The 72089-nt window shown below is 39.2% G+C and overlaps 1 protein-coding gene across 1 annotated transcript; it reads left to right on the top strand.

The window, feature by feature from the left end:
* Positions 1-19430: 19430 nt before the first annotated feature.
* Positions 19431-56040, top strand: LOC141642880 (lipase-like PAD4). Its single transcript, XM_074451856.1, has 4 exons — positions 19431-19655; positions 20155-20494; positions 53151-53873; positions 54999-56040. The coding sequence occupies exons 1-4, from the start codon at positions 19633-19635 to the stop codon at positions 55737-55739; spliced, it is 1827 nt and encodes a 608-aa protein (XP_074307957.1). The 5' UTR covers positions 19431-19632; the 3' UTR covers positions 55740-56040.
* Positions 56041-72089: the final 16049 nt, after the last annotated feature.

The raw sequence follows: 72089 nt of genomic DNA, 5'->3' as shown, positions 1-72089 counted from the left end.
GTTGGTATAGCTGGACGTTGTGCAAGGCGTTGAGCCGTCGTTCGTCTAGAAGCGTGAGTTATTCGAACCTTAGACGGGTCCATTCCGCCTCAGAAACTTGACTCTCCAGCAGGATGCGTAGAGATGGGACCTCGAACTCTATCGGCTAAACCGCCTCCATACCGTATGCTAGGTAGAAGGTTGTGGCTCTTGTGGGTGTTCGAATGGAGGTTCGGTATCCCCAGAGTGCGAATGTGAGTTTACTCGGCCAATCACGGTAATTATCTTGCATTTTCTTGATCATGGTGACAAGAGTTTTGTTTGCTGCCTCCACCGCTCCATTGATTTGGGCACGGTAGGGGGATGATCGATGTCGTTTGATCTTCTATTTGTCCAGCAAGGCTTGTGTTTCCGCCTAGAAGTGAGAGCCTTGATCGCTGATGATTTCATGGGGTACCCCATATCTACAGATGATGTTGTCCTGGATGAACTTGGCCACTTGTTTGGTGGTCAAGACTGCATAGGATTGTGCTTCCACCCATTTGGTGAAATAGTCGATGGCAACGAGGACAAAGCAATGCCCTTTGGTGCCTTTTGGGTTGACTTTCCCGATGATGTCGATGCCCCAGGTCGAGAAAGGCCAGGGTGATGTCATGGTGTATAAAAGAGACGGTGGTATGTATTGTATATTGGCGAAGATTTGGCAATTGTGGCAGTGTTTGACGTAGTTGCGGCAATCGGCTTCTATGGTGGTCCAGTAGTAGCCTAACCGCATGATTTTTCGGGTCAGCATCATTGCGCTCATGTGAGGGCCACATTCTCCGTTGTGGACCTCTCCCATGACTTTTTTGGCTTTCTGATGGTCAATGCAAAGGAGGAGAATCCCTTGGGGCGTTCTTTTGTATAATTGTTCTTGGTTTAGCAAGAATTGTGATGCAAGTAAACGGATGGCTCTTTGTCCTCTTGTATCAAAGTTGGGAGGGAATTCGTTTTTGGTTTTGTAGTTGAGAATGGCTTGGTACCAAGGCTCGATATGGTTTTCCTTGTCAATGTTGATGGCGTAGATGTGGGCTGGCTCGCTCCTTCTCTCGACACATAGGGGCATCGATGTCATGTCGTCAGGTATGTTAACGAGCGCGGAAAGTTTTGCCAGGGCATCCGCAAATTGATTTTCCTCTCGTGGCAAGTGGAAGTAGTCGATTTAGTCGAAGAACTCGGCCTCTTGATTGATTTTTGCTCGGTAGGGAGCTAAGCTGTCACTTCGGATTTTCCATGATCCGGACACCTGATTGATGATGAGTGAGGAATTGTCGTGGACCCTCAGTCTCTTGATGCCAAGTGTTATGGCTGCTTGTAGGCCGATGAGGCATGCTTCATATTCAGCGGCATTGGTGGTGACGGCGAAGTCTAGTTCGACCGAGATCGGAACATGTTCTCCCTCTGGTAATATTAGATGGATTCCTACCCCGAAGCCTCTCATATTAGATGCACCATCGAAGTATAGGTCCCATGTGTCGGTGTCGGTATAAAGGATGTCTTCGTGAGGAAGTGACCATGTGTCGGTCCTTGGATCCTCGTTGACGGGATTTTCTGCTAGGAAATCGGCGACTGCCCTTCCCTTGATAACCTTGAGGGGTACGAACTTGAGATCAAATTCGGATAGCATGAGTGTCCATCTAGACAGCCTTCCGTTTAGTACGGGTTTTTCGAAGATGTATTTGACCGGGTCCATCTTGGAGTAGATGTGAACGTGTAGCTGAGCATGTAGTGCCGCAGCTTCTTTGTTGACCATACTAGGGCAAGGCATGTCTTTTCCAGTTGGGTGTACCTTATCTCATACTCGATGAACCTTTTGCTGATGTAGTAGATGGCTCATTCTTCGCCGTCGACTGTTTGTGCTAGCATTGCTCCCATGGCTATGTTGGTGACAGTCAGGTATAGGGATAAGGGAATTCCTTGTTGAGGTGGCATGAGGACAGGAGGTTTGGATAGGATTTCCTTTATCCTGTCGAAGGCCTTTTGACAGTCGTCATCCCAATCGGTGTGATCGGAGGCGCGAAGCTTCTTGAAGATTGGTTCACAAATCATGGTGAGCTTAGCTATGAAGCGGCTGATGTATTGAACCTGGCCGAGAAATCCCCGAATCTCCTTCTCGTTCTTAGGCCGAGGCATTTGTTGAAGGGCTTTGATTTTGGTTGGATCAATTTCAATGCCTCTTTTGCTTACGACATGTCCCAGAAGCTTTCCGGAGGTGACCCCGAAGGCACAATTCTGAGGATTCAGTCTCATGTTGTATTTCCGCAGACGAGCGAAGAATTTCCGAAGGGCGTTGATGTGGTCGTCCCGTTCTTTTGATTTAACGATCATTTCATCGAAATATACCTCTACCTACTTGTGCATCATATCACGTAGGAGAGTGGTAGCAGTTCTTTGATAGGTGGCTCCGGCTTTGATGAGGCCGAAAGGCATGACCGTGTAGCAGTATGTACCCCACTGTATAGTGAATGCAGTCTTGTGCATGTCTTCCTTAGCCATTTTGATCTGGTTATACCCAGCATGCCCGTCCATGAATGATAGGAGAGCATGCTCGTTGGTATTGTCCACCAGGATGTCAACATGTGGCAAAGGGAAGTCGTCCTTTGGACTTGCTTTGTTCAGATCCCTGAAGTCGACGCAAACCCGAATTCTTCCATCCTTCTTAGGTACAGGCACGATGTTGGCCACCCAGTCAGAGTATTCAAACGCTTTGATGAACCCGGCCTTGAACTATTTATCCACTTCTTCTTTGATTTTCAGGACCCATTCAGAGCGCATTCGGCGCAACTTTTGCTTTACGGGTTTAGCTCCGGGCGAATACATCCTTGTATTCGTATAGGAGGTCAATGAACTATTGTCTTTCTAAGGGGTCAAGGGTTGTCCCTATCCTAAGTTCTTGAGGTGTGTCGTCGGTCCCTACATTAATAGGTTCGGTCTCCTCAATGATGGGGTCCTGATTTCCCGTTTGTCAAGTTCTTTTGCTAGGTGAGGTGGGTAGTCACTCAAGTCAAATTCCTCATAGTCGTTCAGAATTGCATTGCAGTTAAATTGAGACGAGTCATAAGCAATATTAGCGTTCATTAAGTCGACTTGAGCAAAAAGCTCGGATAGGACAGACATTTCATGGGCAGTCAGAGGTGACATAGTAAAGGAGGTGGCCCCTGGAACAAGCTTCAGGTTGTTACCTTCCATGGGAGTGGGGATGACCCTAGTTGACTCGGCCTCTGAAGCAGCCACAAGCTTATGATAAAATAGTGGGAAGGGGACTCTGACTGGGACATCAGGAGTGCTAGGAGCTAAGACATACTCCGACTCCGACTCAGACCCAGATTCTTCTTCACTTCCCTCTTTGAACATAGGGCCTTCTCGAGTTGTAATCTTGAGAATGCAGCATTGACGATCGGTCCACTTGACGGTTTTCCTCCAACCTTGTGTATCTTTCTCTGGGTCAGTATCAGAGATTAAGGCGGTGGGGTCAAACTGGTTGTCCTTTAGAGCATAGTTGATGATGTCCTCATAACCGAGGTGTTTGATGTTGTCTTCCCCGAAGAGGAGAGTGACAGCCTGTCCGTCGAGGCATTGGGTCGACTCAGATTTGGTTGATGCAGTTTTGGTGTTGTCGAGGATGAAATAGCAGTCTTGAAAGACTTCTACCCCCGGGTGTCGGACCTTGGCCACGGAATCATAAACCGGCTCCGAAAAGCCGTGGTAGAGCTCGGACTCTCCCTCGGGGACAAAGTATCCATTGAAGGTCAAATGATAGGGGCGGAGGATGACTCTGTGCTTCTTGCGCTTCTGTATTAGGAGGTTCATCTCCTGGATGTCTTCGTCGGTAGGTTCATAGCCTAGCCCGAAGAGGATGTTGGGGACCTTAGCCTGTTTCAAGGGAGGTAAGGTGTTCTTCAGTGGATTGAGGAGTAGACCCAGGAAGTAACCCTGGCGTATCAGAATGCAGTTGACTGTGAGGTTGGCGAACGGGTCATAATCGAAAGGTGTTGACTCGTCGGTTAGGGCATTCACGGCTTGCAATCCCCACATTTCACTGTCGTCCTCCTCAATAGCTTGGGAGGCTATTCCCTTTTTCATGACGGCTTTGATTGGGGATGCGGGAATTATGATTGTCTTCCCGTTGAAGGGGACCCTGATTTTCTGATGAAGGGTTGAGGTAACTGCCTTGACGGTGTGAATCCAGGGGCGTCCCAGAAGCATGTTGAAGGAGGCGTCGATATCGACTACCTGAAAACTGGTTTGTCTTTCCAAAGGTCCGGTTGTAACGGTTAGGGTGATAAGCCCCGCAACCTTACGACGAGTACCGTCATAGGTGCGTACTTTTTTATTGGTTGGAACCAAATCAGTTTCTTTGATACCCAGTTTATAAGCCGTTTTGAGGGGAATGACATTAATCACAGATCCGTTATTCATTAGGACCATAGGCACATTCTTTTTGAGGCACTGCACGGTGATATATAGGGCCAAGTTATGGTTGGCTCCAAATGGAGGGATATCTTCATCAGAGAAGATGATCGGGTTGCTCAAATCGGGGACATCCCTTGTTATGTGTGCTACCACTTCTTCAGGGGAGGAGGTAGAGGGAACAGTCAGTTTTCCCAAGGCTTCCAGTAGAGCTTACTGATGCTCGAAGGATGTAGCAATCAGGTTCCAAATTGAAATTTCGGCTTTTGCTTTTTGCAATTGTTTGAGGATCGAATTTTCGGGAGCCTTGGGTTGGGTGTCCGTGTCTGGGACGATCTGGTCATTCGTTGTTAGAATGATTGTTGAGTTGTTTGGGTTTTGATAGGGGCATCCGGACCGGGTAAGATGACCGATCTCTTTTGCCTGTTTCCCCTTTCCCGGGACCAAATAGACATCCTCAGCGTCGTCTCTCTAGATACCGTTGATCTCGGGATCTCGAGGGTACCTCGGAGGGGTATTCCTTGGTGGGTATTTTTTGTGAGGGAAGCTTTTGTAAGGGTGATTATGGTGAGGGTGATTATTGTGGGGGTGATTATGGTGGGGTGCATGCCAGAATGGTCGCAGGAGCAATCCTTCCTGGTGAGGGTAGTTTCGGGTGTTTGGATGACCCTCCCTCGGGCGCGGTGCTGGTGTTAGTGGGTTGAAAATCAACCGGCGGTAAGCGTCGTCAAGTCGAGTAATCCTTTCGGAAAGACTGGCTATAGCCTCCTCAACTTGTTGGAACATGGCAAGCATAGTTGCGGCGCTGAACACAAATACCCCGTCCGAGGCATCCTTCTCCAAGGCATTCACCTCGTCATCAATTGGTAAGATGAGGTATGAGCAATCTAAGGTTGGCTCGTCATCGGAGATAGCATGGATTCCCGAAGGGTTTGTCTTGTTGTTTGATTTTGTCGGTGGAGGCAAAGGTAATTCCCCCTTCTCGATCATGTCCTGAATGACGTGTTTGAGCTTAAAACATGTTTCTGTATCATGACCTTTCCCATGGTGGTATTGGCAGTAGGCATTAGGATTCCAGAAACGGGTCTTCTTAGCCTCAGATGGATCCGGAGTGGGTCCGATTTGTAATTTCCCTTGGTCCATAAGCCTTTTAAGGGCGCTTGCATAAGTTGACCCCAGGTTGGTGAACACTCTTTGAGGGCGCTCAGCTCTTTTCGCGGTTGGCTCGAGGAGGTTGACCTCGTCAATTTTATTTATTTGACCATAGGAGCGAGATCCGGTTGATGCAGATCCCTGGTAGCCTCTACCGATGGTTTTTGGCTAAGACACCTTTTCGGAGGTTGTCTTCGATGCGGGTCCCAAGGATTTGTAGATCCTGGAATGTCTTGATGTTTTGGTATCTCAGTAAGTTGGCATATACTGGGCGGAGATTGTTGACAAATTTCTCCACCAAAGTCGACTCACTTGGCTTGCTGACCAACTGAGTGCTTACTCAACTCCAACGGGTTAGGAATTTCGTGAACCCCTCTTTATCATTTTGAGTTAGGACCTCAAGAGTGCGGGTGTTGGCCTGGATCTCGACATTGTCGGCATATTGCTTAGAAAATTCAACTACGGCCTCATCCCAGGTAGTGAGGTTCTTAGGGTCGAGGAAGTAATACCATTGGCGAGAGATTGGTTCCAGGGATGATGGAAAGATCCGGGTCAAGAGTTCCTGTTTGACCTCCTTTATGGCCATGTAGTCTTTGAAGGCTCGAATGTGATTGAGTGGGTCCTCCACTCCCTTGAATTTGGATACATCAGTCAAGGTAAAGTTGTCGGGTAGTTGATCCCCAATGGGTTCGAATGTTCGATTGTTTTCGAGGTGGATGTTGTTACCTCGGGCTAGGAGTTGTTCTTCCAAGAGCTTGAGCCTTTTCTCAGTTTCAGTCAAGGGCGGAGTTTTGTGTTCTCCAGCGTCCTTGTATTCCAGGGTGTCGATACGAGTCTCGACACGATCTAGGGTGACCCTGAGAGCAGTGAGCAGGCTTGCACGGTCCAAAGACTGAACGCAGACAACACAAAGGACGGAACAAAGATCAGACTCAACAAGACGAGGATGACCATGTGTGGTACCTCAGTGTCGACTTGATTTATAACGTGACGCTATTGACCGGACTTTGACTCGCGCCCAACGTAGTGCCGTGACGCCGTTGGACGAGTCTCGTGGTGAGATGACTCATAAGTAAAGACCCATAAGTATGCTTGCTTCGAATCGATAGACACGAGGCGGAATTGGAATGGTGGACTGAAGTTTTCGAAAATAGAGATTTTCAAAAAGATTCGTTTGTCGCTTTATGGACGGCTTCCGAAGAATAGGGATCTCCAAAAGTCGGTCTGTTGAAGGGTTGTCATAAGTTTGTTTTCAAAAGACGGTTTGAGCTTGAGTCGGCTCGGAAAATAATGTACTGTTTCCTGAGACGATTTTTTGAAATTCAAAATTGTATGTTTTGAAATCGAGTTTTGAAATGTTTGAAAAGGTCTATGGGACGGTGTATGGTCCTCAGGATTTTGAAAATGTCTCGAGAAAAGGGTGTGTGCCTTTCTCGGGTTTTGAAAAAAGCCACTGTCGGTGCGAGACGGGTTAAAATCTGTGTCTTGACACGGAGATTATAACGGCGTAAAAAGGTGTTTTGAAATGGTTGTAGAAAACCGAGTTTTGAAAATCGTCATTACGACGGCCTAGAAAGGTGTGTTGAAATGGTTGTAGAAAACCGGTTTTGAAAATCGTCATTACGACGGCCTAGAAAGGCATGTTGAGATGGTTGTAAAAAACCGGGTTTTAAAATCGTCATTACGACGGCCTAGAAAGGCGTGTTGAGAAGCAACGGTCGGCGAAAGACCGAGGTTTGAAATGGCCATTATAACGGCGCAAAAGGGTGTTTTTGAAAGTCGAAAATGACACGGAAGGACTTATGATCACATAACATATAAGCACTCGCAGTTTCATTATATTATGCATAATGTTGACACGAGTTTTGGCTTAAAGGGTGGGTTACACACCAAGCAATCAAACCCCGATTTTTGAGAGGGATACAAATCCAACAAAATGTGTAAGGAGGGTGCCCTAGCCTCGTGCTCGAAGGTGATGAAAGCTCTTTGACGAAACAGAAATGTGTAACGTCAACGGTACGCTTGACTCAAACGGGATTCGAAACGCGGGGATGGGAAAACTCACGCCAACGGGACAAGCCAATTGGTCGAAAAGAGTTAAGTTGTGGGCCCGGACAAGGAACCCGACTATGACCGTAATATCAATTAATGCATTTCAACCAAGACCTCGTTCGAGTTTCACCATCTAGGGATCACAAAGACACAAGTGTCCTAGTTTTCTCCAACGGAGTCGCCAATCTGTGGACATGGCCCACCTGCGTATGCCCAGCCAAACTGTGGACAACGGCAACGGTATTTTTTAAAGCCACGCTCGGCGGCGTAAAGAATGCTTTCGACCAGATCCTTTTAAATCATTCGGTTTCGTCTCGGCAAGGGTCTCGAAACGATGCAAGAGATGTTCGAAGTCGCCACCAAGCATTTGTGGGATGCTTGGAACCCGTTCGAATCCACTTTATACCTAGGTCAACCAAGGCAAAAAACGGTGTTTGACATAGGTATTAAATATAATGAGTCATCTCTCTTTAGCATCATATCTCTAGAATGACTCTCGTACGCTCTGGATAAGGTCGTCCACTATCCAAAGTTTCTGAGTAATAGGTGAAGGTACGTATTGGGAAGCCCTTTAATCGGACACCCAATACCGCTCGCGGTAGTGGCCTCTACTGATCGATCTTGGTTGGTTAAATGCAAAAATTGATAAAACGGGTAAATTCATGAATGCGCATCCACTAGTTTGAACCTAACATATGAGCTTTCTATGTCGGTTTGTTTAATCCAAGTATCAAGTATTTGATGTCGAGTTGTATTTAATGTTGATTTGCATGTAAGACGGAAATTAAACATCCATTTACCAAATTAGGTCTATGGTGCATAACGTGATCCATTTGTCTTAGTAAGGCATTTTGAAAATGTGAGATAAAATGAGCAGATTCGTCATATGATCCGTCCGAAATTCAGGTTAACCGAAGTCGGGATCGTCCTAGACAAGTGCTGGAAAGGAAACAGATCCTGCATCAGGCAGCCATAAGAGGCGCGAGCCTGTTGGCGATGCAAATGGGTCTGCCCTGGTTTGAAAAATGGAAAAATAAGTGGCCTGTTTAGGCGCGGGTCAAGAGACGATGGAAGACGCCTTCTGGCCATTGGAAAAGTTCGTAATATGTATTGAAAAATGTGTATTTAGACCCGTCTTGATTTGAAAAGGCCGATTAGGCCGCTTTTGTGTTAATTTGAAGAACGAGACTCGAATAATCGTCATTGCTTTGACGATATTTGATGTCGGGTTCGGCTTTGCAAGCTTGACATGAATAGTTTTGAAAATGATTATGAACTAATTGTCCTATGTTCATTTGTTTATAATTAGTCAACATTCATCATCGTACTCGGGTTAAAATCCGACATGGTATGTAGAACCAAGGATGACTTTGTGTTGGTGACTAATACATTTATTTTGAAAATGAAAAAAAATGAGAAAGGCATTAAAATACCCTTCAAAGTGTAAAGAAATGAAATAAAAGGCTTTAAAATGCCCTTTAAAATGTAATTAACCAAATATTATCACCGAAACACGGATTAAACCGTCATGGTATTAGGAACCAAGGGTGAAAAATGTTTTATGATTAAAAACTTGTCATAAAAAAATGATTTGAAATATTTGAAATGGTAAAAACCGATTACAAATATGAAATAAAAATAAAGGGAAGAAGAGACCAAACACGGTTGGATTTAGGTTGAGCAGGGGGCTTTAGGCGCGAGCCTGGTTGCTATACAAGCAGCCTCTACCTCAACCAAAAATCCGGTTTTGGCTCATTCAACCCATGTTTGGACCATGTTATGCATGATTTATCATGTTATAGTCATGAAACAAATGAAAAACATGATAAAAGAAGATTTTTACACCCTCATACTTACATGCTAGGCTTGAGACGAGAAACCGACGAAAGTGTATCAACTTGTTTGGCCGAAAAACTCAGTTTGAAAACCGTTTTAGCAAGTAAAAGAGTGTTTTTTAATTTTAGTGATGGTGTAGTGGTCGAGATGGTCGGTCAAGTGGTTTAATGCACGATGACGGTACCAAACAATGTGTAAGGCTTGTGTTTACGATCGGTAGGTCGTAAACACGTGTCGGTTTGTGACTTAAGAAGTCGAGTCTAGAATTTTAAGGGAGAAATGAGGAGGCGGACACTTGCGTAACTCTCAAATGGTGGCATTTGAGTGGTATTTTTAGGAAAATGAGTGGTTGTGTGTGTTTTGAGCGACGTGGCCGCATGGGCTTCTCAAAGAGGCGCGAGCCATCTCGCACGTCTTCGAGGTGTCTTGTCGCTATCACACAAGTGTAATCATGATTTGTTCTATCCTAGGATTTGGAAGAACTTGATTTGTACTTGACCATTTAAGATTCCGGGAAACCTTAACATGGAAGCATTTGAAAAGTTTGTTTTTTGTGTTTGACTCGGTTTGACTCGTTGTTGGAGTCGGGATTTGAATTTTGAGTTGGTTTTTGGTCCGGTGTCGGTTTTGACTCTAATTAGTGTCATTGCGACCCCGTCGTCATGCATTAAACACTTCAGGTACTTTTGAAAAGTTTTGAAATGTTTTGTTTTTGAAATTGTTTTAAGTTTTCCGACGTATAGTTGTACACAAACTGTCGATCAAACGCTGCGATTCCTAAGCATGTTGTAGTCCGATAATCATCGGGTGTTTGTTGGAGACTCAACAGATACTGGGTATCTACAGATAGCTAGGTTGAGTTGCCATGATATGTCTAGAAGTCTTCCACTGTGTCATAAACATTCTTTTACGTTATTTTGGATTAGTACTTTTGGAACAGTTGTATTTACTTTATCAGTTTTGGGTTTTGGACTTGTATCTCTTTAAATTCATATATTAAAGTACGTTTCTTTATTGTCTATTTGATATACATTACCTCGGGTAACCGAGATGGTAGCATTCTCATGCCTTAAGTGGTCCTGGTAAGGCACTTGGAGTATGGGGGTATTACAAAGTAGTATCAGAGAGACGATTTTGGAACCTGTAACTAATGAACCCAATGAACTTAGGGAGTCAAGTAAAATGAACCCGGGTAGGAGTTGTTAGGAGCTAATGCAAAGACTTGGGAGGCGTTCTAACGTCGCGATCTCGCCCTACAACTTTGAACCGATCACTATGGGGTGTGTCTTGGGATCGTTATGTATTTACCTACGTATGTTTTATATCTATATAAAAGTGTGTTGTGTGAATTGGTGGCTGAATGCATGTGGAGGATGGGGAAATGTTGTGGTGAAAGGTGATGAGTAACATGAGTATATATGTTGATTGAATAATGAAATTGCATGATGAATGATTTATAACGTGCCTTGTTAGAAACATGTGAAGTAGGATGTCGTTTGTTGTATATATATAGTATGTTTGTCGTTTTATACATGTATATATAGTTGGTTGGAAAGTGTTGAGTTGAGCATGCAGGTAATGTACGAGTCAGCATGACTCGATCGAGTGAGGGGCACTCGATCGAGTAGGTGAGTGACTCGATCGAGTGGGTGTAACTCGATCGAGTGGGGTGGATATCGCTTCTGGATAGTATGCTGTTTTTGGGCACTCGATCGAGTAAGTAAGGGGACTCGATCAAGCAGGGTCAACTCGATCGAGTAAGTATGTGGCTCGATCGAGTGAGGTTTGTGAGGCTTTCTGGTCAGGTTCTGGAGTCAAGGCACTTGATCGAGTAAGTGGGCAACTCGATCGAGTGGCCTCAACTCGATCGAGTAGGTTATGTTACTCGATCGAGTAGGTTCTTCACAAGTCATATACGTGTTTGAGTTGTGGGATGTGTGTTTATGTTTACATTTTCTCTTATATAGTTTCAAGATGCCGCCAAAGAGAAACGTGTTGTATGATAGGGCTGAGAATATGAGTATTGATGAAATAGTTAAGATGCTAGAGCACCAAGACGCTCTCACTGATGCTTTAAAGAAGTTTGGGAAAGATAAAGAGGCTGGAGTGGATTTTGCTAAGATGAGTATCAACATCGCTCGTTTCAATCCGAAAGAGTACATGGGTACAGATGCGCCAATCTTGCTTGATAATTGGCATAGAGAGATGGAGAACATTCTGAACGTGGTTCATTACCCTGAGGACTTTAGAATGGAACAAGTTGCGTTCTACTTGAGAGATGCGGCCGGAGAGTGGTGGGATAAGGTTAGGGAGAGTGCCTTAGACCTATATGTGAAACAGGGGTTGTCGGCTATACCTTGGAGTGAATTCAAGAGAGCTATGCGTCGAGTGTTTGTGTCAGAGCATGTCCGTAGTAAGTTAAGGGAGGAGTTTGATGACATCAAGATAGCTCCGGATATGACAGTGGTTGAGTACTATCACAAGTTCAATGAGAAGTCTAGGTACGCAGAGGATATGGGGCTGAGTCAAGAGAATTTAGAGTTGAGGTTTGAGAAGGGTCTCACACCTAAGATCATGGAGAAGTTGCCTGTAGGAGTCCTTACTGATGTTAAGGAGGTATATGAGTATGCCGGAAGAGCTGAGAGGTTGGTAGAGATGGCTAGGGAGAATAGGGAGAGAGGTTCTGAGAAGAGGAAGGCTGAGAGCGAGGGTGGTGGTCAGTATAGTTATAATAGGGGTAACCATAAACAGGTGAGGGCTTACTCTTCGGGGTCGGGGTTCACTGGTGGAGCTTCTTTTGGGCGTGGCCAAGGTGGTGGTAGTAGCAACTGGGGGATATCGTGCTGTAACTGTGGCGGTATGGGCCACAAGAGACATAAGTGCACCAGTGCTGTGGGCAGGGGTTTTCAGAGGCAGTCACAGGGGAGTTTCTCTCAGGGTCTGTCTCAGAGTTATGCTATTAATAGGCCGGCTGGGTCATGGAACAATCAGGGTGGTCAGAACAACAACAATAATGGGGCTAACCGCAATGGCAGTAATTCATATCAGAGACCAGCGACGAACAACAACCAGGGGTCGGCTGCTAAGCCGTCTACTTCTGCCAGTACTTTCCTGGGAGGTGGACAGAAGACCAGTGGTAAGCTCTTTATGATGAAGAAGAAAGCAGCTGAGGATGATGCTCACGTAATCACAGGCACTTTTCTTGTTAATGGTGTCATTACCTTTGTTTTGTTTGATTCGGAGGCGTCACAATCTTTTGTATCGTCGGGTCATGCTATGCTTTTAGGTTTGAGAGAGTTTAAGTCTGTAAAATAGGAAGTTTTTATACCGTCAGGAGAGTCTATATATTGTGGGAGGTTTTATAAGGGGGTGTCTATGATAGTTGGGCAGGTTGACTTACCAGTGGACTTGTTAGAGTTTCCTATGGATGGTTTTGAGATGATAGTTGGCATGGATTGGTTGGATAAGCATAAATCTAGAATAGACTGTCACCAAAAGAGAGTATTTTTAAGAGGTCCTAAGGGAGTTGGTGTGTCTTATCGTGAGTTTTTTGTCAAACCCAAAGTCAAGTTGATTACAGCGGTGACATTGAAGTCTTATCTAAGGAAGGGGTGTCCGTTGATCTTATGCCACGTGTGAGACCATAGTATGGTGAGTTCGACAGTTGATCAGATACCAGTGGTGGGAGAGTTTCCAGATGTTTTTCTGGAGGAGATACCAGGTTTACCACCAAAGAGGGAGATAGATTTCAGTGTGGAGTTGAAACCTGGGACGGGACCAATATCTAAGGCCTCGTACCGCATGGGTCCTAAGGAGTTGGAGAAGCTGAAGAAACAGCTCGATGATTTGATTGATAAGGGATACATTAGACCTAGTGTATCACCGTGGGGAGCACCAGTTCTGTTTGTGAGGTTGTGCATCGACTACAGAGAGTTGAACAGAGTTACAGTGAAGAATAAGTATCCTTTGCCAAGGATAGATGAATTGTTTGATCAGTTGAACGGGGCAGCGGTCTTTTCTAAGATTGATTTGAGGTCGGGTTACCATCAGGTGAAGATTCGGGATGAGAACATACCGAAGACAACTTTTACATCGATGTATGGTCACTATGAGTACGTTGTGATGCCGTTTGGGTTATCTAATGCACCTGCAGTGTTTATGAATTTGATGAACCGGGTCTTTAGTCAGTTTTTGGATCGGTTTGTGGTGGTCTTCATCGATAATATCTTAGTCTATTCTAAGGCTAAGGAGGAGCATAAGGAGCACTTGAGGTTAGTGTTGCAGACTTTGCATGACAATCAGCTATATGCAAAGTTGTCAAAGTGTGAGTAATAGTTGACCGTTTGACTAAGTCAGCTCACTTTGTTCTGATGAAGGATACTTGGACAAAGATACAGTTAGCTTTGGGATATAGAAAGCATGTGGTTCGTTTGCATGGGGTGCCTAAGGATATAGTATCAGATAGAGATGCGAGATTCATATCACGGTTTTGGAGAGAGTTGTAGGAGTTGATGGGAATGACTTTGAAAATGAGTACTGCTTTTCATCCTGCGACAGATGGACAGACAGAGAGGACCATCAAGATTTTGGAGGATATGCTGCGAGCTTGTGTGATGGAGTTTGGTGGTAGCTGGGAAGATAGATTAGATCTTATTGAGTTTTCTTATAACAACAGCTATCACACGAGTATTGGGATGGCATCGTTTGAGGCTTTGTATGGGAGGAGGTATAGGAGTCCGATTTGCTGGGATGATAGAGCTGAGGCAGTGGTTTTAGGACCACAGATGGTACAGGAGATGATAGAACAGGTTAAGCTGATCAGGCAAAAGATGAAAGCGGCCCAGGATCGACAAAAGAGTTATGCGGACTTACATCGTCGTGACATAGAGTTTCAGGTTGGGGACAAGGTCCTTTTGAAAGTGTCTCCTATGCGTGGGGTGACGAGATTTGATAAGAAAGGGAAGCTGAGCCAGAAGTTTATCGGACCATATGAGATTTTGGATCGCGTGGGTGAGGTTGCTTACCGGTTAATGTTACCAGCAGCTTTGGATAGAGTGCATAATGTGTTTCATGTATCTCAGTTACGGAAGTATGTGAGCGATCCTTCACATGTGTTAGAGGTGGAGAACATAGAGTTGGATGAGTCCTTGTCTTATCTTGAGGTGCCAAAACAGATTCTAGATCGCAAGGTTCGGAAAACTAGACATGGGGAAACAGTGTTGCTTAAGGTTCTTGGGTCTAACCATGAGGTTGAGGAAGCTACTTGGGAGGCGGAAGAGTCTATGAGGGAGCGGTATCCATATCTTTTTGATCAGGTATGTGTGGTTACGGAGACGTAACCATGTTTCTTTTAGGAGGTTAGGAGATGGTCGCATAAAGTTTTGGTGTGGTTTTATGTTAGTTTTGGTACAGTTAGTAGTTTCTTTGAGTCTTTGAGTTTTGGTTCGGAGTTTTGTTTTGAGTTTTGGTTATGTTATTGTGTCGGAGTTGAGATAGTATGTTTTGTTTTTCTGTATGGATTGAATTTTGGGGACGAAGTTCTTTTTAAGGAGGGAAGACTGTAATACTACAGTTTTCTATGTCTATGGGTACTCTATCGAGTGGGGCTTACTTTGTCGAGTAAGTATGTTTTTACGCAAAACAGTAGTCTGCCTGATGGGTACTCGATCGACTATGTGTGACACTTGATCGAGTAAGGGTCACTCGATCGAGTAAGTCACTTACTCGATCGAGTAGGTTGGTCTTACGGGTTATGTTAGCCGGGTTTTGTTAATAACGCGTGGTTAGTATAAAAGCCTTCCGTCATTCTTTTTAATCACTTTTTCACCTTTCTAAGACCTTTCAAAAGAAAAGAAGTTACGTATAATTGTTGGTTTATATCGGAATTGGTAAATGATAATTGTTGTGGTATATTGTGGTTGTTGTATAATTGTCTGTGGTTTGCGAGGTGCGTCCTTGGCTGAGTGGAGTCACTTGCGGGAGTGGCTTCACGCCTTTGATTCGCCTTCTGTGGAACCCGCCACAGAAGGGATGTGCACATTTAGGAACTTGGGTTTATCACTCGGATGACATAATCGGGGCTTTGATGGGAACGGTTGCGGTCCCCCACTGGCGGTGTGGAATACTTGTTGCGATGAGTATTCTGGCAAACTACACACTTTAGTGTGTAGTCAGGTGTGTGGTGATATGATGGAGATTGGTTGGTGGATTGGATTGTTGTATTGCTTTTGTTGTATTGTTTTATGTAAACAGTAACTGACCCCAGTTTAAATGTTTTGAAAACTGTGGTGATCCATTCGGGGATGGTGAGCAGGTATGAGTTGAGGCGCATGGGATAGAGGGTTGAGTTGCCACGAGATGTCTAGAAGTCTTCCGCTGTGTCATAAACATTCTTTTAAGTTATTTTGGATTAGTACTTTTGGAACAGCTGTATTTACTTTATCAGTTTTGTGTTTTGGACTTGTATCGCTTTAAATTCATTTATTAAAGTACGTTTCTTTATTGTCTATTTGATATACATTGCATCGGGTAACCGATATGGTAGCATTCGCATGCCTTAAGTGGTCCTGGTAAGGCACTTGGAGTATGGGGGTGTTACAATGTCACCACGTAACAGCCTAGCACATACAAATAAGGATATAATGACCACTAGAACATAAAAACAAGGATAAAATGTAAACATCTTATTCCAATTAAGAATAATTCACAAAATAAATAAACAACCAGATTTGATGGCTTCTTCTAGTTACATAATATATTACAAAGTGATCAAATATACCAAAAAAAAATCCCAAAAAATTCACTTCCATAACAAAGTCTTGCAAACAAAAAATCTCTAATTTTTACCAAAATCCCAAAACTGGAAAACAACAACTAAAATCCTAGTTTACAAAAATGTGAGATTGTTCAACTCATTTCTTTCGTCAAGCACAATTATTCACCAAACATTTTTAATTAGAAAAAAAAAACAAAAGAATGTTAAACCGTATTTTATGGCTTCTTGTAGTTAATCTTTGTTGGTAGATCTTCATACTCGTTTTGCACATGACAATGAATCTTTTGAGATTTTGATCTTCAGATTATAATCTTTAAAAGAGTGAGATTTTATTTTTATTTAAAAAAAACTTGTGAATGTTAAAGTGTGAATTTCTGGTAATTTTTGGGATGTAAAAATGACAAATAAAATGAGAAATGGATTATTGGATGCAAAACAATGGAGGAAAGTATGAAGTTGTGATGGAGTTGATACATGCTTTACACTGAGAAGCATTAAAGGCATGAATATAAAATCCAATAAATATATATTAAATATTGGATTTTGTACTTATAAAGTACTCCCTCCATTCAACTCCACTTTGCAAGTTTGTTTTATCACGTTTGCCAACACAGCTTTTCCACGATAAATACCATTAGCGACGTATTTGCAAAAATTATAAAAGTTAGATATTTTTAATATACTCTTAAAGACGAATCAAATAAGATCCCACATGAATATATTTTCACTTATGTATCGAGAAAAAATTGAAGTTGAATGTTCGCTTGTGAATAGTGCGCAAAAGAGAAACTTATAAAGTGGAGTTGAATGGATGGAGTACATGACTCATCTACCTACACCAACTCTTGTCGGTCACTTTTATTAGTTATTCGGCCCATTCTCATCTAATATGGTATGTATCCGACCCGTTACAAGCTTGCGACGGGTAAGGTCGTCACAAATGAGAATTTGTGTTGATTTTATTGGCCAAGTAGATGAGTTATAAATAGCTTACAAAAACAGAGAAGTAACTCACTTACGGAGAAAAAGGAACATACATCGGATGTACTACCTCCAACCTTTTTGTTTTTGAGCATATATGTATATTTTTTGAGCTTATTACCTCAAACTTTATTTTTTTTTTAGCATATGTATATTTTTTTTGTGTTTATTAAAATTTATAAGTTAGATTTTAATTTTTTTCCTTTAAAACACAAATTTGACTAAAATTATATATAATGTTTTTTAGTTTCATTGTAATTTTTTAGAGCTTAATGTTTAAATGAATAAACTCAGAAACTTTATAGTAAAACTCAGAATTTTTACAACAAAACTCAAAAACTTTTAGAAACTAATGAATTGGTGGTAATACATCAGATGTATAATCCACCTACTGCTCACTTACGCCTAACTAGATAAAAACATGGAACTAAGCAATTGACTAGAAACAAACTCTATTATTCCTGAAGAATAGGAGTCACTAGAAACTAGAATTTAGTAAACAAACTCTATTTGTTATCTATTTTTTTCGGCACAAAGATCAAAAAATTGAGAAAAATAATAATAAATTGATGAGTTCTCTCACACACCCACTTGTCCACTTGTTTAAATATTACAAAAAGTGAAAATAGATAATAATTGCACAAAATCTCATTATAGACGGCACATATCCGTCTATAATGTCACCACTTTCAAGCTATTTGACCCGTCTATAGCAAGACTAACTGTAACAAATGAGTGATAAATCCCAAAATGACAATAGATAACAATTGATCAGGACGGAGGGAGTAACAGATAACAAAAGACTAATTCAAACTAAATGAATATCTAACAATCCCTTACCGTCGATCGGTGTATCTACATACCGTTGATCGGTGTTTCTACATTAAGGCCAGTGGGAGTAGATTTGTTATTTTTAGTCTTATATGTTGATGATATTTTGTTTGCTGCGAATGATCTAGCTGCAACCGGATATGACCTGAACTCGATATGACCAGACTCAACCAAAACCCAACCCGACTGACCAAATTATAGGTCCATGGTTTTCCGGACTCGTATTTTTGAGCTACAGTACCCGATAACAATTGCTCCTATCCCCAGCAAATTAACCATACCAAGAACTATGGAAATGTTGGAAAAACACCGATAAATATCGTTAGCATAGTGGAGCGTTCTCATAGCTTGGTCGTATGCTCTTGTTAGACTACACAAGTCAAGTAGGAGAAGTTGACTCTGAAAACAACACTTTGTTCGACTCTTGACTCTTGCTTGTTGCCTTGGTCGTCCTTTCTGTCTTTCTTCCTCAGTCTTTAGTCACAATTGACAAATCCAATAGGCACGCGTTTTATGGAGTCCGTATCATTTTCACTTGCGTGATTACCACGTACACGACGTGCTATATTGCCTATATGATTTGTCGAAGCTAAATGCTAAATTATACGTAGTGTCGAACCTTATTAGAAAAATTCGAGTAATATTTTTATTAATTATATTATGGTTAGGGATTTAATTATGATTTAAAATCTACAAAGAGGTTCATAGTCACTATTTTTGGTGATAATATCTGTATTTATGGGGAGAAAATAAAGTTTTTACTTATTAAAGTAGTACGGTAGTAAAGTTCGAATCTCTAATTATTTAGGCCAATTCGGAAAAGTACCACAGATTAACAACTTAGAACCATTGAACTAGGATACTAACATTGCTAGAAATTATGACTATAATCACTATATTGTATTTTTTGTTATTTTTTTTAATTAAACACACACAAGAAAAAAAAACAATGATGAGTGCTCTACTTTGGAATTCATTAGTATTTTCCATATAATTTCAAATACTATATCATAATGGACCTCATACCTTACTCGATGTATTAAAGTCCGTCACCCTTCACATGTACGCTACACTCTTAAAAACAATTATCTTAACCTCAATACTTAGATATTCGGTACAACAATTGTATAGTAAATCAATATAGAAGTATAATATACTCCCTCCATCCAATCAATTTACATTTGCTTTTTTTTTTTCTCACAAAAAGGAGTATAAATTTTCTTATTCATTAGAATTTAATTTGTTTTGCAAGAACATTTACATGAAATATTTGACAAATTTACCAATAAACCCACGAATGTTGACAATATATGAACAATCATTCACGCTCGTACACTAACTCCAAAACATTTGACAATGACAATGACAACGACAACGACAACAATTGACTGTGTGCAACACCCCCAATATAAGCCTCATCATTCATTTCCAATTATAATCAAAACGCTCTCAAAAGACCATTTGACAAAACTGTCAATAACCATCATTTCCCCTCTCTTCACACATTAAACTATCTCATGTGAATTTCTTTTTTCATAAATTCAAACGAAAAAACAACATTACCAACAAATTTAATAATGGAAGCTATTGAAGGTTCATTGTAAGTACATTAAAACTCCCCCTGTTTTCCCTGTTTATTTCCCTCTTTTGACTTCCTTCGTAATTCGGCTCTTATAAGCAGTGACGGAGCTAGGGGCAGCTACCAGGGGCACTCGTTCAGCGATTGAAATTTTCAAAAATTTTAGTTAAAATCTGATAACGTTTTTCGAGCTTCCCTTAAAGCATTACCCGTTCGCCCCGCTGAGATTTTTCGCCCTCATTACGGTCAATTTCTGACTCGGCCACTACTTATAAGACATTTTTACACAAATACTACGTATAATGTAAAACAAATCTACTCTTAACAAGACTAAGACCCTACTTGGTGAAAATAGTTGGTAGAAAAACCCATTTTATGCCGGTAGAGTACATATATTATTCTGTAAGTCCGTTTTACACTAGGATTTGTACTCCAATTAATTTTTTCTATTGTTGTTAAATGAAGTATACAATTTTTTTTTGAGGGAAAGTATACTAATTTAATATAAAAAAATTCACAGGTTTGAGACAAGTGAAATGGCAGCAAACTTGTTGGCATCAACAAATATATTACTAGACTCATGGAACACGTGCAATACTGCAAACTCCCATAATTCTGAGGGATTTGTGATCACCCAAAATGGGTCTATTGGGCTGGTGGGTTTCGCAGGCCTTAAGGATTTTACACAGGGATTCGGGTCAAATTTGAAGGATATGGTACCCCTTCAACATGGTGAGCTTAATGGGCTGTTTTCTGGGCTCGGCTGCCATGGCGAAGATGATGAAGAGCCAGTTATGGTTCATGCTGGACTTTTGAAGCTCTTCTTGGGTGTATATGGTACCTCAAGTTTTCAATCCCAGGTTTGATTTCCCTATGTGTTGTTTTTCATAACTTATGTACAACTGTACAAGTTTGTTTGATTTGATAGACATATACTCCTATCCAAATCGAAGGTAGCACTTGCTTTTTGATACTATTTATGATCGTAGAGAATCTTTAATATTATTGTTAATCTATAAGACAAAATATAGTTATGAGAAATTTTATTTGATTTATTCCCATGAATGTTATAAGAATATCAAATTTTTATAATTTTTAATAATGCGTAACTAAAGATATTCACGTTGTAAAACGTGCGGCAAGTGTGATAAAGCAACTGTTACCTTTAATTTAAATGAGAGGGGTGTTAATTCTGCTAAATTTAATTATTTAAAGCCATAATGGGTAGCAAATGTTTCATTAAAATCCCATGTATTAATGTATAGACATTTTTTTATTAGCAAAACATTGGTAATAACCTTCACTAAGGGTTGGGGAAGCGTGTGTTACTCCCTTACCAGTGGCGGACCCAGAGTTTTTACAATGGGAGTGCACAATTGAGAAAAAAAAAAATCTAACAATACAACAAAATGCTTAAGTATTAAACTTCGTCTTACATAGTAAACAACATGCTATAAAAAGAAATACTAAATATTTAAAGTCATCCGACGAGATTTCATGTTCTGAAAACGCTTCAATACATCATCATCACTAACTTGCACAAAAAAATCTTTCTCTATATATGTAACTAAACAATGATTCAAGAGTGGATTACCCATGCTATTCCTCAACTTGTTCTTCACAAATGTCATAGAAGAAAATACTCTTTCAACACTTGCCGTCGCCACCGGGAGTATCAACACAAGCTTTAAAAGCTTATAAACAAGTGGATAACAAACATGTTTATTTGTTTCAACAAGCAACATAGAAAGCTCGCTAAGATTCTTCACTTGTTGAAATCTTGAGTCTTGTTTCATGTCACTCTTATAGATATCAAGTTCAAACACAAGATTGTCTTTATCAAGAGCACAAAATTCATTAGGATAAAACTCGGCAAGCCGCATCAATTTTTTCTTGTCAAAAGAAGCAAATGAATTAACCGGGCTCAAACAAGCCATACACAAGAGCAACTCCGTATTTACCTCGTCAAAACGATCATTAAGTTCAAGAAGTTGCTTATCGATAACACTTAGGAACATATCGATGCGGAATCGTTCAAGGTTGGTCTTCGTATAAAAGAAGCGCCTTGATCTTCCACGAGGGGCATAAGAATCACTCATACTTGGAACATCAATGTTAAGTTTTGCACAAAAAGCACTCACACTTTGAAGGAAATTGTCCCATTCATGATCCCTAGTGTCTTGCAAATGCTTCTTAGTCAAGTCAACAAGAGTCATTGCACTAACAATATCTTGGTCTTTTCTTTGTAGTGCCTCACACAAAGAATTAGTATACCCGAAGATGACTTTCATCAAATGTAACATGAAGATGAACTCAAATGACTCAAGATGGTCCACGGCACTTTGAGCTTTAGCACGATCTTCGTTACTTTTTGCATCTTTACCAACTTTAACAAGAACGTCAATCATCGAGGAATACATAACAATAAGATTCATGTCTGATTTATGATGAGAACCCCAACGAGTATCCCCCGGCCTACTTAATCCAAGTTCTTGATTCAACCCTTTCCCGCTTACAATTTCATTCAACCCCAAAGCTTCTAACACTTTTTTAGCTTGAGTCTCTCTTACCATTTCTAACTTCTTGCAAGATTGCCCAATAACATTAAGTACAAATCCAAGTTGTTGAAAAAAAGATGCACAATCACAATTCTCCTTTGCAACCGCAACAAGAGTCAATTGAAGTTGGTGTGCAAAACAATGAACATAATAAGCGGAAGGAGAATTTCTCATTACCAAATTTTTAAGACCATTAATTCCACCTCTCATGTTACTAGCCCCGTCATATCCTTGACCACGAATATTTGACATAAGCAATTTATGGTCACCAAGTAAAGTCTCAATTGCTTTCATAAGAGTTAGACTAGTAGTATCATCAACCTTCACAATACCAAGAAATTTTTCACACACCTTGCCCTTTTTATTAACATGCCTCAAACAAATGGCCAATTGCTCTTTATGAGATACATCACTTGACTCATCGGCTAAAATAGCAAATAAATCATTATCAAGATCTTCAATAATCAACTTAGTAGTTTCTTTTGGACAACACTTGATGAGATCTTTTTGAATTTTTGGGGAAGTTGCTTTGTGGTTCTTTGGTGCCTTAGAGAGAACAACTTTAGCAATGGTTTCATTCTTTTCGGCAAGCCATTTTAAAAGTTCAAGAAAATTACCCCGGTTACTAGAATTCTCACTTTCTTTATGTCCACGAAAGGCTAATCCTTGTTTTAGAAGATATCTTAAACATTGAAGAGAATATAACAATCGAGATTTATAAAGGTTTTTTGTTTGGATGCTCACTTTCTCAATCTTTTGAACTATTGAAGTTTTTTTATTAATGAAGAAAGTGTATTTCTCTCTAGCTTGATTGTGAGCACTACCAACACTACCCACATGTTTCTTTAACCTTAACGGTTTATCCCAATTATTCCATCCATGCTTCACAAAAGCATCTCCCAAGGACATTTGGTATCATCCTTGAACAAGTAACAATAAAAACAAAATGCGGCATCATTTTGGACACTATATTCAAGCCAATCATATAAATCATACCAAAGAACATTAAAACGGCGTTTCTTCTTACCGATTAACGTTTGAGGTAATTCATTTTTGGATAATCTTGGTCTACAAGGCTTCTTCTCAATAAACCTCCTTCTCACATCATCTCTTTCATTGACCGGGTAAGACAATATTGGCACTCGTTTTCCCGGATCATTTGGTAAGTTGTACTCTTCTTGATTATTTTCATCAAGTTCCTCATCTTGATTATTTTCATTAAGTTCCTCATCTTGACTATTTTCATCAAGTTCCTCATCTTCAGAATCTTGGTCAATGTTAAGAGATGACAAATAAGGTTCTTCATTGTGAGAAAATGATAAGGGAGGTTCTTCATTGTTAGGAGACGGCAAAGGGGGTTCTTCATTGTTAGAAGATGACAAAGGAAGTTCTCGAACATTTTCATCCGGTTAATTATTTTGAGAAGATAACAAAGGAGAAGACGATGAAGAAGCTTTATGTGCCTTTCTTTGTGTATTCCAAAAAGATTCTAACCTTCTGTATTTCGTCATTAATCTAAATTGAAAAACAAATCTATTAGTAAGAGTCTAGAAATCTAGAATTCTAATTGGAGTTTCTAAATTAGCTTAGTTTGTTTCAATGTTTCATGAATAAACAATTAAATTAATTAAAATTGCAACTAGTAATTAGACATTAATAAAGTAATCAAAAATCAAAATTCACAACAAAAAGTTACAAATAAACAACCCAAAATCAAAATCAAAATACAAGACATTCATAACAATTTCAAACTAGAAACCTAAATAACAAAATTGGGAAAAGGGAATTAGGGTTTGAAAACTTAAAAGTATAGAGGATTTAAATGATTGAATAACTTACAAGGGTGTGGTGGGCGGCGGTGGCAGGTCACTGACTCACGGTGGTTGGCGGCAGCGTCGTCGATGGTGGCAGGCGTCGTCGATGGTTGTGTGTCAAAAAAAAAAGAGCCTTCGAAAGTTGTGTAAAAAAAAAGAAATAGGAAAGGGGAATTATTTGGGGAATAAACACAAAAGGGGGGAAAAAAGCATTTAAGAGGTTTCGATCCCGCGACCTCTCACTTAATAACCAAGTTCTTAACCAGCACGCCACTTGAAGAATACTGATAATCTATGGACTCTTATTCTATATCTTTTTGTTTTTACATTTTTTTTTTATAAAAAAAATTTTCCGCAAACCGAGGGTGCGCACGTGCGGTGCTGTGCGCACCCCTCGGTCCGCCACTGTCCCTTACTGGACTACTGGTTACTGCCACACAGCTTTGCCACCATGGCGAAGTTAGGGACGGAATTGGGATTTTGAAGATAGGAGGGAATAATTTGACGGTTGACAGAATTAGTAATATTATGACCTTGTTTGATAAACAGCGGATTAATTTCAGTATAAGCAGATTGGAAAAGCAGATTATAAATAACAGAGAAGGTTTGACTAACATATTATAATTAGCAGAATTAATTTTTTTTTGAAAGCAATTAGCAGAATTATTTGAGTGTTTGGTAATTGGCAGATTATGATTAGTAGATTGTTAGTTTTCTTTATAAAATGGAGAGAAATTTCCTATTTTACAATATGTTAACCAATATGCTGGGATAAGCAGCATATTGTAAAACAGCATATTAACCCCAAATATGTTATTTTAATATGTTGTTTACCAAATACTAAAATTAGCATATTTATTAGTCAAACATGCTAAAACCCTTGAATATGCTAATAATTGGCCAATATACCGTTTACCAAATAGCGCCATAATAAGGTAAAACTAAAATAGAAAATCGGGAATTGTAATTGAAAGATTCACATATTTCATTATTTGGTCTGATCTCCTCTAATTCCTTTCATTTTATTGAATTATGGTATATGTTATACGGAGTAGATGAATTACGATAACTTGATAAAACAGTAGTTATTGCAAATTCGCATGATCATTTCTTTTTTTTTTTTTTGTGGGAAAAATGTCAATATATTACTCAAAAGCCAACATAAAGACGGAAATAATTACATCACTAATAGAGTCAGGGTACGAATCCACACAAACTCGGGTAAAAAAATCGAGTGACGTCAAGTGAGCCCGCATGATCATTTCTTATGGTACAATAACTTGTAAAGTTGTAGAAAAATGCTAATTTGATTTGTTGTATTACTTATATTATATCAGTAGGTCACAGTCTAAGATACATAAAAAATTAGGCCGTTAACTACCATCTTATTATTTTTTTACAAGTTTCATTAAATACAGGGCCGTCTTTGGGCCTGAACGGCCCGTGCGGCTGCACAGGGCCCCCAAAATTTTGGTCCAAAATGCTGGAGCGCTCGATTAGAAATTGTATGGTTAGAGATGTTTTTTGTCCATTAAATTAAGCAATTGGCAAACTAAAAATGAACTAAATGAGGAGATTTTCTTTCCTAATTCCTAAGTTCCTTATTTACTTAAATTTCCCATAAATATTATCAATTCTTTTCAGTTTCCAATCATCAAAGTTCCCTAATTTACTTAAACTTCCCATAAATATTATCAATTGTTTATACCATGTATAAAAATCCTCTCACCCAAAATAGTATAAAAATCTTTTAATTTAATTCTTACAAAAAAGTACAATATTCTCTTGGAATTTTTTAAAAGCTTTTGCTTAACGTTTATCACTAATTACGTACTTATCCTATAAATTCTAAAGAACCGCAAGTTTGCGTTCTTTGTTCATTGGCTTGATGATTAAAATTTCACGTTTAAAATTATCTACGGGTTAATTATCAAGGGCCCCATTTCAGTGTTGCACAGGGCCACCTAAATGTCCGAAATGGCCCTGCTTAAATATAAATATTAAGGTTGCCAATTAAATGGTATCTAGTGTGCTATCATTGTCTCTTGGAAGGCAAAAGGCATCATTATATCATGAGGCATATAATAACAATTAGTCTCACTATAGACGGATATATCCATTTAAAGTGAAAGACGGGTAAAATATACTTAAAGTGGTGACATTTTTTCGTCCCATCATGTAACTTGTTACTTGTCTTATGCTTGGGCTTCGTTTGGTTGCCTCTCTAATTCATGAGAAAATTAAAATCCCATGAATTTTGAAAAAGGGAGAGCGTTTGGTTGCCATTTTTTTTGGCTAAATGTAGGCATTCAATATTCCTATGAGTTTTGAATGCCTATATAATGGGGGAGTTGGATTACCTACTCCTCTCTAGGTAGTTGACAACTCACAAGGAATCCAACGCCTACCTCCACAACAAAATGAGCTTTCCTAATTCATGTGATTTTGTATATAGGAAAATAATTCACATGAATTGGATTTTTCGGTGTTAATCTAATTCCTTGATGAACCAAACGAGACCTAAAAGTGGGTGAATATTTGACTCGTCTATAAGTATAAAAAGATATCTCCCGAATTTGGGGTACAACAAATGTAACACCCCCATCTACCAAAGAGCCTTAACAAGACCTTCCCCAACAGATAAGGACGTTACCATCTCGGTTGCCCGAGGAGTAGTAAATATCAAACGTCAATAAAAGAACAATTAAGTTTGTTACAAGTTACTCAATAAATTAAAAAAGTACAGCTGTCAACATTTGTCAACTACGTGATACTATCTCTACCATGACTCGTGGTAGACTCGTCCCTCTAAGTACCCAGCCAAGCTCCACATATCAACCTGCTAAGACCGACTGTTCACCATAATGGATCACGGCAGATACAACACAAGAAGGAAACACAGACAACACCACACAAGGTCAGAAATTAAAGAACCACACAAACACTAAACACAACAAACATACATCCAACACCACTTCCAATTATCCACCACACCTCTGTCTGCCCAAAGACCAAGTCCTGCCAGATTACGGCCGCAATCAATAATCCAAACCACCAGTGGGGGACCGCAGCCGTTCCCACCTAAGCCCCGCTCATCAATACCGAGCGCAAACTCATGTTCTTTAATGTGCACATCCTCTCTTGTGGCGGGTTCCACAAGGGGCGAATCAAGGGCTTGAATCCCCTCCCGCAAGTGACTCCACTCAGCCGAGGGCGCACCTCTCGAACCATAGACAATCAAATAACACAACCAACTACAACCAATCCACACTACCAACAACTATACCAAAACTAATTTAACAATACAATCAATATACTAAACAACAAACAGTACTGAGTAGGAAAACCTACCTTTAGCAATCCGCAGCAATACCACATACGACCATAAGACGACAAGCAACCACCATAACCACCTATACAAACAGTATGACAACTCTATTACTAGTACCACAACTATAATCAAAACTGAGGAAGACGATGATGATGACGACGACATACCTATACACAGCGTTCCGGCGACAAGACCGCTACTCGACTCATGCTTCCTATCCCCATGGTGTCTCAACTCACAAAGGGCTCCAAAGGGTGAAGATTTGTGAAGGAGAGAGATGTGACGGCAATTAGGTTTAGGAGAAATGAAATAAAACTGATTTTGGTCTCACGACTTCTCGATTTATATTTTACCGCTGAACTCCAGATACTCGATCGAGTATGAGACTTACTCGATCGAGTGGCTGCTACTCGGTCGAGTTGCAGAGCTACTCGATCAAGTAACCCCCGCTAGATCGAGTTCCTCAAACCCAAAGGTTACTATGACGTAAGGTTGAACTAGTAAAGCTTCCCAAGGTCTAGACATTTGTCTAAAGTTAGTCAACAATGGTCAACGGGTCCCTAACAGGGCGGGTATTACAGTCCTCCCCCCTTAAAAAGAACTTCGTCCCCGAAGTTCAACTTATCATCAACTCATCATTCCCCACAACTCAAGGTGTAACATGAACTAAGGTACCCGATGACAACTCATCCCGACAAGATCAAACACAACTGCTCCCACATACCACCCATTTGTTGCCCGACTACAAATCATCATCATCTACCTCCGCGAACATAACCATCCAATACGACCTCCTACTGAGTCATCAACCACGTATCACACACGAGAAAACACACTAACACCAAATGTTACTTCAACCTTACTAACCAAATTTTAACACTGCACGATTCCATACCCCATACATATCATATTCATCTGGCACAACTATTCTATTTACTCATCCAACAATTAATCATTAACATCCCATGTATAGTAAATTACCAGTAAATTATACAACAATAGATTCAACATTTGCTTAAATTATTTACACACACTTATATTGCACCACAATTTAACCATTCAAACTACGTAACAACTAAAGTTTGACTTAACAATCATGCCCTTTACCTTCACACAACTAAAGTTTAAACCAGTTTAAATCTTAAGCTAACAAAATGGAGTACAACATAATAAACTTTTACCAACAGTCTGCTCAAAACATGATATTTGGTCATAATTTGTCATTTTTCCTCATGCGACATTACTCTTCCCCTCTTAAAAGGAACTTGTCCCCGAAGTTCACCTTCAAGACGAGTTACAAATACCACACGAAACGATAACTCCACACAGTCTTGACATTACGAAATAATTGATCATATGCCGAGACCAACAACTATGATAGTACCTCATTGACATTACTTGGATAACATGTATACATATGTGTATACTTAGGGAAAACAATCGAAAAACGAGGTCATGAGACGCAGCGCATCAAACCAGTGTATGTGAAAACTATGTACTTGTTTTGGAACATGACTACTCAACATGTTACTAGCTCAAAATTATCATTTATGACGATAAAACTTAACCACCGTTTTAAAACAGTAGCAATTAGCTAAAACATGGCATTACATGAGACTAATATAAACCACCTTGATAATACATGTATAATGTAATAAGAAATATAAAAGCATGATTACTAATTTACGACACAAGACATAATCAACCCATCCTTTCCATAAGTCCAAGAAAAAGGACTATATGCTTCAACAGAGGGCACTCGATCGAGTGGAAAGCACTCGATCGAGTCCGGAATAGGCTATTCGATCGAGTGTGGCATACTCGATCGAGTACCTAGAGGTCAGTACACTGCCTAGGTCATATATAGGAGGTACTCGATCGAGTAGAGGGCACTCGATCGAGTATCCGCTAGTCAGGTCACCCTCCAACGCCAACTTGAAGTGAAGAAATCATAGCCAAACTCCGGGGTTGCACCCCGACATCATACACCTGCATTACGAGTCTAGACAATCCGACAAAATACGGCCTTATGGCCAGCTACAAACCAAAACAAATCCAACGTATGAAGAAACAAAAGAAACAAGTATCATAAGTCTACTAGAGAACAACAACAAGAAACAATCACTCGAGGTCGCCACCTCGATCCTCTTTCTCCACCAGATGTGCCGGCTCCCCATATGCCTCCTTCTGCGGTCGCTCCCGTACCTGGGTCTCCTCATGCTCTCCATGGCGCCAGACATTCGTAAGGATAGCTCTCAGGGATTCCCCACGTGTCCTAGTCTACTCCATAGGAGTGAAAGACTCCACTATCGTTCCCGACACCTCGCCACCAAACTGGTTGCGCCAGGTTGGTCCCAATGCCCAGCATGTATGCCATCTCATGAAGATTTCGGAGCACTAAGGTGTTGGACACCCTCTCCATTAGCTCACTCACCTGCATCTCGGGGCTAAAAGAGGAAGGGTAACTGGATTATTGGTACCGTGGTGGCACGGGCTGCACTGGCTGAGTCTCGCCAACCATCTCTCTCACTCGTCTGGGACCTCTCCCCACCCTAGGTACCTGGTCCTCAAGTCTAGCCTGGTCTTCCCCGGTCGGCTCCGGCATCACCTTCAAAAGACCCTCATCTATCAGGTAATACTGCCGGGTATGGGCGGCCTCATCATCATCTGAGTCTGACGCAACCATGGCTATAGTCAAAGGCTCAGTCACAGGAAGATGCTCTAGGTCGGGTACTCTCATCCAACTCATACCCCACACCCTTCAAGCTAACCCTTCAAGCTAACCCACCACCCTCCAACGTCCTCAGCCATTTCTTGCCGATGAAGTAAGCCCTGTCCATAGTGGGCACAACCGGAACCATCAGTTTGAAAGTCGTAGTGGCCTCAAAGCTAGTCAATCTCTCAGCTAAACGGGTGGCAATATCACCACAACTCAAGTACCGGGTCGGAGATGTGGCCATCAAGGCCAAACTAGCGCAAACGATGGTCGGGGCACTAAAGGTGACTTGCTGCACTCGGGTGGGGTTCAGATAGGCGACCAACAACATAACCTCATGCGAGTTTAACTTACTCATATCCCTTCTATCATAAAGCAAACAAGTCAAGGCTCGGAGGAAGATCTTCAGAGTGACATGCTGAACATCATTAATCAACATATTACTTGACGTAGGTGCAGGCCTACCAGTGAAACAAGGCATGTATCTGCTAGCCCCACACTCAGTCAGGATATCTCTAAGAGATCCCTTCTCAGGTCGCGCAAGTCTAAGGTGAGAAGCAAACTAGTCCATGGTCAAGAAAAAACTGGTGTTCATCAGACAAATCTCTACGGTCTTTGCTACCACATCATAAGCAAAGGAGCTCATAAACTCTAAGGTCAAGAAAGGATAGGAGTGCTTCCTAATATGACATAACCCCGCCAAACCCAGGGTCTCAAAGATATGCCTCACATCCACCTCTATCTTTAGGTCATCCAAAAAACCTGTGTCAATGCACCTAGTGGGTCGCATACGACATTTCATCAACTCAACAAAAGCATCTCTTTGCTTGAAATCAGCAAAGACTACGGTAGGGTACTCAGAAACTAGTGGGACAGTAGGCCCCTGACTCCTCTCTCTCACCTCAGGCTCAGTGGCTCTCGATCTCTTGCTCTGACGGGTCACAGTTACGGCTCTGGGCATCTGTTTCAACATATTTTTAGCCACACAAATCGGGTTTTTCTCAATCAAAAAGAACCTTTCAAGGTACTTATGGGTAGAGAAACAACAACATAAAGTAAACCATTTTAAGACAACCAAAAATTTTCCGATTCACTTTACTCTCATAATTTTATAAAAGATGGTTTCAAAGCTTCAAAACAACAAGTTTCGCAATTACAAGGAGTATTGGGATCTTAATCCCTCAAAATAAACTTCACAAAAAGATTATTATTACAAACAATTGGGCAAAATTCAGTTTTGGGGCACCTTTAAGACGGAGTTTTAAGACGAACTTTTGGGTGCAATTAGCCAAAATCAACACTATACATGATACCAATAGCATTCCTTACTCTATTTCCCCCTTTAGGTATGCAAAAGATGAATAAAAATCAAATTTGTAGAACAAACCCTAGAAATTTCGGTCCAAACATACTCATAAATCGGTTTGATTTTGCAATTTCTAGCATCAACAACAATGATTTTAACTGCTTATTACCAAAATACAACAACTATAAAGCAAAAACTTGGGTGTAAAACGAATTTTCAGAAAAATCTCCATCTCCCACATATACTAATTGATTAAAACAAAGAAAAGGAGTAACAATCTTACCTTGAATGAGTTGTAACTGGATTGAGCGAATTAGCAAGAAGGACTCAAGAGGATTCAATCACAAATTGCCCAAAAACTTTGAGAGAAAAGGTTTAAGAGAGATTTTAGGGTTTGAATGATAAGAAGAATAAGAAGAGAATGAATGAATAAGGGTGTATGAATCCCGTTATAACCCCGGTACTGTGGCGACTTACTCGATCGAGTGACTTGGTTACTCGATCGAGTAGCCTCTACTCGATTGAGTTGGAGTTGCTCGATTGAGTTTCCGCTGGTAAATCCAATGATTTCGATCAAGTGTCCCAACTACATCGAGTAAGGCCTACTCGGTCGTGTAGGTACTCGTACTCGGTCGAAAAATATTAAAACAAAGTCAAAGATTACGAATTCGGTTAACCGTTCCTGCAAAAAAAAACAACTCGTTCTGAGTCTAGGGTATACTTGGAACTCGTCACTAATTATTTCCATCCAATTACCATCAATTAACACTAACTCGTATATAACACAATTATCATATAACAACAGAGTTACTCTACTTTTACTTACGCATATCCAAATTCCATCATCCAACATGTGCATACAATTTTGTTAAGCATTACATTCAGCAAGTCAACTATCACTTAGTACTCATACTTTACTCTACTGTCCGACATATCTCAATAATCCGATAATCGCAAATTATAATTTACACTATTACACTTATTCATAGCAATATACGACGTCATTCATCTATTAAATTCCACAGCACTACACGACAACATCACAACATTTAAAGCACATATAAAGACTTGTACGTCATTACTAACTGTCACGTTATCAGATATTCTTATGAAAACTTCTCACACACCCACCATTCCTCAATATTCATACACACATTCCCAGCTTCACAAACACTTACACATTCCTACGCTACTACTTGCACACACAAGACATTATCCTAGACTCAGATACACCTTTACCCCCCTTATATATATCACACACACCTATACACACACAATTCTCGACTCAATATTCCCATTCGAAATAGCTGGCTTAAGCACATTGGGGCCAGGATTTTTGAAAGAGGGCGCCTTCCCACCCAAAATCAAGCAATTGCCGGGGCTCCCAATACACATACACCAGGTTCATTTTATTAGATTCACTATGTTCATTAGGCTCATTGGATACAGGTTCCAAAATCGTCGCTTTGATACCACTTTGTAACACCTCCATCTACCAAGAAGCCTTAAGAAGACCATCCCCAGCAGATAAGGGTGTTACCATCCTCGGGTGTAGTAAATATCAAACGTCAATAAAAGAACAATTAAGTTTGTTACAAGTTTCTCAATAAATTAAAAGGTACAACTGTCAACATCTATCAACTACGTGATACTATCTCTGCCATGACTCGTGGTAGACTCGTCCCTCCAAGTACCCAGCCAAGCTCCACATATCAACATGCTAAGACCGACTGCTCACCATAATGGATCACGACAGACATAACACAAGAAGGAAACACAGACAACGCCACACAAAGTCAGTAACTGAAGAACCACACAAACACAAAACACAACATACATACATCCAACACCACTTCCAATTATCCACCACACTTCTGACTGCCCAAAGGCCAAGTCCGGCCAGATTACGGCTGCAACCAGTAATCCAAACCGCCAGTGGGGGACCGCAACCGTTCCTACCTAAGCCCCGCTCATCAATACCGAGCGCAAACCCATGTTCTTTAATGTGCACATCCCATCTTGTGGCGGGTTCCACAAGGGCGAATCAAGGGCTTGAAGCCCCTCCCGCAAGTGTCTCCACTCAACCGAGGGTGCACCTCGCGAACCAGAGACAACCAAACAACACAACCAACTACAACCAATCCACACTACCAATAACTATACCAAAACTAATTTAACAATACAATCGATATACTAAACAACAAACAGTACTGAGTAGGAAAACCTACCATTAGCAATACCACATATGACCATAAGACGACAAGCAACCACCATAACCACCTATACAAACAGTATGACAACTCTATTACTACTACCACAACTATAATCAAAACTGAGGAAGACGATGATGATGACGACGACATACCTATACACAACATTTCGGCGACAAGACCGCTACCCAACTCATGCTTCCCATCCCCATGGTGTCTCAACTCACAAAGGGCTCCAAAGGGTGAAGATTGGTGAAGGAGAGAGACGGCAATTAGGTTTAGGAGAAATGAAATAAAACTGATTTTGGTTTCACGACTTCTCGATTTATATTTTACCCCTGAACTCCAGATACTCGATCGAGTATGGGACTTACTCTATCGAGCGGCCGCTACTCGATGGAATCGCAGAGCTACTCGATCAAGTAACCCACGCTAGATCGAGTTCCTTAAACCCAATGGTTACTATGACGTAAGGTTGAACTAGTAAAGCTTCCCAAGGTCTAGACATGTGTTTAAGGTTAGTCAACGATGGTCAACGTGTCCCTAACAGGGTGGGTATTACAACAAATGCATCTAAGATGTACTATTTCCCTTATTAGTTACACACAGTTTTTTGTTATCATCCTTCATTCCTTTGTGTACACAAATTTTCATCATAACTTCATAGGTCACCAAATATTTTACTTACTATTTTTTATGGTCCTTATCCGTGATAACAATACATCTTAAAGTGGAAAATGATAACTGTTGACCGGGATAAAGGAGTACTATTTACATGTGTCCTTCGTTCCAGTCAATAGTTTACATTTGCTTTATTTCTCCCTTACAAAATAAAGTAAATGTAGACTATTTCGTGTTGTTAAAAATAATCATATTATCTTATTCTTTTCTTATTAAAAAAAGAATATTACTAATAGTTAGGTAATCGTCGATTTCTATCCCACAATATAAATAAGGATGCCATGTATTTATGTTATTTGTCAATTCATTCATACTTCAATAATTCAATAATACAGTCAATTACTCCCCTCTTATAATCTTTACAAATGGAACGGGGGTAGTAGTAGTTTTTACTCCAACCAAATGCATTCCTAACTTACCATCCAAAGTTATTATCTTCCTCTTTTGTTAGCAAAAGAGATAAGTCTGTTAAGATTTTGTTTGACAATGCATTTTAGGTATCTTATTTAATCAAAATAGCTTATTTAACCAAAATTTTAGGTACCTTATTTTTTCGTAGTTGCTCATTCATGGACTTTTTTTTCATTATTTTTCCATTGCATGCCCTTTGCCTAGAAACGAAAAAAAATCTCTCTAATTCCCTCCCTCACAAAATTAATCAAATTTATCAAATCCGTCAAATTACACAATTATGGATGTTAATTCTCGTATCGATCAAGTAATAATTCTAATTCGTAATTGTATTAATTATATTATATCAAATTAACGAATTGATTTACAATAATTAAATTAGGCTTTATTTAAACTGTCGTCGGCGTTGGGGGAGGAGAGGTGGCCGTCGCCACGTTGGGCTGAGACATGACGTCCATTGGCTGTTGTAGCGATGATGCTGATGGAAGGTTATGTGGTAGAACACCGGCGTCGCGTCTGATGTTGGTTTGCAGCGATGCTGGTGGTCGGCGTTAGGTTAAAGGACGACGGCCGTCGATGAGGGATGGTGTGTGGCTGTCGGCAATGGTGTGGTGGTTGCTGTCTGCTGGTGGTGGCTAGGGTGTGAAAGGGTTGTAGAACAATTTCATGAAAACAAATTTTGCGTGTTTACTGCTTCTTCATGTTTCACTTTTCACTTTTCATTTTCCTTTTTTTTGTATTGACATAAGACTATGAAGATGAGAGAGAGACTGAGGGTATGAAAATAAAATCATTAAAATAGAAGGGGTATTATGGTCATTTATGTTCATGAATGAGTAAAATACGTTCATGAATGAGCATCACCCTATTTTTTTGTAAGCGTTTGGCAAGTATTTTATTTAACCAAATAAGCTAACTGAAATGAAATGCTTTCTAGAGTAGCTTTTGAGATCTCAGGTACCTGATTTGATTTGATTTTCCTTCTTTGCCCTTTAAATCTATACTATTAAATAATTATCATATCTTTTTACGTAATTTCACCAAAATCAGTTACTTTTTCAGTTAGTTTGCCAAACACTTTTTTATATAATCATTTACCTTATCAGCTATTAATTTTCAGCTACCTTATCACTTGACTTTTTAGTTTTAGGTAGCTTTTCAGTTTTCAGCTACCTTTTAAGTTAGTTTTACCAAGCAGAGTCTTAGTACTAGGGTACAAGTATCTAGCGTTTGTAATATATTTGAAAAATGAGATGGCGTTATTGGGTAATATTGAATCTTGACGCCACCTCTCACATGTAATATGTCGGCAAGAGGTTGTTCTAATTTAACCAGAGGTCGCGTGTTCGTGCCCTGGGAACGCAGCAGTGTTAAAACTCATGAGGGAGAGCTTTAGTGCCATAATGGTCCTGCCTGGTTCCAATCCGAATTAAACTGGATAGTTTACACCAAAAAAAAATTAAAAGTTATTCTGTTTCAATCATTTATTTACCTTTACTTAAAAAAATTCATAGAAAATATAAAAGGTAAACAAATGAATGAGATGGGAAGTAGTAATATATTTTTAAGCTTCATGCGTTAATTCCCTATACACTAGGGGCGCTAGTACGGAGTACTATTTACGTCCAAGTTGAGTATGTAGTCGATTACGTTCAAAGAGTCTTATTCATTTTATATTATTGGTCATCATTGATTCAAGAACTTTACAAAAGAGTCGTAATTAATATACGTACAGTTTTCAGTCAAATTGAGCAGAAAAGTCCTACCTATTCTTACAAAAGTGAAATATGAACAAGCATATATATAGAAATAGGATCTCGTGCGAACTTCAAGTTCGGTACAAACTGTACGAACTAAATAAAAACCCAAATTGCTAACTTACTGTTATCATTTCCGTCCGCTATTTTCAGACTTCCCTTTTACACCTCCCATTCTCTCTCCTCACGCCAAACCATAACCCCATAAAACTGACATAGTCTCTCACCTTCTGGCGCCGGTACCAGAGCTCCGGTAGCCACCACGAACATCAACTCCGACCAATCCTCACTCTCTTCTCAGACCACACCATCTCCCCAGTACATCTACACCCTATCACCACCTTGTTTATGGCTTAAAATCACCGTCATCGGTGACGGCGACATATTTTCCGGCTGGTTATGACACGTATAGACTCGGAATATCGATCAAGTGCATTTGTGGTATTAACTTTTCGAAATTTCTCGTCACTTTTTTGTAGATCTAATAAATTTTCAGTCATTTCATTGTGGTATTAAATTTTCGAAATTTTCCATCATCGACTATTTCAAATTCCAAATTTTCCGACAGTCATAAGGACGATAAGCTTTTTGAGATTTTTTTTCTCATTTTTGTAGATCTATAATTTAAATTAAAAGGTTATTGAAACTTAAAATAATCTCGGTGGCGTTGTGCTCGTGGGCTGTGGTAGGAGCTGGTAAGTGGGGTAGGGGGTCTGGTGACGCGTGGGTGCACTCAGTGATGGTGGTGCAGTCGTGTGTCGCCGGGGAAACGAATGGAAGCAGTTATGTATGAAAATGGGTGGTCACCTTGTGGTGATTCAGTGTCGACGACAATGACAAACGTGTCAGAAAGAGGTCACTGGCGTGAGCCTGGGGCGTCGGGGTGGCGTTGGTAATGGTGGCGGTGATGTCGCCGGTGTTGTCTGTGGCATGGTCGGGGTAGTGGTGTGGTGTTAGTGGGGATAAGTTTGGTAATGGTGGTGATGGTGGTGGTGGTAGCGGCGGTGATGGTGGATGTGGCGGTGGTAGGGCAGTGGTGGTGGCGGGGGCGGTGGATACGCAAAATACCACCTAGATACACATAATATCGGCCCGGATACACATGGTATTACTGCAGGATACATGTGTATCTAGTAGTTATATCATGTGTATCCGGAAGTATCTGACTTTTAATGACATGTGTACGTGGGTTTGAAAAGATGTGTATCTAGCTTTAATGTCATGTGTATCCGCCAAAAATATAAAATGTATCCGCAAAAAATATAAAACGTATCCTAGAGTTAGTGTTAAAACTTGTAGCAATTTCCATAAAGTGTATCCGCTAATAATATAAAATGTATCCGCAAATAGTATAAAATGTATCTCGGAGTTAGTCTTAAAACTCCCAAAAAAATTAGTGTTAAAAAAGCGTAAAAGTGCATCCAGAATTTTAGGGTGGAAAAAGTGTATCTACATATGTTATAAAATGTATCTGAATAAGAGGTGTATCTAGTAAGGAAATAAAGTGTATGGGAAAAAAAAAAAAAAACTGTGTTGAAGCTAGTTCGTACGGTTCGCACCGAACTTTAGTTCGCACCTGACCCCGACTTTATATATATATATATATATATATATATATATATATATATGACGCTATCCATCACAAGCTGAAGACAGGGCAAAAAGATAGCATATTACCTAATATGGATACTAGTGGGCCACTTTTGGTATTAATATAATACTAGGTAGTATCCCGCGTTTCGCGCGGCCTGTTTTAATATTTTATGATTATAATTGAAAAAAATTATATAATTTATATATGACCTTCAATATTTTCTCTTATAAATAATTTTTTCTCAAATTTAATATTTTTATGGTTAACTTCAATGTTTTAAAATAAAATACATAAGAGTTTTGATTAAAACTAATAAGTGATAATTAATTATGCATGATCAACGTTTTATAAATAAATTTGTGACTGATGAAATATCATATTAATCAAAATAAAATTTATTCAAATAATACAACAATCAACAATAAGTTCTCAAATTATATCATTTCACGATACTTTATGTCTCAAATCAATTAATATTTATTCAAAATGATGTGAACATAATTTTATGTAATTTTTAATTTTTTTATGTAAAACATGTGCTATTTATCTATCAAACATATAGAGTTCAAACTCAATTTATTTAAATGTTTTGATTGTATCTTGCATGTGATATGTCTCAAACATATCTATGGGAAATTTGCACCTTTTGTTTTTTTAAACAATTATATATAATAATGATGTTTAAGAGTTAATTACATGTAAATATAATAGGTTAAACTTTCTCAAATATTATTTTTTGATGTTTCACTTCAAAGTATTTAAAAGATAACATATGAAATATTTAACCAAAAGTAATACGGAGTATTTGGTTAATTAGTCATAATCAATATTTTATATTTGACTTATACATATTTAATTATAGATATTAATATTAAAAAAAATGTAACATATTTTCTACTTTTTCATGTCATTTATGATACTATATTACTTAATAATCATTACTTTTAATTTGATTATTCAAATGCACTCGCGATCACTATGTACATACACACTCGTACACATCCTCGTTATCACACTATTGAAACCTATCAAAATCTCATATGTATTCAATTTGTCCAATATAATTTTTTTCATTCTCAGACTATAAAAACTTATCTCTTAGGGCTTCCTTGGATTGAGGGTAAAAGAGGAGGAATGAATAGGGGAGTGATATGTAAGGTGCGTTTTCCATGTTTGGTATGAGAGTAACTATTCACCTCCCGAATCTATTACTTTCATGAAGAGGTAATACATTACCCACCCTTCCCCCTGGGTAATGATTAAGGGAGTAAAACATTTACTCAATAATCATTACTCCTATATGCCAAACCAATCTTCGAGAAACTCATTACCCAATTAATTAACTTACTCAGTAATTATCACCCAATTAAAATTTACCACATAATTATTCCATGCATTCCAGGCAAGCCCTTAGTAGTTTTTTTAAAGTTGTGTTTTTAATATATACAATGACTCTTCAAAATATATTTTTCTTAATGGATTTAATAGTCTAAGTTTTATAACTTTCTCAAAATGTTTTTTTACGTAAATGTAAAACATTGTGAGACACTCACTTTAATCATCTCTACATATCAAAATAAATATTTCAATAAATATAATGAAAATTATACTCAATTACAAGCATTTTTCACAATGAATGTAATTATTTACATTTTAGAATTTTTATCAAAGCAACTTTTTAGTAAATTTAGAACCAAATCACCGTAATTATTTAATATAATTTTATAATAAATTTTATTAAACTATAATTAATACTTTGCTGAGATTTATACAGCATTTATTATGTTTGTATTTAATTTCAGCTGTAATTAATACGTGTATTTAACGCTGGGTTGACACGTGGCGCATCTACAACGTTTCAACCCAGTTATATATATATATATATATATATATATATATATATATATATATATATATATATAGACAAGATTTGACAAGAGACATTAAAAAAATAAGAAAATAAGGGAACTCTCTATGCAAAGGGCGACAGAAATGAAAAAAAGGAGCTACATTGTTTTGCAAAAGTTAGATATGGATATTAGTGGGCCAACGCGTGTTTTACGCGGTAAATATCATTAGCTACGCATTTGCAAAAATTATAAAAGTTCGATATTTTTAATATACTCGTAAAGACAAATCAAACAAGATCTCACATGGCGTGTTTTACGGGGGTAAATATCGTTAGCTACGCATTTGCAAAAATTATAAAAGTTCGATATTTTTAATATACTCGTAAAGACGAATCAAATAAGATCTCACATGGATATATTTTCACTTATGTATTGAGAGAAAATTGCAATTGAATGCTTATTTGTGAATAATGTATAAAAAAAGTGGTAGAGTGGAGTTAATTGGAGGAAGTATGCGTGTGATAAATAAAATGTTATCATTTTGTATTTAAATGTGACCAGCATACTAGTCTTAAAATGAGAACATATATGAACTTAGGTGGGAACATTTATGCATGAACGTGGTGGCATAAGGTAATGTGGTCAGAATTTTGGTAGTTCACATAAAACATCATCTTATAAAGATGACATTTTTTACTCATCATTGTGACATATGAGTATGAGTCACCATATTACTATCTTATACACAATTATGACCAATCTAACGGTCTTAGAGTGAGAACATTTATGTATAAACTTGGGTACATAAAATAATATGGTAAGAAATATAGGACACATAAAACATCTTATAATGTTCACATTGTTTACTCATCATTGTGACATTTGAATATGGGTCAAAGTGTTACCATCTTATACACAAATGTAACCAATCTGATAGTTCTAGAGTGAAAACATTTCTACAGGAAGGTGGTGACATATGACAATATGTGACAATGTAAACATGTTAGCATGAATGAAAAATATTTGAAATTATGAGAAGCATGGGTGTAGGGTTAGATAATAGTAGATTGAAGTTTGACGTGAGAAAGAGTTGTGATATGGTGGTAATTCACATGCAAAGAGCAATAAATGCAATGGACCCTAATGTTCCCTCTCAATAGAATATACAATAAACAATAAGCATATAAACAATAATCATTAAACAACTCAACCCACTTGCACTTTACGCGCCTCATTTCCTATGGATACATCATTATTTGCTCCGTCTCTCACTTGTGACGGATAATGTTCGTCACAAATGAGAATTTGTATGACATCAACAATGTTGTTATAGTTAAACAAGAAAAAAAAAAGATAACAAATAGCGCAGATAAAATACACACTGATTCATCCCAAGCAAAAGGGAAAACCTACCTTATTTGTTTCGCTTAATTAGACAAACCGATTTAAAACATTATTTAACCATTATAACTATTTGGCATTGTTAGCTTTGGGGTTGTCTTGTCGTGTTCTCAAATATGTGGACAAGTTTATCTAACCAAATTTGACTTAGGTATGATAATGTTGGGGGTTCGATTTTCACCTGGGACGACATAATGTGCTCATTTGAACCAAAACAAAAATGTTAGAAAATAGTATAAAATTATGAAGTGATTGTTAAATATATAATTACTATAATAAAAAAATAACCTACTCTCATATTCTGGTCATTATGCAAATCAATTTTAAGGTTTCTTACCCTCCACAGATTGTGTTTGAAATCATTTACTCGGTGAAGAACATCATGTAACACAATCTTAGGATGTTTTCGGATATCACATGTGTGAGTGACAGTTTTAGTGCTTGGCATTTGGCAATCAAAACGACTAGTAGAAAATAAGGCAGGATGCATCTTAACCATCTTTTGATACAAGGCTATATGCTAAGAACAATTGAATAGCACAGACAAGTACGACCTTTCTCATTCATTAGAACGATATATTTATACAGGAGAGATAGCTAGCTTTAGAGTTACCCCTTGCCCAAGACATACGATATACCATACCACAATATAATACGATATGGGCCTCTGTTACCCTCCCTCAAGAGGAAGCATACTGATTACAAATGGCCATCTTGCCTAATAAATACGTAAACTGAGCGACACCAAGAGACTTTGTGAGGATATCATCCAACTGATCAGTAGTACGAACATAGGAAGGAGCAATGAGACCATATTGATGGCATCACGGACAAAATGACAATCAATCTCAATGTGCTTAGTCCGCTCATGAAAGATAGGATTTTGAGCAAGACTTAAGGCGGATTGATTGTCACATGATACAGATACGTTGGTGGGGTGATGAACACCCAGGCAATGCAAAAGACCAACCACCCACTTGATTTCGCAAGTAAGAGCTGCTAAGGAGCGATATTCCACTTCCGTGGACGACACAGAAACGGTGGGCTGCTTCTTCGTTTTCTAGGACACAAGAGAGGAGCCCAGAAAGATAATCCAACAAGTGAGAGAACGATGCGAGTCCGGACACGTGGCCCAGTCAGAATCGGACCACCCGGACAAAGATAAGGTAGCATCAGCCTGTAATAACAGGCCCCAGCCAAACGCACCCTTCAGATAGCGTACAACATGAAGGGCAGCGTCCCAGTGATAGTCACGAGGTGTGTGCATAAACTGGGACAAGATGTGAATGGTAGACGTAAGATCGGGATGAGTCACAGCTAGATAAAGCTGGCCTACGAGATGGCGATACCGTTCGGGGTAGGTAAGAAACGGACTATTAAGACAACCACGACGATGATTTTGGTCCATAGGGGTGGATAACGGCTTACAACCCAAGTATCCGACCTTGGAAATAATATCTACAACATATTTTCGCAGACACAGGTAAATGCCAACGAAATTACGAGCGACCTCCAATCCCAAAAAAATACTTCAGGTCACCAAGGTCTTTCATATGAAAACAAGAATGAAGATAGGTCTTAAAGATAGAAATGGCGGTAACATCATTTCCCGAAATAACCAAGTCATCCACATAATTAAGAATATTCAAACGGACATTACACTTTGTATATGTAAACAAAGAGTAGTCGGACTGACTCTGAACAAAGTCGTATTTTTTCAGGGCAATACCAAGTTTGGCAAACGAGCAGCGAAGAGCCTGTTTCAGGCCATATAACGACTTCCATAAGCGACAAACCATACCCGGCTGTGGTGACGAGAAACCAGGAGATAAGCCCATGTTCACCTCATCCTCCAAATCTACATCTAAAAAGGTATTATGAACATCCATCTGATGTAAAAGCCATTTCTTAGCAGCGACAACGGCTAGAAAAGTACGTACAGTAGTCATTTTGGCGACGCGAGCAAAAGTCTCGTCATAATCAACACCCTCAGTTTGATGGTTGCCAAACACTACTAAACGGGCTTTCAAGCGCTCAATAGTGGAATCCGACTTATACATTATTTTGTAAAGCCACTTACTCCCAAGGTCTTTCTTTCCAGGAGGAAGAGGTTCTAATGTTCATGTTTCATTAGCGATTAAGGCACAAATTTTGGAGTCCATGGCATTGCGCCAGCCTTCATTCTTCACGGCTTCCTGGAAGGACCGTGGCTCTGTATGCGCAGTAATAGCTGCTAGAAAAATAAGGTAATCGGCAGTAAACTTTTCACAAGAAACAAAATCATTGAGCGGGTAAGGCGTACCTGAGACAGACGGTGAAACACGGACATGAGTGACAGCGGACAGACTACTACCAGGCAACTTAGTTTCAACGACATAATCACGAAGATGGGTGGAGGGAATCTTGTGGCGATGACCACGACCAAGAACCTCTGGCTCAACTGCCGTGTCACCTTCCGGGAAAACATCGGGTATGGTACCGGAGTTCGGGGTGACAACAGTCGTGGAAGGAGTATCCTCACGCGGGTCATTAGGCGTAGCATAATCCGAGTCAATATATATATCATCAGTAATGTAAGGGGAGACCTTATCAACTACCGGCTGAGATGGCAATTCAAGGAAAGGAAAGCGATCTTCATAAAATACCACGTCCCGAGATACAAAGAACTCCTTGGTATCAAGGTCATAGAGATACCACCCTTTCTTACCAGAAGGATATCCCATAAACACATATCTACGGCTACAACTAGCAAATTTATCACCTTTGGCGCGTTGATTATGGGCGAAGCACAAGGAGCCAAAAACACGTAAGGTAGTAAACAATGGTGGAGTATTGAAGAGAACCTCATATTGCGTTATTCTGTCCAATAAAACAGACGGAGTTTTATTAATAGTATATGCAGCGACTATGACACATTCACCCCAAAACCGTATTGGAAGTCCGGCTTGAAATCGTAGTGCACAGGCCACATTCAAAATATGTTGGTGTTTACGTTTTTTTTATTAGGAAAGGTTAGTATATATCATCATCAAAAAATTGGGGTATACATCAATTCAGTATATATCACAAAAAAAAGAAATAAAAAATCAAAGATTACAAAGTTTGAAACCAACTCCTATCTTTACTCTTTAGCACTGTAACATTGAGATTTAGAAATTTGCTCTTAACATCTGCCAAAATCTCCTTCACCATAACTTCAGGTCTCCTTACTATTTTGTCCACCCATGCTTCATTTCTGACTCTCCAAATCCAGTAAACCAAATCCACATGACAAGATCCAATATATCTCCTCTGAAGCTTAGTAACTCGTCTTGTAGTTGAGAACCAGGTAATCAAGTCTGGCAACCTGAATTGTATAGCCAAAAGAGCCTGCAGCCAGATGAGCCTGCAACAATCTATGACATATCTTAGAATAAGGGCACTCATAAAAAAGATGGGAATGGCTTTCTGATGTGCTCATGCAGATAGGACAGTAAAGATCAATTGACAATCCCATTCTGATGAGTCTATCTCTCGTAGGTAGCCTCTGAAGTAAGAATTCCCAGAACACAAAAGAGCATTTGGGAATATTCAGTGAACTCCAACAGAGGAATCTCCATTCATCTTTAGGTTTATGCACTCTCAACCAGTCATATCCAGCATTCACAGTATAGTCCTTTGTTTAATTAAGCCATTTGTTATTACGGTAGGCTTGCTTGAAAAGAGTCATTATCAAAGAAATTTTCTTCCATGGCCAGCTATAGTCTGTAGGAGCCATGTAATCATTCCCAGTTTATATCTTTCATATAGACATGGCTAACCCAACGAACCTATAAATGATCCTTTTTGTTAGCAAGCCACCAAACATATTTCCCTAGCAAAGTCTTGTTCCAGGTTTTATCATCCTTTATGCCTAGCCCCCCTTCTTCCTTTGGCAGGCAACAGGTGTCCCACATTACATTGAGGGAGTTCTTATAATTAGAGGTTCCACTCCAAAGGAAGTTCCTGCAGATGTTGTTACTCCTATTCATTATGCCACTTGGAATCAGAAAAATGGAAGCCCAATAAGAGTGCAAGGTAGCTAAAACTGAGTTCACCAGAGTTAATCTACCAGCATATGACAGATGTTTGCCCCCCTCCCCTCATCCCCTAATTCTAGCCACAATTTTATCAGTCAGCTTCAGGCCCTCATTCTTAGTCGGTTTCTTAGAGGAGATAGGGACTCTCAGATACTTGAAAGGGAGAATGCCTCTATGAAACCCAGATATCTGCAATATGTCCTCAATTGTGCCAGATCTAACCCCATTGAAGTAAATGTCAGATTTACTCCTATTAAGACATAAACCAGAAGCTGGTGAGAAAGTAGAGAATTTTATAAGAATCCACATTATAGAGGCCTCATTCCCTTTACAGAAAAGTAGAAGGTCATCTGCAAACAATAAGTGGTTAAGTCTGGGATGACCGCGCATTGGGTAAAATTTGAATCCATGCTGCAGTGCAACTACCCCTAGAATCCTTGAGAGGTATTCCATGCAAATAGTGAATAGGAGGGCAGATAGGGGATCACCCTGCCTTAATCCTTTCCTACCTTTGAAGAAACCAAATTTGATACCATTGATAGACAGAGAGTAAGTAGGGCTAGTCACACAGGTCATTACCAAATCAGTGAATTTCTGGGGAAATTGAAGAGCTTGCATCATTTGTAACAAGAAGTCCCATTCCACAGAATCATAAGCTTTCTTTACATATATTTTCACTAAGCATCTTAGGGAGGCAGCTTTTCTATTGTAGAGCCTAACCAAATCTTGACAAATGAGAACATTCTCAACAATATTTATACCTTGAATGAATCCTCCCTGACTCTTACTCATAATGTCAGGTAAAATTTTGCTCAGTCTCTTGCACAAAACTTTAGCCAAAGTTTTATAAAGAGTGTTACAACAAGCAATAGGACGAAATTCCAGAACACTGGTAGGATTAGGAGACTTAGGAATTAAAGTAAGAGTTGTTGTATTCACCCATTTGAGAAGTTTCCCAGTCTAGAAGAAATTTTTAATTGCTGCAGTAACTTCACCCCCAACAATCTCCCAAGAATCTTTAAAGAATTGACTTGAGTACCCATCTGGTTATGGAGATTTGATAGACGAGATGGAAAATAAGCATTCTTTAATCTCATCATTAGTCACCTCAGCCAATAAGATGGAACAATGGTCCTGAGTGACCAGTTTCCCCTTCCTAACAGTTGGGCCGTGAACTGCAGTAGTTGGAAGAGACGACCCTAACAAAGTCTTGTAGTAGTCTAAGAAAGATGCTTCAATTTTATCCAAGTTTGAGTGCATCACAGCATCTGTACCCTGAATACTGAAGACTCTGTTGTGAACCTGCTTAGCCCTGATCTAACTATGAAAAAACCGTGTATTCTCATCACCATATTTTATCCAGTCAACCTTTGCTTTCTGACTCAAGAAACTGTGCTGAATCTTACTAAGATGTCTATAAGATTCAGCAGCTGCACTCTCAGCAGATAATAGGACAGGATCATTATGGTTTAAGTGCATTTCAACTTGTATTTCCTCCAGTAAAGCCCTAGCCATTCCCACTGAGTTTTCAACATCAGAGAAACCATTCCTATTCAGCAAATTCAGAGGAACTTTCAAATTTTTTAATTTAGTAACCACCTGATACATTGGAGTCCTTATTATGTGAGCATTCCAGGAATTGTGAACAACATTTTTGAACTCAGGATCTAGACTCCACATGTTGTAGTATCTGAACTGCCTTTTTCTTTGAACCCCACTATTTCTTCTGTAACAAACACGTGGGTTGTGATAAAAAAGTTCTTCAGGAAGGAAATGGACATAGGCTTTAGGATACAAATCCATCCACTCATCATTCACCAGGAATCTATCAATTCTTGAGAAGCCCCTAGAAGTAGGAGCTTGTTTGTTGTTCCAGGTAAAGAAAGCTCCTTTCCCCTTAATATCCATTAACCCACAAGAATTAACACAATCTCTGAACTCAGCAATGTCAGACCATGACACCTCTCTACCAATCCTCTCATTAAAATTTAGTACACAGTTAAAATCTCCACAAACTCCCCAAGGCCCCTGATATATGAGTTTTATCTCCTTCAAATGAGTTCATAATTCTAACATCTCCCCATTATCATTTGAGCCATACACAACAGACAACAAAAACTCATCCCCAGAAGAGAATTCAGTCTCTTTGACAGTTATGACTTGGCTATTTTTATGCAGGGGGGATACACCAAAGATCTGAGGATCCCAAATTACCCAAACTCTACCACCATGATGATAATCACTATTATTAATCCCTTTCCAATGATCCCCTAGCTTACCTAAGACTGTAGCAAAATCTTGTTCTTTTATTTTTGTTTCTACTAACCCATATAGACCAACATTATTTTGAAACAAAAATTTCCAAACATAAAGCTGTGTTGGCCCCATTTATTCCTCTCACATTCCAGAATGCAACTCTATCCATTTGAAACTAATCCAGTTGGTTCCTCTATTCTCCCATTCAAAGACCCGACACTTTCAGGGCTAGCAGTAAGAGCTTCCACATAGGACTTGGTAGGAAAAACATTAGCAGTGTTGACATGTTCCTACCTAGAAATTTGTTGAACAACCGTGACTGGAGTAATCAGAGAGGAGTTATGGTAAGTAGGACCTCCAAAAGGCAAATCAAGAGCCTTAGGAGGAGCTGTCTGAACCACTGGAACTCTCTGAACAGCCCTCCATACCGTCTTAGGAGGGAGATGAACTGGTTTAGTCACAGGAACATGAGGTTGCTTTTTTTTTGCACATATCTGTAGTGTGACCAATACCTTTGCAAACTCCACCGACAGAGGGTTTCCATTCATATTCCACCAGTATACTAACATCCTTTCCCTTATCGTCAAGGAAATATAACTTCTCAGGAAATGCTTGACCCACTTCGACCTCCACTAACAGGCGAGCATATCCCAGTCTAGTTTTGTCCTCTGCGGCTCCATCACGCTTAACAAACTTACCCAACAAACCAGCAAGTTTCTCAAGACAGGACTTGCTCCATAATTTGAGCAGGAGACCACACAGACGTAACCAGATGAGAACAAATTGAACTTTCTCCTTGTGCAAACTACAAGATTCTTTCCATTGTTTGACGACTAGCGGTTTATTGTCAAACATAGGAAAACCTTGCTGAAGCACCAGAGATTGTCATTCTTTAGTGGGAAATCGAACAAAAAAAACACACCATTTGGGAGAAAAGATATCTTATCTATTTTATATGCTACCCACAGTTCCTCAAAAACCCTTCCAGCAATTCCCATGGTGGATTACTCCCCAACACATATCAAACTACTGCAGTGTCCCAAAAGTTTAATTCGGACTCAACATCTTCATTAGACAATTGTAATAAAGGTTTAGGAACAGAATTATCTAAAGATTTCTGTGGAGATTTTGATTTCTTACCTTGAACCTCAGTCCAGCCTTCCACATCTTCTGTAACCGGTTGATCCTCTTCTCCCTCATTAACAATTGTGCTAAGATCTAACACAGGAATGCCAACAATTTCATTGACCTCACGCGTCTTTTGAGCATCACATGTATGTGGAATATCAGGAGATTGATGAGAGGACGATGGTTGATCCATATCTAAACGAAGATCCGATCAATTAGTAAAGGAAAGACGGAGTTTTGCACGAGATTTAACTTTATTTTTTAATTGAGATTTTTTTTGTTGATTTTCCTTGCCATTGTGCAAGTTAAATCCTTAGAAAACCTATAGGGAAGTCAGAGCTTTTTCTCTCTAAATCCATTTCTTTTCTTCCGTTGGTGTTTACGTTCAACACGCCCATTTTCTTGAGGAGTACCAATACAAGAGGAATGAAATAAAATACCCTTTTCAGCAAAATATGGTTTCAGCGAATTGAACTCTGTCCCATTGTGACTACGAACAATTTTAATAAGAGCATAAAATTGACGTAATATCATAGCAATAAACTGCATAAACTTGTCATAAACTTAAGTTTTATTGGACAATAAATAGATCCAAACGGCACGAGATCAATCGTCCATAGTTGTTAAAAAATAGCGAGCACCACATGAAGCGAGATGGTCATACGACCCCCATAAATCACAATGTACCCATTCAAACAGACGGTCACTTTTATTATTACTTAATGGAAAACTGTTACGGACATGTTTCGCACGATGACAGACCTCACAGGGCGATGTCAATGTTTCTTCGCTATTACTAAAAAATGGAAGTAAATGAACTACTTGACTGGATGGGTGACCCAACCGATTATGCCATAATGGAAAAGATCCTCCTATAGAAACTGCGTTTGTGACGATCTATTGTTCTTGCCGTAGGTAGTAGAGCCCGTCATGTCTATCATCGAGCCCAATCACCGCTCTCTTTCTCAGGTCCTGAATGGTACACAAATTGGCATTAGTGATGACTGCACAATTTAACGCATCACATAATTGCGAAATCGAAATTAAATTACAACGTAATTGAGGGACAAATAGGACCGAATTTAAGGTAAAACACAAAAACAAGACAACACGTCCTTCTAGGGACGCAGATACGCGAGTACCATCAGGTAGGCCGATTTCACGATTAGGAACCGTGCGAACATCAAGAAGTACAGAAAAATCACCGGTCACGTGATGCGAGCAACCGGTGTTAAGAAGCCACTTACCCGAGAAGTTATGAGTAGAAAACCCATAGACAGTTACGGGATCAGATGACTCACCACTATCAGCGGAAGCTTGTACAGCATGCGTTCTCAGGTTTCGATGTACCATTGTTTGAGCCATTGTCACCACGGCTAGACATCTCTCTACCACCACCACAACCGTGGCCACCCCTGCCGCCACTGTGACCCCCCCCGAGAGAGGACCACCTCTATTCGGCTTATTAATACCCTTTAGCTCATACCACCAGTTCGGCAATTCATCCATAAGATCGAAACACATGCTGCGATCATGGCCTTTACGAGTACAATTACTACACACTAGAGCCTGCCTTTCCGTACGAGTCAGCGTAGAGGAAGAGCGAGGTGGAGGAGGAGGGTTTGTACGGACAGCAAGACTAGCAAGCTCTGTTGCTGTTTCTTTGGTTTGGTCAATACCACAGACACGTTCTTCTTGTGCAATTAAATGAAAAGCATGATTAATGGTGGGTAGAGGGTTTTGAGATAAAAGAACATACCGTAAGGACCCATAGGGTTTGAGGAGTAAACCGAGCAAGAACTGATGAAGACGATCAGACTCACGCCGAGCAATATGTTGCTTGCCGACATCACTACCACACGGACAACAAATAACAGGCTCGTGTTTGTCGAGTTCGTCCCATAACTGGCTCAATTTTCCGTAATAGACTGCTACTGCGGCAGTCATTAAGACTTGCTTTAATTTGTTGTATACGTGGACCATCGATAACGTTAAAACGTTCGTGAAGATCATCCCACATACGTTTAACGTTATCATATTTAGAAAGTAGTGAACGTACCTCAGGATCGATAATATTATTCAACCATGAGACGAGCATACTCTGAATCGTTGTCCAATCTTCCTTGGTACATGGCGGCTTTGGCTCGGTGTAGGTGCCGTCAACAAACCCGAACTTTCCCCGAGCACGGAGGGCGTGGCCAACATCATAGACCCAGTCATTAAAATTGTTGAGTTTGAGACGAATAGACGTAAACATGTCACCAGGCTAAGCCTGGGGACCAATAAAAAAAAAAGAGAGGAAGAGTCGATTTTCTCGACTGCGGTGGTTTGAATATTATCGCCAGAGATGACGAAGACGGAATTAAGGTTTATAATTTTAATTTTGAAATTTTTGAGAGGCTCGATACCATGCTAAGAACAATTGAATAACACAGAAAAGTACGACCTTTCTCATTCATTAGAACGATATATTTATACAGGAGAGATAGCTAGGGTTAGGGTTACCCCTTGCCCAAGACATACGATAATATACCATAACACAGTATAATACGATATGGGCCTCTGTTACTGTAACAAGATTTGGATCAATTTAATTTAAACTTGTTGAGAGAAATCCAACACAGAATCTCCTTGATAATAACTTCCGGCCACCAAAAGTCTGACATAACTTGACTTGCCTTTGTAATTGTTATACACAGGCTCCCCTCCTTATTTTGCCTCTACTGCATTTGCTTCAAAAGCTCAAGATTGATAAAGCAAGTTTCTCGGGCCTGATTTAGTGCAATGATCACAATATCTATCCTCATTAACTTGGTTTATGTTTCTTTCCATCCTTTTCCTCACGAACGCTTCACATTTAAAATCAGGAAAACCTTCAAGATCATCAATGTCGTCATCCCAATTCCCAATAACATTTTCTTGACTGATATTCTTTAACTCCTTTAATTGAAATAATAATGGTCCATTAAACTGACCATACATTTCTTGAACTTCTGTTCACAAAATTCGTGCAGATTTTTTAGAGGTGAATCCTTCTTTAATTCCAAATCAATTGAGTTAAGAATCCAACACGTGACCAAATTATCTGATCTTTTCCATTGCTGATACCTTGGATAAGTAACTGCAGGCATAGTTGTAGTTCCATAAAGGAATCCAGGCTTATTTTTGCTTCACGAGCAAGGTAACAACACTTCTAATCCAACTTAAGTAGTTTCTTCCATTAAAAGTCGTTGAAAGCAGCTCCATACCAGGAATCTGACAAATATAGAGGATCAGCACAAATGTTACAATATGCTGAATATGTTACGAATTGATTTTTGGTAAAATATGATGGTCTTTCTCATTAGAATACCGCCATATAAATACAATACGACAATGGGTCAAAAGCCCATATATTGATAACGGCCTAAACCGGCCCTAATACCCCTCTTAAACTGGAGCATGAAGTTCAAGAATGCCCAGTTTGCAGAGAAGAAATACAGATTGTGGCAAGGCTAAGGCTTTGATAAAAATATCAGCAAGCTGAGAATGCGTAGTGACATGAGAAGGCCGAATCAAACCATCAGTTATGGCGTCACGAGTGAAATGACAGTTAATCTCGTGATGCTTGGTTCGCTCTTGAAAAACTGGATTTTGAGCAATATGGAGTGCAGACTGGCTATCACAATAAAGACGCATAGGACAAGGAATAGAAACACCCAAACTCGAGAGCAAACCCATAACCCATTTCAGCTCACAAAGAACATTAGCCATAGCCCTGTATTCGGCTTCAGGAGACCAGAGAGAGAGAGAGAAACAGTCTGCTGTTTCTTAGTCTTTCAGGAAATAGGGGATGAACCAAGAAAAACAATCCAGCCAGAGACAGAGCGCCGAGTTAAAGGACAACCGGTCCAATCAGAATCACACCACCCAGAAACGGTAAAATCACTATCTGAGCGTAACAAGACCCCTTGACCAGAACTACCCTTAAGATCTCTGACCCCTTGACCAGGACTACCCTTAAAAGTTGAGAGAGAGAGAGAGATTGAGATGTTAGGATTAAGTTAATGCAAGTTCTGTACAACATTACTTTGTATACAAGTGTAAACTTTCTTATTAACAAACTACTTTGTTAGAGTTAGTTGGATTCCTTCTTCTCTTCGTGCTGCTTCTACTATGACAATTGCTTATTCAATTCCCCACGGCGACCCCTGTTTCACTGTAGTTATTCAAAAAAGTTATTTTGTGCTTTTGATTCAAAACTAAGGCAAAGGCAACCTATTCATGCCCATGTACCCTGTACATCTTAAATACTCATTTTGTCTCGATCATTTGTTTACCTTTTTTTTTTGTTATTATTATTTGTGAATGATATTTTATTCAAAGATAAATAAATGATTGGGACAAAGTGAGTGCCTTACTTGTAGACAACATTTGACTTATGTAATTCTTGTATCAAAATGCAGGTGAAAACCCTATTAGAAAAAAGCAAGTCAATAATAGTAACAGGGCATTCACTAGGAGGAGCATTAGCATCACTTACAGCACTATGGCTACTCTCTTACCACCAAGCCACCCCTACACCTCCTCAAGTTCTCTGCATCACCTTTGGCTCACCGCTTCTCGGAAACAAATCTCTATCAAAATTGCTCCTCCGTCAGAGATGGGCCGGGAACTTCTGTCATGTCGTGTTCAAACACGACATCATTCCGAGGCTTCTCTTTGCCCCCTTAGACTCCATGGAAAATCACCTCCATTTCTTTCTTCAGTACCTTCAATTATCGTCAATGAACTCACAATTTAATAAACTAGCCCTCCATGTATCCCAGGAAATGAAGAGTCAGTTATTCAGTTTTGCATTAGCTTGCACAGAGGCTGTTGCAACGGTTACAAATGAGAATTCAGTTCCACCAGGCTTGTTCTGGCCTTTTGGTAGTTATTTGCTCTGCTCAGAAGATGGCGCGATTTGTGTGGGTAATTCAGTTTCTGTTATTAAGTTGCTGCATTTGATGATGGCTACAGGCGACCCGGGTTTATGTCTCGAGGAGCATCAAAGGTATGGGAGTTGTGTAGAGAAGTTATCTTTCCAAATTTTGATGAACAAAGGTTTTATGCAAGGAAAGTTACCCATATCGAGTTATGAAGCAGGTTTGGCACTTGCATTGGAGTCTTCGGGATTAGCAATCGAGGTACCTTCTTCTTCTCCATGCTTCTTTGCTATTTTGATTCTGCTTCAGTTTGTAGATTGTCATACGATCCAACTATACAAGCCCTCCCGTTCTCACAATAACATGAGCGTAGGGCTCTGAATGATCTAAGCCGGCTCGTAAAGCCCTCGAAATCCGCTCGGCTCGAAATCGGTCAAATCTGATTCCGAGCGGATTTCGAGCCGAGGTGGACCAAATCCGAGCCAATTCCGAGCTTAGAAGAGCTCGGAATCAGGAGCTCGTTTAGGCTCATTTAGTTTATTATTGTTATTATTATTATTGTTGTTATTGTTATTATTATTGTTATTGTCATTGTCCTTGTTACTAGTTTTAAACCTGTGCAAAATTGCACGGGTATGTATTTAGGTTGATATGAATGTTTTTTTGATGAATTTTTCATTTGCATTTCTATTATAGTAATCTAATTATTAATTATGTAATTATGTAATTCATTTCGACTACATGCAATTAATTTCATTTATTCCGATTCGATGTAATTATTCTAAGACGGAAATTGTCGCATGTTTGCATTGGTTGACGATTTGAATAAATAAATTCTTTGCGCATCAATGGGACCCACCATAACCTGAATTTCCAAAAAAAAAAAAAAGTTGTACAAATGACGTGGCTTAATCTCCATTGAGTATTGTCTTTTGAATTAATAAAGATAAGATTATTTATTTTGGCATTTTACAATTATTTTTTTTTTCTTAATAAAATGTTATTTTAGCTTTATAGTTATATGTTTTTTTATATCTGATAAGTATTTTATATTTGCAATTTTCTTAAAAGATATTTATTTTTTTAATTTGATTCAAAAGTTCAAGAAAGTAAAGAAAATAACAATATAACCGAGCTCGAGTCGAGCTCAAGCTTAATACGAACTGATTCCGAGCTTTAATTTTTTGAGCTCGGAAATTTCCGTGCCGATTCCGAGCTCAAGCTCAAGTTTCCGAGTTGATTCCAAGCCCACTCGAGCTCGAGCTCAAATCGGCTCGGTTACACCCCTACGTGGCTACGTGAGCACGAGATCTCCTCTTTGAGGTTTTTGTGAGATGGGACTTGAAAATTTTTCGATAAGTAATTCGTTTATCGCCATGGTCACAGGAATCAGTTTCGGGACAAGCAAAAGAGTGTTTAAAGGCAGCGAAGCAGAGTGGAGGTAATCCTAACCTCAACAGTGCTAGGCTAGCAATTACTCTAGCCAAGATAACTCCTCATAGAGCTCAAATAGAGTGGTACAAAACATGCTGTGATAAATCAGACGATCAACTGGGATACTATGACTCCTTTAAACAAAGACAAGCATCGAAAAGAGATAATCAAGTAAACATGTTTAGAATCAAGCTAGCCAACTTTTGGGATAGTGTAATAACCAAGATTGACAACAATCAACTCCCTCATGATTTTCGCAAACGCTGGAAATTCATCAATGCAGCCCATTTCTATCAGCTCCTGGTAGAGCCATTAGACATTGCAGAGTATTACAGAAGTGGAGAGCATCTTCGGAAAGGACACTACTTACGAAATGGGAGAGAAAGAAGGCACGAGATTTTTTCCAAGTGGTGGAAGGAGAAAGAAGTGGTTAAAGAAGAGAGCAAGAGGAGTAAATTTGCGAGTTTGACGCAAGATTCGTGCTTTTGGGCACGAGTGGAGGAAGCGAGGGAGTTAGCCGAGAAAGTAAGGACCGAGAGAGATTCCAGAAATTTGGCTTCGTTATGGCAAGATATTGAGGGTTTTGAGAGGTATGCTAGAGAACTGATAGAGAATATGGAGGTTTCGTGTGATGTTGTTGCCAGCAACTCAAGTTATAGCTTATGGGTACAGGAGGTAAGGAAATTGAGATAACAGGTGCAGCCATTTCATCAGTTACTTACAGGGGTTTGTGGTAGTGAAATGGTTCCATACAATGTGAAAATATGTGATATACGGACCAAACTCGACTTGACTATTTTTATTTCAAATTTCAATTATGGAGTATACAGCATCTGAGGCTGAGCATCATAGAAATGTTATGACAATTCTGTGATTAATCTCCAGAAAACTTTCCAGCACCCCCGCTTAGCAATTGCAAAATTGTTTGTTGGTTTCTCATTCACCAATCAGGTGCAAAGGACCATATACAAGAGGACTTGGATTCAAATCCAAATATTTTTAACTATATACCTTTATTTTAAACACTAGGCAAAGTTCTCCCGACTTGGTTTGTTTCTAAAACCCACATGCAATTTGAAGAGTTTGGATTTCAAAAACCTAAGAAAAGGAGTGGGTGAATTAGGTACTACTTGAAAAATTTAACTAAACTTAACTGATTTAAGTTCGTCAGGTGGAATGATATATCAAGAATATAACCAACACCCCTTTTAAATGAAGGTTAAAAGGCGTATAGTTGAACTGGGTAAAGCAAGAGTAAGACACACTGTAATTTGTTGGATTTGCAAGAGTTGTAACAACAAACCAAATTGAATATATCAAGAATAAGAATATAGTCAAGTGGAATGAAATATCAAGAATATAACCAACATCGCTTTTAAATGAAGGTTAAAAGCCGTATAGTTGAGCTGGGTAGAGCAACAGTGACTGACAATATAGTAGACTGTTGTGTTGAAAAACGATGAATGAAATAAACTAAGATTTGCAAAAATAGAATACAAGGATTTTGAATTGGTTCGGCCTACACTCTATAGGCCTACATCCAATATACTTCTCATTAATAGTTTAAAGCAATTAACTCTAATTACATTCAACCTATTATAATGAGACTTCCCTACAACTTACTCCGGTTGTACTACTCAAGAGACTTCTCCGTTTCTGAGAGCTAATCTAGTTCTCAATTTAGTTACAAGATCAATTATTTCTATGTTGTTTACTTAAGAACGGGAGAGATTCAATTTAGATCTAACTAAGAGAAGGTACGCAACATAGTAAGGGAATAATGACTTTAACACTTTTTTTTTTTTTTTTTTTTTTTTGCAAAACCAACAATTTAATTACCTGAAAACATTAAAAGACTATTGCGAAGGTTTTCTCTCTCTTTCTCAGATTTTATGCAAAATTAAGAATTGTGTTTTGCCAAGAGGTTGAGCTCTCTTTTAATAGAACAAAAAGGCGGGAATTTTGAAAATAAAGAATTATTTGAAAAGTTCTCAACATTTGAAATTTTAACCATGACAATATGGAATTCATAGAAATTTGATTTTGGGTCATTTAAACTGTAATACCCAATATTTTAAGTACTTTTTATAAGGCTATTTTATAAGGCATTTATGCATTTTATGTATTTAATTGCATTTTATATTTTAAGATAAGTAAATTTATATTTATATTATAATAATATTGTAATAATAATAATAATAAGAATAAGAATATAAGAAAAAGAAAGAAAACCAAAAAGAAAGGGGCCGAATGGCCAAGTGGTAGTGTAACACCCCCGTTTATTCAGGAGGCTTTAGTTAGGCCTCTCAAGTAAATAGGACTGTTACCATCTTAGATTGCCCGAGGTAGTGAATAAAAAAGTGAAACAAACCAAAGTATTTTATATAAAATAACCATTAAAGGTCTTATTACAATTGTCAAACCGATTAAATTAAACTATAATAATACAATTTACTACGTAGCGAAAATAAATAAGATTACATAAATAAACTCTCAGTCAACTAAGTGATCTAGACAACTGCTATGGTCCAACTTCTCACGCCTTGCATCCCATGCTCCCAATGTTAACTCAAGTACTTTTCAGTCAATCTGCTCCCCAATAATTGGTTCATCATAGGTATTTTAACGAATACACTGTCAACCAAACGGTTGAGTAGGATATATAAACAACAGATATAAGATGAACACAACATGTATGATATGCAATGTTGAACGCCAACCATTGAGCTCATCAACTCGAAACTCCCGCCCGCCAATATCTGGCCGGACAACCAGGATAAACCTGAGAACACCAGAGACAAGTCTACGGAAATAGCCTGGGCCTTATACCACCACGAAGGTATATAAACAGTGTCTGTCGGAATAAATCCAAATACATCACCTGAAGGCTTTTACCACGGCATCTGCCAGTAAGTTTATAATACATCACCGGAAGGCTCTTACCATGATTTCTGCCAGTAAGTTTATAAAATATCACCCGAAGGCTCTTACCATGATGTCTACCAGTAACTCAAATGACCAATGCTCGTATCATGCTAATGAATGCAACCATGACAATAACTGTAACACCCCCATAGACCAAGGTGCCTTATCAAGACCACCTTAACATATGGAGATGCTACCATCTGGGTTGCCCGAGGTACAGTATATCAAAAGTGACCATAATGAAATATACTTTAAAGTTCAACTGTTTAAAGTGCGTACAACCTAAAGACCAAAACCAAACGTACGATACAAACTGTCTCAAACCAAACCAACTAGAAAAGAAGCTGTCATAAGACTACAGCGGAAAACTAAACTAAAGACTAGTGATGACTCCATCCCAGCCAGATCTGCGAGCTATCCATATGGTTACCTGCTAAACAACTGCTCACAATCACCGAATGGATCATCACAGTTTTCAAAACATTTCACCGGGGTTAGTTACTGAATAATTAAAATAAGCAATATAGCAACATCCAATTACATAAGCACATTCCGCCAACTCCATTTCATCACCAATCACCTGACTACATACTAAAGTGTGTAGACCTGCCAGAATACCCAACGCAACAGATATTCCACTCCGCTAGTGGGGACCGCTACCTTACCACCTAAGCCCCGCTTAAAACCATAGAGCGAATAACCCAATGACCATTAATGTGCACATCCCCTTGTGACGGGAACCACAAGGGGCGAATCAAGGCCATGAAGCCATTTCCGAAAATGACTCCACTTAGCCGAGGGCGCACCTTGCGAACCACATACAATTACAGCCAAAAACCACAATACTGATTATCATGCCAATACAAAGAAATACAATTAATCATACAAATAATTATATGATTCAACCACCATAGCCCTTAAATCAATTATACATTAACCGAGTAGGAAAAACCTTACCTTTTCGCATTCCGCTATAAGTGCAGCCAATCATACAAATGTACAAGAGTACCAAATCGTCACCTGCAACAATAATCAACAACTACACATCATAATCTGATTTCTACCCAAAACCCCCAAATCACCCAAATTAGGGTTAGACTAAACTTAACATAAAGACTGTAATACCCTGTAATTTGATCAGTATTTATAAGAATAATTTACGTAATTCGAATAACTAATTAATGACATTTATAATATTAATTGCAAATAAAACGATAACTAATAATAAAATAATGGGTGAGTCGGGAAGACTAGTTAGGCCGAGTATTTAGAATATAATAATAATAATAATAGTAATAATAGTAATAGTAATAATAATAATAATAATAATAATAATAATAATAATAATAATAATAATAATAATAATAATAATAATAATAATAATAATAATAATAATAATAATAATAATGGTAATAAGGTAATAGTTTCCTAATTATTGTCTTATACACCCAAAACCTAGCCTATAAATACATAGAAAATATGAAAAGTAATTTATTAAAGAAGAAGAAAGATATCTAAAAGAAAGAAGAAGAGAATTAAAGAGCAATTAGCGATAAAAGGAAACTGTCTTAAACTCAATTGTTTTAGTTAATAAGCTTGTAACCGTGACCTTTAATGACCACCGTAACTTCAATGGGCCTTACCGCGACCACCGAAGACTGGCATAGGGTGGTAATCGAGGGTGGTTTACACGGGTGGTGGTGGTTGTAGTTGTTGAATTGGAAACGCGAATTACACCCTTAAAACGTGACCACCGTGACCTGGGTTAGGGTTGGTTGGGTGTGGGTGGTTTAGTCGACCATGGGGGAGGTATCGTTGTTGCTGTACGTGGTGGTTTGTGGCGGTGGTGGCGGTAAATAGGGGGGAAAACATAGGGATGTTTCGTGATCATCTTAAGACAGTCACCGTGACCACAATTAGAGCTGCACCAGAGAAAGGGGACCACCCCCGGAGTCGCCGCGGATCCATGGTTGCAACGATGGTGGCCATAGATGGTGTTGGTGGTTGTGGTGGCCGTGCCGTTGGGTTTTATACGCGGTGGTTGGGTTGTGTCTCCCCTAACAAATAACATCAGATCATCAGCAAAAAATAAATGATTGAGACCCAATTTCCCACATTTGGGGTGGTAGGAAACCTGGTGCTGTTGATGAATGCCTCTTAAAATCCTAGATAGGATTTCCATACTCATAACAAAAAGGAATGGGGACAAAGGGTCTCCCTGCCATAAGCCACTAGCTCCTTTGAAAAAACCAATATGATCACCATCTATTTTCAAGCTAAACCATGTAGATGTAATGCTCTCCATAATCCACCTCTGGAATTTCTCAGGGAATTTGAAATATTGCAGCATCTTGCCTATAAATTCCCATTGAAGAGAATCAAAGGCCTTCTTAATGTCAACTTTAATTAAGCATCGAGGAGAAAGCCCTTGCTGTCGATAACCCTTTACCAAAGATTGAGTTAACATTATGTTTTCAAAAATGCTCCTCCCAGTAACAAACGCTCCTTGTTCTTTCCCCACAATAATAGGTAAGAGAGGCTTGAGCCTAGAACATAAGACCTTGCTAATTATCTTATAGAAGTCAGTATAACAGGCAATTGGCCTATAATCCATAACAGTAGAGACAACTGGCTTTTTAGGGATCAGGGCAAGCAAGGTAGTATTGGCTTGCTTTGGCATATTCCCAGTTGTGAAAAACCCTTTGACAGTAGCACATAACTCATGCTTAACTGTATTCCAAGAAGTTTTAAAGAATTGAGCAGAAAAACCATCTTGCCCTGGGCTTTTGTTAGAGGCAATAGAGAAAAGAGCATTCTGGATTTCTTTATCCTCAACCTTCCTGCAAAGTTCCACCCAACTAGATTCAGGAACTTTTGGTCCATCCAAAGATGCCATAAGAGTAGTGTCAACAGGGGTATGCTGACCCAAAAGCCACTGGTAATAGTCAATGAAGGCTTGGTTAACATCAGGCAATCCCTCTCTATCAGCCCCATTTCTATCTCTTATTCTTCCAATAATACATTGATGCTTCCTAGCTGCAATGCGGGCAAAATAATGACTAGTGGGAGCATCATTATACTTAATATCCTGAATTTTAGCTCTTTGAATGAGAGAACTCTTCTCAGCTTTTTTAAGAGCTAGGTAATTCTGCAGAATATTTTGTTCAAGAGCCAATAAAGAAGAGTCCAGAGGCTTAGTTTAGAGGCTAAGCTGACAGTCTTGTAGCTGTTGATGTGCAACTTTAACTTTCTCAGAAATCCCAGAAAAGGAGCATTTATGGATGTTGATAAGTTGCATCTTCACATTTTTTAATTTAGAAAATAGCCTATAAATTGCATTACCCTTTAAAGGAGTATCCCAAGCCTATTTACCAACCTTTCCATAATACTGATGCTCCTCCCAGCAGTTAAGGTAACTGAATCTTCGTTTGTGCTGGTTATGGTCCTGAAGAGTGACCAGTAAAGGTGATTCACCTGAGTAGTAGGAAACTGTATCAACCATAAAGAATTTGCAACCACTCTATCTAGTCTAGACCAAATTCTAGTGGCAGTCTCTTGTTTGTTTGTCCAGGTATACTCACAGCCAAAGCTATGTAGGTCCTCTAATTGGCAGTCTAGTAAAGATTGATTAAAAGCCAACACTTCAGTAACAAAGGGAGGGTTAGGCCCAATTCCCTCTTCCATATCCCTAACAATATTCCAGTCTCCCATAAAAATCCAGTTAGTAACCTTAGTTTTTAAGCCAGTAAGTTCATTCCATAATCCGACTGACCGACCTCCTTTTAGTAGAACTTTTTTCTTGGCTGCAACACTCTTTCGCCTCATATCTATCAATGATTTGAGGGATATTGTAAAGACAGTTGAAAGACAAACTGTTGTACAAATCACATGTTTATAATGAAGACAGATTGCAACATTTCACAGTAAATTATGTTGCAAAACAATGGTGAAGAGCATAACACAACTTGATGAATACAGATCAAAACTAATTAAAATTGGGAAATGAAAGAACATTGGTTGTGAAAGTCAAACCAAAATATAATATATATATATATATATATATATATATATATGTCAAACCAACATTACATAACAACTTCTATAATCCAAAATGCCAAAATTAAATTACATAATTATTACTAAAGCCTGACAAAAGGAACGTTTAAACCTTAACATTCAATACCCTAAGTGCCCTAAGTACCAATACAGTACGTTGGCCAGAACGTTGTACAAACTTGTGATAAACCGACGTCAAATCAACGAATTCAACATAAGAGAACCTTCGACGAGCTAGTAATGGTGCTGCTATTGCTTTCGCTTCTTCATGTGACAAAGTTGGCATATCCCGCAATATCTCATCAACTTGTTTAATTTAACTGTCATTAACTGGATTAAGATGGGTGTTCTGAAATACATTTCTTCGTTGGTGAACATGCATGACGAATTTGGCTGCCATATTACCCGTCATAAAACAATTGCATCTTTTGGAAATTAGTCTACCACGACTACGCACTATCCTCACGCCATTAATATCATTAAATCGTAAATTTTGTAGGTATGCTACCAGAACACCAGGTGAATACCGATAAAAAAGAAAGAGCTTAGCCCAAAATTTACAAACATTGGCCATGCTTGCCCTATCCGAGCAACTATCAAGTAGGTGGAAGATTTTTGACACAAGATATGGATCAGTTAAAACATCATATCTTGGTTGATTTCGACGATCATTGAACTCCATTTTGTTAACTTGACCAAGGTAACTCAGAGATTCTTTTTTCTCTTGGATATAATGTTGAATAAAAAGTTCTCTTTCTACTTCCTCGCGATTGACTACCCAACCTTTGCACCAATTTTCCATATTTGTTTCTCTATGCAGTATTGAAAAGAGGAAAGACTTTTAAATGGAGGAAATATGTATAAGAACTCCTATGCTTAAAATATAAGCACCCTCCTTACAAATTGGGGTGACTTTGAAAATGTTCAAAAATGCAAAAATTTGAAATTGTCAACCATCAAATGCCAAACATCAAAGAAATGGCAAAAAGAAAGTGTTCTAAAAAATGTCAAATGCCACAAGAAATTGGGGGGAATAACAACAACATCAAAAGCAAACTCCCATATGAAACTCAAAACACATTGATCCCTTTATCCATCAAATCCACTTTTGTGCATGGTAGAGAGGGGACGACCCTTCTTCTTGTCTAGGCAAGAAGGGAAATTCCGCGATCCTCCAGTGTTTCTAACACCATAGGGAAATTACTCTTGACGAAAGAAGTTAACGATTGAGGACAAAGGTACCCTAGCTTGACACAACTTGGAGGTGATTTATTGGTATGCTTCTAGGCTTAGTAGTTTGAAAAAATTGTATCTATGATGGAGTGTGTACCCTTAGATTGCTTCCCATTTAGATAATTTTCGCCACTTAGATGAGGAAAGTGGCTATTCATTTTTTGTAGATGCATCCATTACTTGCTTTTGTGTGCTTAATGCTTGGATGTATCGCCATTTTGGCAAGCCCCACCTTGCCTTGCAAGAAGGCATCCTACCTCATGGTTGTCTTGTTGTGAGTTGAAGGGGCGGACTGAGACCCGCTAATTGTCTCATATCGGCTATATTAGTAGGTTAGTTTAAATAAAGGTCCTAGTTTGAGCACATTTAGTCCCCGAATTAACCTCGTTCCCATGCTTTATAGCACATATTTGGGTCATTTACTATCTTTAGTTTCCCATTTTGCATATTTTTTGAGGTTTTGTCTCCTTGGTAGAAAAGGATTGATAACCTTGCATTTGCGAGGCGAATGGAGCTAAATGGATCGCATCTAATGACCAAGCATCAAAGAGAAGACCAACACTAGAGGCCTAAGTAGATAATAATAATTGTCCACCCTTGCTTCATATTGCTTTTGGTGCATGTCTTAGAGTAGGCTCATGACAAAGTCATCTCTAGGAAGGATGAAGGGATTTGGGTGATTGTAAGGTTGATATGGAGATGGGTAAGGCGGGATAACAACCTTCTTTTTTTCATTTGTTTGAGGTTCATGTTGTTGGGGTTGAGTAGGAGGCGGGGTTTGATTTGCTTAGTTGGAACGAGTTGGGATGAGGTAGGATGGTACTTGAGAGAGGGGACCCCTTCGAGGTGATATCCTTGTTAAACCTTCCATTGGAAGAAAAATGGGGGTGCTCCCCTTGGTGAGCCACTTAATCTTTCTCTCAAAGCCTTCAAGGGTGATCCAATGGTGTTGTCAGAAAATCAACATCTCATCAATCTTACTGTTGCTCGGAAGAGGTATATAAGCATTGTTGTTGTTGAAATTGGGATTGAAGAATTTTTCAAGCCTTGTTAATAATCCCGCATTGACAATGTGGATCATACCATCATCATCTCCATTCAAGAAGTACTAAGGGGGCGTTGAAGTGATAACCGCTCCTCCCTTGTATCTTTAGGTAGGACTCCATAAAAACTAGATCGAGTTCATTCACCACCGCGGGATCACGGCGGGCTAAGAGAGTGCTTGTGATAAACCGGTAAGTAAGCCGAATAATGGGGTTTGAATGTAAGAGGTCGCGCATTCCTTAATGAAAGAGAAATCGCGACCCGTCATGGCTCGCCATAGAGGTGCTATGCTATAATTTCGAGGTTTTGATGTATGGGTAGGCGATACATCAAGATCCAACACACTAGCATACTCTACAAGAGTCATCATTCGAGTTGTGTTCTCTAGTCTAAACTTTTCACAAATCGTCTTGTTCAAGGTAGTAATCTTTAGAAAACTCAAGAATTCGAGGACTAAGGGCCGATAAGTGAACTCATGCATGTTGAACATGGTTGAAAGACCAAATAATTCAAAGAGCGCCTCGGTTTGATGATAAATGCCTAGTTTCCTTAATGTCTCATGGCACATGAATTTAGTAGGAAGAATGTTCTTACCAAGGAGACGATGAAAGACGAAACTTTGGACATGATTGACGAATTCTATGTTGGAGAACTCATTAAGTCTTGAGAGATCAACTATTTCTTCATTCTCCCTCCTCAATGTGTTGAGGTGAGATGTTGAGAAGCTTCCAATTACTCTTGTTCTTCTTCTTTCATTAGGCAAGGACCCTCTTGATCTCATCTTTAAAAGTAGATCTTGAAATTTGGTTTGTTGAAGATAAAGATATTCTTTGTAATTAAGATCCTTCTTGAAACCCGAGGTTTTGGGGGTTTTTAATTTATAGAAGTGAATGTGTCCTTTTTGTGTGAATTGAGTCATATGGGAGGGGATTTTATGTTTTATAAAGGAAGGAAGGATGAGGTGTCATGAAATGGGTGGTGGGTAGGAGAAAGCATATGTCAAAAATAGAAGATCATCACGGGAGGTAGACGTGCGGGCCGTGCTCGGGGCGGGCGGATCCGGGCTATGCAGAAAAAACATATGAGCAGCAGAGGACGGCCGGATCGAGCTAAGGATGCTAGGATTCTCAGTCAGTATTCTCTGGAATTTCCAACCGGCGCTGGGACGCGCGGATCCTGCTCAGGACGAGCGGATCTCTGTTGGGGATGCTCGGCTTCACCGGAGGACGTGCAAATTTACAAACAGCGTGAAATAATTATTTTGAAGCATGTCAGGACGCTCGGATCTTCCTCAAGAAGGGCGGCTCAGGGCCTGGGATGAGCGTCCTCAATGTGATATGCTCTGATTTTGCAACATAGCCAATTCTTCAATTTCAGCACTCCCAAGACCCTCGTTCTAGAGCCAGGATGCTCGGATCATAGCCAGCTCAAGCGGATTCCCTCCTGGGACAATCGGATCATCTGTAATCCAACGGGCTCAGGTCTGCCCATGGGGTTTCCTCCTTTTTGTTCTTCTTTCTCTTCATTTCACTCATTGATAAGAGTGCTTCTCCACACTTGAATTGCGAAATCCTTCATTCATCAAAAGAGTTAGTAACACTCCCTCACCGACTCTCATGTCAAAAATCATGCTTTCATGTAAGTGCAATAAAGTTAAAAATACAAGTGAGAAGAGTTAGTATATTTACAAATGGTGGTTTGGAGAGGACTCCACCAAACTCTCTCTTTGATGGTCTTTTCATGATGGTAGAGGCTTGAGGCGTATGACCTCAACTTCTACAATGAATGCTCCTTCATAATATGGCTTCAACCTTTGGCCGTTGACTTTGAATTTGTTTCTATCTTCCGACTTTATTTCGAAGTCGCCAAATTTTCCTACTTCGGTGATTACATATGGCCCAATCCATCTAATTTAACTTCCCGGGAAAGAGTCGATATCGGGAGTTAAATAGAAGGACTTTGTCTCCCTTGTGCAAAGCCTTTTGCTTGATTCTCTTGTCATGAAGCAATTTTGTCCTCTCGTTGTAGATCTTTGCATTTTCGTAGGATTGTAGTCGGAATTCCTCCAACTCTTGAATTTGCATTATCCTCTTTTGACCACTTAACTTGAGATTAAGGTTGAGAGCTTTGATTGGCCAAAAGGCTTTGTACTCTAGCTCAATTGGCAAATGGCATGCCTTTCCATAGACTAGCTTGTAAGGGGAGGCTCCTATGGGAGTCTTATAGGCCGTCCTATAAGCCCAAAGAGTATCATCAAGCTTCATACTCCAATCCTTACGAGTGTTGTTAACAACCTTCTTAAGAATTTGTTTGATTTGTCTATTTGAAACTTCAACTTGACCGCTTGTTTGAGGATGATATCCCAAACCGGTTCTATGTTGAACACCATATTTTGTCAAAAGAGAGGTGAGCTTATTTTCATGGAAGTGTGTCCCTTCATCGCTAATGTGTGCTCTAGGGACTCCGAATCTTGGAAAGATTACTTTGTTGAGGAGTTTAGTAACCGTCTTGGCGTCATCGGTTGGGGTGCAATTGCTTCTACCCACTTTGATACATAAACAACGGCTACAAGAATGTACTTGTTTCCTTGAGATGATACAAATGGTCCTTGGTAGTCAATTCCCCATACATCGAAAATTTCTACCTCCAATATTCCTCATTGTGGCATCTCATTTCTCCAAGAAATGTTCCCGGTTCTTTGGCAAGGATCACAATGGAGAATAAATTCTCTAGCATCTTCAAACATGGTAGGCCAAAAGAAACCCGATTGAAGTACTTTAGCAATTGTTCTCCGTTCTCCATGGTGTCCTCCATAAGGTGATGAATGGCATCCTTCTAAAACACCTTGAACTTCCCATTGGGGTATGCATCTTTGGTAAAGTCCATCACTAAATTCCTTGTAAAGATTGGGGTCGTCCCATGAATATATCTTCACTTCAAACAAGAATCTCTTTCTTTGATTGTAGTTCAAGTTTGGAGGAAGAACTCTTCCAACATTGTAATTAGCATAGTCGGAAAACCACGGTGTGGTGTGCCTCTCAAGTTGTGAATGGATGGCCATCAAGATATCATCGAGGAAAGAGTCATTGATAGGTGTCTCTCCCTCATCATTGTGGAATCGAATTCTTGACAAGTGATCCGCTACCACATTCTCGGCTCCTTTCTTATCTCTTATCTCTAAATCAAATTCTTGGAGTAGCAAAATGCATCTCAACAATCTTGGTTTTGCTTCTTTCTTTATCAAGAGATGTCTAAGAGCACGATGATCCGAGAAAACAATCACTTTTTATCCAAGCAAATAGGAACGGAACTTCTCTAGTGCATAGACAATGACAAGGAGTTCCTTCTCGGTAGTATAATAGTTCACTTGGGTGGCATCAAGAGTCTTGCTTATGTAATAGATAGCATGCAAGGCTTTTCCTACCTGTTGGCCAAGAACCGCTCCAACGGCGTAGTTACTCGCATCGCACATGATCTCAAATGGTAGTTCCCAATTTGGTGGTTGGATGATCGGTGTCGAGAACAATGCTTCCTTGATTTGTATCAAAGGCTTCAACACACTCATTAGTAAATTGAAATTGGGCATCTTTAAGCAAAACTAGAGGGAGGGGTTTCACGATTTTTGAGAAATCTTTTATGAAACAGCGATAGAAACCCGCGTGACCGAGAAAGCTCCTCACTCCTCTAACATTCACGGGAGGTGGGAGTTTCTCTATCACCTCAACTTTGGCTTTATCGACTTCGATGCCCTTTTCCGAGATTAAATAACCCAAAACAATACCTTCATTGACCATAAAGTGACACTTTTCCCAATTCCAGACAAGGCTAACATCTTCACATTTTTGCAATACAAGAGAAAGGTTATGCAAGCAAGAGTCAAAATTTTTTCCATAAACGCTAAAATCATCCATAAAAACTTCCATTATGGTTTCTAGATAATCGGAGAAGACACTCATCATGCATCTTTCGAAAGTAGCGGGGGCATTACATAGTCCGAAAAGCATTCTCTTATATGCAAAGGTACCGTAGGGACATGTGAAAGTAGTCTTGTGTTGCTCATCCAGGTGTATCGGGATTTGGAAGAATCCTGAGTACTCGTCAGGTTAGCAAAAGAATTTGTTAGAGGCTAATCTCTCAAGCATTTGGTCAATGAATGGTAGGGGAAATGATCCTTTCTTGTTGCGGAATTCAATTACGATAGTCAATACACATACGCCAACCGGTGATCTTCCTTGTGGGTACTAGCTCGTTCTTATCATTTGTCACCACCGTGGTACCTCCTTTATTGGGTACCACTTGAACGGGGCTAACCCACAAAGAATCCGATTTTGGATATATGATTCCCGCATCAAGTAGTTTCATAACCTCCGCTTTAACAACTTCTTGCGTATGGGGATTTAGTCTCCTTTGGGCTTGGGTGGTAGGCCTATGGTTCTCTTCTAGATGAATTCTATGCATGCAAAAATTGGGGCTTATCCCCTTAAGGTTATCTAGACTATAACCTATAGCCTTTTCAAGTTCTTTTAACACATCAAGCAAACTTTCGAATTGATTCTCATCAAGTTTTTTATTAACAGGAAATTCTAACTGCTACTGGTTATACTGAGGGATTTTTCCCCTTCAGATATTTGGGTGTGCCCTTGAATGCTGGTAAGCTTAATAAGACCATGTTTGCAGACCTAATTACAAAAGTCCAGATGGTTTTGAATCACTGGTCTACCCATAAACTTTCCTATGCTGGGAAAATTAGCCTGCTAAACTCTGTTATCTTTAGGTTGGAACAATTTTGGTGCTCTACCTTATTGATTCCTAAAGGAGTGCTTAAACTCATTACAAAATTCTGCAGGAGATTTCTTTGGGACTCTGAGGAGAGCCATAGGAAACTTATTATGAAAAGTTGGGATTCTTTCTGTGCCCCATATAATGAAGGAGGGTTTATTATTAAGGAAATTTTAGCCTGGAACAAGTGCATCATATGAAAATGGATTTGGGAGATTATTCAACGCTCTGATAGCACTTGGACCAACTGGAATTATGCCTATAACATTAAGTCTGGTTATTTTTGGACTATGCAGAAGAAGAATCCTCACTCTGAGAGTTGGAGAAGTATTTTGCTGGTTAGGGATGAACTGCTGGCTACGGTGGGCAATGGAAAAAATGCTGAGAGCTTACTGTCTTGTTGTGTAAAGAAGGGATGCCTTCAGCTATCCTTACTTTATGACCAGTTTCGCAGGAAAGGTAGTCTAATTAGTTGGGGGGCAGCAGTCTGGCATCGAGCTGTTTTGCCTAAACACAGTGTGTTTGTTATGCTAGTTATGCAACAGAAACTGGCCACCATTGATTAGTTGAATCACAGGGGAATATCACTGGTAAACAGATGTGTTTTATGCAAAGCTGACAATGAAACGCATAAACACTTGTTCTTTCAGTGAAGTTTTTCTGCTACTATTTGGCATCAGGTTTTGAATTGGTTAAGAGTTCAGCACAGGACATCTAAACTGAGCAAAGAGGTCCAATGGATAGCGGGTAGGAGGGTCAGGAAGCATTGGAAGGCTCAATGGTTTTCTAGCTGCTTGGGGGCTACAATTTACAGTCTATGGGAAGAAAGAAATATCAGAATTTTTCAAGGGTTTGAACACTATGTGGATTATATTGTGAAACGCGTAAAATATTTTGTTAGTATAAGATTATTGTCTGTAAATTCTCCCTCCAAAGAAGGGGAGATTATAGGGTCCTTTAATGCTTGAATTAGGTTCTCTATTGGTTCTCTTTTGTAAGATCGGCCTCCTTTTTTTTTCCCCATATGGAAGAATACATGGCTTGCTATTCTTTCCAAAAAAAAAAAAAAAAAAAGAAGTGAGTAGTCCAAAAATGAGAACAACTTCCCATTGAAAAAGGGGGTGGCTGGTTTTACATAGGGTAGGGTGAGGGATTTCTTTTTCTTATTTTAATTGCATGCTTGTCTAGCTAGTAGACTAGATTAAGGCTATGCAATCATATTGTCCTTAAGCATGCAAATGAACAAAATAAGAACAAAATTATTCACCCTACAACACCCCTAAAGCCGGTTTTTCCATAAAAAATGGACTCCATTTTAACATTGCAATTTGTCATTTGTAATTTGTGTGACATGTGACATGTAACATGTCATTAGGCATAATAATGCATATTTAACAAATTAAATATCATTATATATTAAATAAAATCACATTTGACAAATTAACAAGTAATTCACAATTACATGTATATAAAATGGGTCACATTAGGTCTAGTTAATATAATCTACAATATTTTGTAATTATACCTAACTAATTACTCTTATCTCAAATGTTTCATAAACATTAATGAATTTTAGTAATATAATAAATTAATTACTAAATTGAATCTTATTTAATCACATTATAATAAGATATATAACTCTCACTCATTGATAGAATTTGTTCAACTTAAGGAATTAATTAATCTGTATCGATATACAATTAATTAACTTTTCAGTTTGGGAATCGTCCTTTAGGTGTGACCTTAAGGAATCAACTGATCACCACCGTTAAACGACAGTAATGTCAAACTCTAGTTAGCCAACCATTGCCGATTAATGTTGATCAGTTGACTATATATATTTAATCATCCCTTATGTATTCTTATTATGAGATTTAAACATGTGAGCGCACCATTGTTGAGGACACATACTCCAACATGAACGACAACGAAATCTCGCCTGGGGAAACAAATAAGGTCTTGATTGTCAACAGCAACACTGCAAAGTATCGCTGGAAAAGCATATATTGACGACTAGGAACATCTTGATCGTTAGGAGCAACACTGCAAAATATTGCTTGGGAAAATATGGACGACTCTGTCTGGATTGAGTCATTCCTGAGAGATCTGCTTGTATATTCTTTTAAACAAACTCCGATTCTTGAGAAGTACATTGGCTATAATGAACTCTCGCTCGACAAATAAATATATTGACAAAGGTGTGTATTAACACCGTCGAGGAAAATGAAGACACTTGACTGATAGTGGCGCATCCTAAGCACCGCGGGAAATCTGCTCGGTTGTTACAAGCGAAATCCTGATACTAACTGATGAGCTCGTGAACTGCATTCAAAAGATCCTTGCTGGGAAATAAAATGTTGTGACGGCTTTGCAATCCGTTTGAAAACGTAGGCGGGTCTGGACGAAAACAATGCCCAAGAACCAAGTATAATATATAGGATGTCGGAGAAGAGGTGCACAAAACTTGGGCCCACAAATAACAAACTTATGACGGATTTTCAAATTTGAGCTGAAATATCGCTGGGAACAGGCGCAACAAGAGCTACGGCATTCGGAAGGGGCGCAACTAGTGCTGCATCTTTTCTTGGGCTTGTCCCTGTCTGGGTAAAAAACCCGATTAAAACCGTGTGCTTATTTCATAATTACAAAACACAAATTCTCTCAAATTCCAACCAAAACTCATCAAAACATGATAAATTCGTGCCATAAATCATGACCAATCGAGGTATGTATCTTATTCTTGCTTTAAATTCGTGTTTTTGCTTGAATTTGAGCCGAAAAATTAGGGTTCTTCCCTCTTTTATGTCAAAAATTTGGGGCTTTTGCCTCAAATGAATTTGCTTGATAAAATTGACATTAGAAATGGGTAATTGGCAATGTTAGGAACATAACCATGTATTCTTTTTGAATTTTCGTCAAGTATTAAGCATTTGGGCGAAAAATGAGACGGTTTCTCTACTATTTCAAAAATCACTTCGAAAATGACCTTAGGATTGTCTATTTTTG

This window comes from Silene latifolia, chromosome 2 (assembly GCF_048544455.1).
Source record: "Silene latifolia isolate original U9 population chromosome 2, ASM4854445v1, whole genome shotgun sequence".
NCBI classification, from domain to species: domain Eukaryota; kingdom Viridiplantae; phylum Streptophyta; class Magnoliopsida; order Caryophyllales; family Caryophyllaceae; genus Silene; species Silene latifolia.
This window is presented reverse-complemented; position numbering and strand designations above follow the sequence as displayed.

Bases quoted from the DNA above. Each gene is read 5' to 3' on its own strand.
- LOC141642880 (XM_074451856.1), top strand. From the start codon at position 19,633: ATGGAAGCTATTGAAGGTTCATT. The intron at 20,495-53,150 runs GTTTGATTTCCC...ATCAAAATGCAG, and splicing joins CCTCAAGTTTTCAATCCCAG to GTGAAAACCCTATTAGAAAA. The intron at 53,874-54,998 runs GTACCTTCTTCT...CCATGGTCACAG, and splicing joins CTTCGGGATTAGCAATCGAG to GAATCAGTTTCGGGACAAGC.